The sequence below is a fragment of the Nerophis ophidion genome, linkage group LG20 (assembly GCF_033978795.1).
Source record: "Nerophis ophidion isolate RoL-2023_Sa linkage group LG20, RoL_Noph_v1.0, whole genome shotgun sequence".
Lineage (NCBI taxonomy): Eukaryota > Metazoa > Chordata > Actinopteri > Syngnathiformes > Syngnathidae > Nerophis > Nerophis ophidion.
The window spans coordinates 10,588,030-10,660,118 of record NC_084630.1 but is presented as its reverse complement, the minus strand read 5'-3'; the positions used below and the strand labels follow the sequence as shown (position 1 = coordinate 10,660,118).

The window sequence follows — 72,089 nt, the reverse complement described above, 5'->3', positions numbered from 1 at the left end:
TAAGTTATCGTGCTGTGATTTTACCATTCCGCCCACTTGGGATTAGATTTTTTTTCCATGCGGCCCCTGATCTAAAATGAGTTTGACACCCCTGAACTAGAGTGTAATCAAATAGGGAAGTTAAAGTGATACCTCAGAAATTATTAATCCCTGAGGGGAAATTTATTTTATTTTATTTTTTTCAGCCCAATCCCACTCAAGATCAGACAAACATTACAGGGAGACAGAACAGTATCGCTGACGGGTCTGCCAACTTCCACCGCCCCTTACAAAAAAGGGGAGATACAGGTAAACAATGAATGCATGGACTTCATCATAGTGGTTAATACACAATAGAAACAAGGGCTGGGTTTGACATATTCCTGTATTGGAGATATATACTTGTAAGTAAGTCAGATCATTTTATTTATAAAGCGCTTTTAACAAATAAAATCAGAAAGCGCTGTCCAAAATGTTTTTGAATTGAAACCGCAATACATCAGGGCAACAACATAAAAAGGATTAAAAATAAGATAGTTAAAAGGTTTACTAAAAAAAAAGTATTCAAAGGGATCACAAAGGGGACTGCTGCAAGTTATTCCAGAGTCTGGGGTCTTCAGCCTGGAATGCCAGGTCTCCACAAGTTTTAAAAAGCGTTTTGGGGATCTTTAGGAGATCATGGCCTGAAGACCAAAGGTATAACTGTAGATGCCCGAGTGCATGTCTCTCTGTTGCTTATTCCTTAAAATAACCAGCAGTTTGAGGAAAAAACTGCTGATCTTGTGGGAAAAGTCAGGTCAAAAGAACAATCATATGACAAAGGACAGTCAGGCGAAAAACATTTTTTTACAAAAATTGTTGTAAGTATATATATGTCAGCCACCGATTGTGCAAGTTCTCCCACTTAAAATGATGACAGAGGTCTGTAATTTTCATCATAGGTACACTTCAACTGTGAGAGACAGAATGTGAAAAAAAAATCCAGGAATTCACATTGTAGGAATTTTAAAGAATTTATTTGTAAATTATGGTGGAAAATAAGTATTTGGTCAACCATTCAAAGCTCTCACTGATGGAAGGAGGTTTTGGCTCAAAATCCCACGATACATGGCCCCAATCATTCTTTCCTTAACACGGATCAATCGTCCTGTCCCCTTAGCAGAAAAACAGCCCCAAAGCATGATGTTTCCACCCCCATGCTTCACAGTACGTATGGTGCTCTTGGGATGCAACTCAGTATTCTTCTTCCTCCAAACACGACGAGTTGAGTTTATACCAAAAAGTTCTATTTTGGTTTCATCTGACCACATGACATTCCCCCAATCCTCTGCTGTATCATCCATGTATCCATTTTGGTATAAACTCAACTCATTTGCAAATGTTCTGATCATACAGTACACTGGGGGGAAAAAAGCCAATATACAGTTGCTGCTTGGCATCCAGGCAGCTTAGTGCACTCAGCCTCGTCCTCAGTGGATGAATGCATGTTAGAAACCAGACAAGGCAGTGGTGAGTCTTCCTCTATGAATTAGTCCACAAGCAGGCTAGCGGAGTGCTCTCAGCAGTCAGTGCTTAGTTTGGGTGTGGCTATTTCTGTTTATCAAGCATGTAGCCAATATAATGACTTTTTTAGTTTTTACAGTAATGTGTCCAAAGTAAGTGTGACATTATTGTTTTTCTATCTGGACTATAAAAACAGGAACGCTATAGAGCAGGGGTCGGGAACCTTTTTGGTTGAGAGAGCCATGAAAGCCAAATATTTAAAAATGTATTTCCGTGAGAGCCGTATAATATTTTTTAAACACTGAATACAATTACATGCGTGCATTTTTAAGTAAGACCTGTCATTTCTTTGTGATCATGTTCTGTTTAGTTACATTCTGTTTTGTTTTTGACTCCATTAGATCCCGTTTTTGCGCACGCTGGTTTGTTTTTGTTTCCATGACTACCAATCAGTTCACCTGTTTTCACGACCCACACACCTGATTCACTTGAACTCATGTACCTGTTGTCAATCACCACGTCACCATTTAAGCCTGCAGTTGCCAGGCAGTCAGCCTGGCGACATCACCTTCTACTCACCCTCTATCACCTCCTACACACCTATGTTATCCATGCCGATGATCCATGCTCTTTCTCTGTCCAAGTGAGTTTTTCATGCCATAGTTTGTAAGTTTTATTTTATGTTCATAGTTTTCCCATTGTGCGAGTTTTAGTTTTCATAGCCAAGTTTTTAACCTCCACTGAGAGCGCCTTTTGTTTATACCCTTTGTTTTTGCAATATTTTTGAGTTAAGATTAAAGATGTCATTACCTTCACGCCATGTCCGTTCCAATCGCTTTGCACCACGGGAAAACAAACCTCACCATAGTCCAGGTTGTGACAAGACCAACATTTTTAGAGTATAAAGTCTCTTACTCTTTTTAATAACATTGTTATTTTAGATTTAACCAATAATAAATATATTACTTTTTACCATCAATGCGACATCTTGGACAGGTGCGATAGAAAACGGATGGTTGGATTAAAATGCATGAAAATGTTTTATAATTTGAACGTTATTTTTAACACTGTGATTACCACCCTAATTATTAATTACTTATCGTGTTAAGCAATGTCAGCTAAGATTTATCTAAGAGCCAGATGTAGTCATCAAAAGAGCCAGATCTGGCTCTAGAGCCATAGGTTCCCTACCCCTGCTATAGAGTGAAGCGATGTAGTACTGCGGGTCACCATTAAGACGTGTATGTTACTACCGTTTTTTTAATTTTGTTTTTCTAACAAGTCAAATGCAAGAAATATATTTTAACGTTCTGCTTGATAAATAAATCTGAAAACCACTATGGTCAAGATCAAATATTTTGCCAAACTGGACTTAATGATCATACTTTTAAAACAAAGTAAATTTTACTGGAGAAGTAAAGTACTTTACATACAAATAAAATGTAAGACCAAAACTGGGTTTTAATTTGATAAAAGTAAACAAATAGCAGTAAGAAGTACCGGATAACAATAGTATTATTAAACTGAATTATCGATCCATCCATCCATTTTCTACCGCTTGTCTCTTTTGGGGTCACGGGTGGTGCTGGAGCCTATCTCAGCTGCATTTGGGCGGAAGCGCGTTACACCCTGGACAAGTTGCCACCTCATCACTGGGCTAAACTGAATTATTTCCTTCGATCGTTCCCAATAATCATGAGAGACAAGAACACACAGGTCTTTTTTTTTTTTTAGGATTTTAAAGATAAAAAAAAAAAGAAAAACGCTTGAAAGACGCGGCTAAAAGGAGTTGCCGTTGTACCTTCAAAGCTCTCTCAAACGTCTTCAAAACCCTCCAGCAACGATTTATATGCACACTTCATGTCTGTATATAATGAAGTAAAAGATAAGTTCATAGCAATATGTAATATGTTAAATGTTTTCCATATTTTGATCATTTTAATAATTTTCGGGATTTATTACTTCCGCAAATTGATTTCAAGGAATCGCAGTAGTAGCCTTCAGAGCTCTCTGAAACGACTTTAAAACCCTCCAGCAACGTTTTATTATGCACATTGCAAGTCTATATATTATGTAGTAAAAGATACGTTCATTACAATATGTAATATGTTAAATTTGTTCCATATTTTGATCATTTTAATCAATTCCGGTATGTGTTACTTCCGCAAATTGATTTCTGTTTCTGACTTGTGGCAACAACTTGTGTTCCTACTTCCGGAATCAAACACGCTTGTGTGTTCTGATTATAGCAGATTTAGTAACTGACAACGAAGACGACAATTTTTGGGAAAAATGAGGATTCACAACCTTATTTTTTTTAAGGTAAATATACAGAGGATGAACTATTGCTTCTAGAAGCGAGCACAAAGGGAGGGTAAAACGTTAGAGCAGACAGAAGCCAGGAGAGTGAGGAGAAAGTCACTCAAAGCTAAAAATGTAGAATTTGGAGACAGGTTATTTCGACATAAATGGAGTGCTTACACAAAATCAACAAGAAAAGGTCCCGGGCCAGCTGGACCAGGCAAACAACTGTCCATCAAGTGAGTCACACTTTACATTGATCATGATACACGCAGCACCCCATACTTGTCCATACAACTACAGTACATACGCTGTCTGGCTAAGTTAGCTGTGTACAAAAAAAACATGAAATGTGAGCTAATATTAAAGTATTAGATAGATAGATAGTACTTTATTGATTCTCCTGAAGGAATCAATGAAGTACTATCCATCCATCTAATACTCTAAAAATACTGTAATATGATTGCTCATGTTTTTCAGTCAGTACAGATGGTGTCCTATCGCAGTGTTGTGCATTACAAACTCAAACGCGTTTCGTGCTGACGTAAAAGCTAGCTTTTCCCTTGTCTTAGTGAGCTTTTACGGCTAATACTGTAGCACGCCGAAAAAGACTTCCTCAGCGTTTGCTCTTACAAAAACGGTTGTCGCTACAGCATTGTTATTATACAAGTTACGGAACGTAACAGAAGTATTGTTGACAGTTTCTTAATGCATTTTTAAAGTGGTTTAGAGGCAGAATTGATTGCTCCTATTAGCTGCATTGCATTGCATCTTTACAAGTTAGAATGCAAAAGAAAAACAAATCTGATTCTTTGTCTTATTTGTCTCTCATAATGATTGGGAGCGATAGGCAAAATTCCAAAGAAAAGTGCAGATCCCCTTAAATGAGCAACCTGTATAGCCTTTATTGAAAGCATCATTTACAGTAACAAACAACTCAAAAACAGTGCTTCCCATGGTGTGATTCTCACTGCACGCACTGCATGACAGCTTGTGCATGAACGACTCAGACCACAATTTCAAAGGAGCACTGATGTGTTGCCAGTGAATGGTAAGCTTGATTAGGGCATGTGACACCTTTTTCATCAGCAATTCACATAACACTGGACAAACAGATGTCTCCAGCATGTGCATTTGTGCAAAGACAGCCAGGTGGTTGCATTATGTGTGTATGTAAATGGACAGACAAATGTTTACATGTTGTACATGTTCATGGATTGACTCTTATCTACATTAAATGTGTGCGTCTGGAGCCGCAATAAAATAAAAGCCTAATTTAAGTGATATAATGAAGGCAACAGATGATGTAAGTGTCTATATTAGCCTACTATCAAAATGACTTTAAAAGTCTTATATAAGTGTTATAATGAAGACAACACATGATGTAAGTGTCTATATTAGCCTACTATCAAACTTACTTTAAAAGTCTTATATAGGTGTTATAATGAAGACAACACATGATGTAAGTGTCTGTATTAGCTATATTAGCCTACTATCAAAATGACTTTAAAAGTCTTATATAAGTGTTATAATGAAGACAACACATGATGTGTCTATATTAGCCTACTATCAAAATGACTTTAAAAGTCTTATATAAGTGTTATAATGAAGACAACACATGATGTAAGTGTCTATATTAGCCTACTATCAAAATAACTTTAAAAGTCTTATATAAGTGTTATAATGAAGACAACACATGATGTAAGTGTTTATATTAGCCTACTATCAAAATGACTTTAAAAGTCTTATATAAGTGTTATAATGAAGACAACACATGATGTAAGTGTCTATATTAGCCTACTATCAAAATGACTTTAAAAGTCTTCTATAAGTGTTATAATGAAGACAACACATGATGTAAGTGTCTATATTAGCCTACTATCAAAATGACTTTAAAATTCTTATATAAGTGTTATAATGAAGACAACACATGATGTAAGTGTCTGTATTAGCTATATTAGCCTACTATCAAAATGACTTTAAAAGTCTTATATAAGTGTTATAATGAAGACAACACATGATGTAAGTGTCTATATTAGCCTACTATCAAAATGACTTTAAAAGTCTTCTATAAGTGTTATAATGAAGACAACACATGATGTAAATGTCTATATTAGCCTACTATCAAAATGACTTTAAAAGTCTTATATAAGTGTTATAATGAAGACAACACATGATGTAAGTGTCTGTATTAGCTATATTAGCCTACTATCAAAATGACTTTAAAAGTCTTATATAAGTGTTATAATGAAGACAACACATGATGTAAGTGTCTGTATTAGCCTACTATCAAAATGACTTTAAAAGTCTTATATAAGTGTTATAATGAAGACAACACATGATGTAAGTGTCTATATTAGCCTACTATCAAAATGACTTTAAAAGTCTTATATAAGTGTTATAATGAAGACAACATATGATTTAAGTGTCTATATTAGCCTACTATCAAAATGACTTTAAAAGTCTCATATAAGTGTTATAATGAAGACAACTCATGATGTAAGTGTCTATATTAGCCTACTATCAAAATGACTTTAAAAGTCTCATATAAGTGTTATAATGAAGACAACTCATGATGTAAGTGTCTATATTAGCCTACTATCAAAATGACTTTAAAAGTCTCATATAAGTGTTATAATGAAGACAACTCATGATGTGTCTATATTAGCCTACTATCAAAATGACTTTAAAAGTCTTATATAAGTGTTATAATGAAGACAACACATGATGTAAGTGTCTATATTAGCCGACTATCAAAATGACTATGTGTCGCAAATTGACACAAATCTTCGTTGACAGAAATGTTGAAATTGTAATATTTATTCTACACATTTTTTTTACAACATTGGAAAACATTTGTAAAATGGAGGTTTCTCAGAGGGTAATATAACTCCTGGACATTATTGGCTTACAATGGCCAAAGGTAAAGATGTGTGTGTCCAAGTTAAAGGAAAAGGCGGGCTGTCTTCTTCTAATGGATTTATTGTAACGTCTGCTGTGGTCTGGAACAACATGGCACACAAACAACCATCAGAAATGCAGCCACTATTGCATACAGAAAATATGTTATGAGACATGCAAGTATAAATTAAATACACAGAGGACATAAGTAAAGGAAATTACCGTATATCCTTGAATTGCTGCAGGGCATATGGTATGTGCCTGACTTGAATTACTGCCGGGTCAGACTCTCTTCGCTAAATAATTAGCGTATGCTTAGTATCACCGCCTGGTCAAACTCGTGACGTCATGAGTGACACTTCCTCTGTCATCATTTTCAAAATGGAGGAGGCTGATTTCAATACCGGTAATTTGAAATCGCATAAAGGGAAGAAGATTAAGTGCTATTCAGTAGGATTTAAGGTCCGAGCTTACATCACACACATTTTTTACTGCATGCCTTTGGTAAGTGCCGGAGTGAGAAGAAGTTTTAAAAATAATTAGCGCATGCTTACTTTTACCGCATGCCTTTGATAAGCGCAGGAGTGAGAAGAGGTTTTAAATTAATTAGCGCCCCGGCGGCAATTCAAGGAAATACGGTAAATGAGCTCAAATATATCTACAAACGAGGCATACTGATGCAATATGTACATACAGCTAGCCATGTTAGCATCGGTTAGCTTGCAGTCACGCAGTGACCAAATGATTGATTAGCACTCCACACAAGTCAATAACATCAACAAAGTTCACCTATGTGCATTCACGCACAGCATAAAACGTTTGGTGGACAAAATGAGACAAGGAAGGTGTCGTATACAACACGTCTTTTTGTGGCAGCGGCAGAAAAAATTATATATCCAAACAAACTACGGTGAGTTCAAGATCCGCCAAAAATAGTAGGAAATAATGGCGTTTGCCAAATACTCTTATCAGTGTAGCATGGTTAATATAAACAGAGGGATTTCTAACAATTAGGCTGGTTTGTGTCATGTTTGTTCTCCTACGAAAAACAGTAAAACAAAAAAATATATTTTTCCACCCAACTTTTTCTATTTTAATACGTTTTTGAAAAAGCTCCAGGGAGCCACGAGGGTGGCGCTGAAGATGCGGCTCAAGAGCCGTGGGTTGCCGACCCCTGTTGTAGGTAAATGGACGGGCAGAAGTTTCAATTATGTAAATGAAGAGACAGCTGTTTAAAGGCTTTGTTTCTAGAGCATTCTATTGGAAAGAGATACTTTCATACTGTGCATATATGAATGGACTGACTGTTATATTATGTGTGTATGCTGATGGACAAATAAGTTAAAGTTAAAGTACCCATGATTATTCTCTGCATTTGACCCATCACCTGGGAGGTGAGAGGAGCAATGAGCAGCAGCGGGGAGCGCGCCCGGGAAGTAATGGGTCCCATTTTTATAGTCTTTGGTATGACTCGGCTGGGGTTTGAACTCACGACCTACTAGTCTCAGGGCGGACACTCTAACCACAAGGCCTATAGATACTCACATTGTTTATGCTTGCAGATGGACCGCATGATGTTTACATGAAGTTGTATGTGAATAGACAGAAATATGTTTAAGCTAAAGTTGCATGTTGATGGACAGTGTTTATGTGTGTATCTGAAGGTGTATGTGAATGGATAGGACTTTGTTCAAACTAAGCGAGTATGTGAAGGTACAGACAGACGTTTACATTGTGTGTATATGTGAATTGATAGAAATATGTTTAAATAAAGCGTGTATGTGATTGACACGGATATTGACATTCTGTGTATATGTGAATGGATAGGACTATGTTAAAACTAAGCGAGTATTTGAATGGACAAACAGACATTTACATTTGGTGTATATGTGAATTGATAGGAATATGTTTAAAATAAGCGTGTATGTGATTGACACATATTTTTACATTAGATGGATAGAAAGTACTTTATTGATTTTTACATTATGTGTATGTGAATGGATAGGACTTAGTTAAAATTACGCGAGTATCTGAATGTACAAACAGACGTTTACATTTGGTGTATATGTGAATTAAAAGGAATATGTTTAAATTAAGCATATATGCGATTGACACAGCTATTTACATTATGTGTATATGTGAATGGATAGGACTATGTTAAAATTAGAGTATGTGAATGTACAGAGAGACATTTACATTTTGTGTACAGTATATTTGATTGGATAGGAATATGTTTACATAGATCGTGTGTGTGAATGGAGGGACTTATGTTTACATAATGTGTATGTGTGAATAGATAGGAACATGTTTAAATTAAGCAAGTATGTGACTGTATAAACATATGTTTACATTGTGCGTATATGTGAATGGATGAGAGTATGTTTAGGTGAAGTGTGTGTATGTGAATGGATAAGAATGTTGAAATTTAGCATGTGTATGAATGAACAGACAGACGTTTACATTTGGTGTATATGTGAATGGATAGGAATATGTTTAAGTGAAGCGTGTATGTGAAAATTGATCAGAATATGTTTAAATTAAGCATGTATGTGAATGGACAGACAGACGTTTACATAGTGTGTATATGTGAATGGATAGGAAAATATTTAAATAAAGCGTGTATGTGAATGTACAGACATACTGGATATGAATTTTTAAATAAAGCGCGTACGTGAATGGACAGACAGACGTTTACATAGTATGTATATGTGAATGGATAGGAATATATTTAAATAAAGCGTGTATGTGAATGTACAGACAGACATTTAAAAATGTGTGTATAAGTGAATGGACATGAATGTTTGAATAAATCATGTGTGTGAATGGATAGGAATGTTTAGATTAAGCATGTGTGTAAACATTTGGTGTTTTTTGTGAATGGATAAGAATATATTCAAATAATGCGTGTATGTGAAATTACGGACAGACATTTAAATTATGTCTGTATATGTGAATGGACATGAATGTTTGAATAACGCATTGCGTGAATGGATGGACAGATGTTTACATTGTGTATATATGTGAATGGGTAGGAATATGGTTAAATAAAGTGTGTATGTGAATGGACAGACGTTTACATAGTGTTTGTATGTGAATGGATAGGAATATATTTAAATAAAGTGTGTATGTGAATGTATGGACAGACATTAAATTGTGTGTGTACAAGTGAATGGACATGAATATTTGAATAGAGCATGTTTGTGAATGGACGGACAGAGGTTTACATTATGTGTACCTATATGTCAAAGGGAAGAATATGGTTAAATAAAGCGTGTATGTGAATGTACAGACAATCGTTTACATAGTGTGTGTATGTGAATGGACATGAATGTTTGAACAAAGCATGTTTGTGAATGGACGGACAGACGTTTACATTGTGTGTACCTATATGTCAATGGGAGGAATATGGTTAAATAAAGCGTGTATGTGAATGGACAGACAGACGTTTACATAGTGTGTGTATGTGAATGGATAGGAATGTATTCAAATAAAGCGTGTATGTGAATGTACGGACAGACATTTACATGATGTGTGTATATGTGAATGGATATGAATGTTTGAATAAAGCATTGCGTGAATGGACGGACAGACGTTTACATTGTGTGTACGGTATATGTGAATTGGCAGGAATATGGTTAGATGAAGCGTGTATGTGACTATACAGACAGACGTTTACATGACGTGTGTAAATGTGAATGGACATGAATGTTTGAATAAAGCATGTGTGTGAATGGACGGACAGACGTTTACATTGTGTGTACCTATGTCAATGGGAGGAATATGGTTAAATAAAGCGTCTATGTCAGGGGTGCCCATTACGTCGATCGCGAGCTACCAGCCGACCGCGGGGGGTGTGTCAGTCGATCTCCAGCCAGGCTTTTAAAAAAAATAGACCTAAAAATTAGTGATCATCAATCTTCACCAAGACGTCACTTAAATGACATTCACGGTACCGGAGGGTCTTGTGAGATGACGCTGGCTGCTGCAAGATCATTATTATGAAAATATGACCGAGAGGAAGGCGAGAAACACTTTTTATTTCAACAGACTCTCACGCCGTACCTTCCGTCAAAACTCTAAAGGCCGACTGCACATTTCCTATCTTCACAATAAAAGCCCTGCTTCATGCTGCCTGTGCTAACTAAATACAGAGTCTCGGAAAACTGGCGTGCACAAGCGATCCCTCAGAAAGCTGGCGTGCACATCACTTGTGCACGCCAGCTTTCCGAGACTCTTATTTTGTTAGCGCAGGCAGCATGAAGCAGGGCTTTTATTGTGAAGATAGGAAATGTGCAGTCGGCCTTTAGAGTTTTGACGGAAGGGACAGCGCGAAAGTCTGTTGAAATAAAAAGTGTTTCTCGCCTTCCTCTCTGTCATTTTTTCATAATAATGAACTGGCAGCAGCCAGCGTCATCTCACAAGACCCTCGGGTGCCGTGAATGTCAATCAAGCAAGCTACGGAATTTGCCGCCAATGTTTTTCTTGTAAAGTGTATGGAAGCTGGATGAATTAGATGCCAAAAACCAACCACTTTCATGTGGTATTGTACAGAAAGGACAACTTTTTTTCTCCTCCATTTGAAAATGTGGGCGTTATCATCATTACTGTCTGATTCCAATCAATGCAAGTCATCAGAATCAGGTAATACACCAACTTATATTCTTGTCTTCGTGAAAGAAAGACATCTACATGTGTTACACATGCTTGTATTATCATTAAACACATTTAACTTTTTACAAAAATGTCTCTTTCATAAATAAATAAATATAAATGATATATATAAATGAGGTAGATCCCCTCGAGTTGGTCAATTGAAAAGTAGCTCGCCTGCAGAAAAAGTGTGGGCACCCCTGGTCTATGTGAATGGACAGACAGACGTTTACATAGTGTGTGTATGTGAATGGATAGGAATATATTTGAATAAAGCGTGTATGTGAATGTACGGACAGACATTTACATGATGTGTGTATATGTGAATGGATATGAATGTTTGAATAAAGCATTGCGTGAATGGACGGACAGACGTTTACATTGTGTTTATAAGTGAATGGATAGGAATATATTTAAATAAAGTGTGTATGTGAATGTACAGACGGACATTGAAATTGTGTGTGTATAAGTGAATGGACATGAATGTTTGAATAAAGCATTGCGTGGATGGACAGACAGACGTTTACATTGTGTGTGTATATGTGAATCGGAAGGAATATAGTTAAATAGAGCGTGTATGTGACTATACAGACAGACGTTTACATGATGTGTGTATATGTGAATGGATATGAATGTTTGAATGAAGCGTGTATGAGAATGGACAGACACAATGTGTATGAATGCACGGATATAAATACACTTAAATCAAGCATGTGTGAATGCACAGAGTCATGTTAACCTCCTCCAGAGGGCTTATTTGTGTATGATGCGAAGCAGAGGGCATTGTAGTCCTCGCATCATCGCTTTTATTTTTGCTGTTCCGGCTTTTGCGACGTCACCTCTTCAGCAACTATACACAAGTTGCTAGTTTTCAATGTTTGTGCATTACAGGGCATTATATTATTGATGAAGCGCCTTAAAGTGGCAGAGAAAATGGACGGATGAATAGTGCCTCTCCTTTGACACAGCGGCAATGAAACAGGCTGTTCAAATGGAGCTCTTGCTCCCCTCCCCTCCCTTCCCCTCCCCCTCCTCTCCCTCTGCATGCTCTCATCTGGTCCTGCAGGAGCCTACTCTCCTCCTCCTCCTCCGCCTCCGCTGCAGCCTGACTCCGACACAACCGGCATGTCTGCAAACTGAGAGGCTCGATCCGTCTTTTTGTTTCTTTCCCAGAGACAACAACTTGTATTTTCTCTGCCTCGGCGGCTATAAAGGAAGAAGCAGGCTGGTGTTAAAACCTGCAGAGGGCTATTTTTTTTTTCCTCTCTCTCTCTCTCTCGCTCTCTCCAATTTGGCTGCAAAAGACTGGGGCGAAGATCCAAAGCAAGGTAAAGGAACAGCTCAGGACAGGATGCGGACATGACCGCGTTGAAATTGATGTAAAACAGGAAGTGTGTCGTTCATCTCACTGCTGCGGAGTTTATGAGGGTTCATGTGGGGAGAAACTGACGCTGCCGCAGATGAAGAGGATGTAAAAAAAAAAAAAGAAGCAGGAAGTGATTAGCTGCACTGTAAGATGGCAAGTTTTGCACTGCAGTACAGCATGAGAGAACCTGCAAGATGCGGCATTATTGTAAGAATCCTTCAAAAATGTCAATAAAGACGTGAACTTGAGAATAGTTCATTCCTAATAATCCCCGAACGGAATAACAACGCATGCTTCTCCTCTTGCACTTTTCACCTTGCTCGTCCATTTTTGCCGCGCCGTTTTATTTCCGTGAAGATACATGACAGGTGGTAGCGTCAGCAAAAAGTGCACACAAGATGGATTGCGGTTGTAAAAAACAGGCGCGCCTGTCCTGAGGAAAGTCAGTGGAGGGTAAAAACATCTCTCTTTTGCAACTTTTTGCAGTAAAGTGATTAAAAACGACAAAAATGATCAAGATTCTAATAAAAAAGTACACTTGGACAAGAAGCAGTGGTTTGTTTTTTTCCCCCCGACGCCCCCAACTGTAGAGGTCATTCACGCTTTTGTCTCATGCACATTTCGTAACGCGTAGCTAAAAGTGTTTTGTCCCTGCAGGTCCATCCATCCCCGGTAACGTGACCACTGACGGAAGAGAACACAGAACTGCTTCATCATGAATTTTATAATGAAAGCTGCATTGGGAGGTGAGTCGGCTGCCAGGCAAGGGTTTGATTTAACATCACTGCAGTGTACAGCGGATGTTCAGCACACGCATGCAGCACCGGCACCGCGCAACTGGGACATGGGACGCTGTAGTCTGTCCTGCACCAAACTGCTGAGCGTTCAAAAAAAAAAAAAAAGACTTCTTGTTGACTACCGAAAACATATTTTACTCGCTAATACAAACCCCGTTTCCATATGAGTTGGGAAATTGTGTTAGATGTAAATATAAACGGAATACAATGATTTGCAAATCCTTTTCAACCCATATTCAATTCAAAGACAAGATATTTCATGTTCAAACTCATAAACTTTATTTTTTGTTTGCAAATTAACTTAGAGTTTCATGGCTGCAACACGTGCCAAAGTAGTTGGGAAAGGGCATGTTCACCAGTGTGTTACATCACATGTTCTTTTAACAACACTCAATAAACGTTTGGGAACTGAGGAAACTAATTGTTGAAGCTTTGAAAGTGGAATTATTTCCCATTCTTGTTTTATGTAGAGCTTTATTCGTTCAACAGTCCGGGGTCTCCGCTGTTGTATTTTACGCTTCATAATGCGCCACACATTTTTGATAGGAGACAGGTCTGGACTGCAGGCGGGCCAGGAAAGTACCTGCACTCTTTTACTACGAAGTCACGCTGTTGTAACACGTGGCTTGGCATTGTTTTGCTGAAATAAGCGGGGGCGTCCATGATAACGTTGCTTGGATGACAACATATGTTGCTCCAAAACCTGTATGGACCATTCAGCTATAATGGTGCCTTCACAGATGTGTAAGTTACCCATGCCTTGGGCACTAATACAACCCCCATACCATCACAGATGCTGGCTTTTCAACTTCGGGCCTATAACAATCCGGATAGTTATTTTCCTCTTTGTTCCAGAGGACACCACGTCCCCAGTTTCCAAATATAATTTGAAATGTGGACTCGTCAGACCACAGAACACTTCCACTTTGCATCAGTCCATCTTAGATGAGCTCGGGCCCAGCAAAGCCAGCGGCGTTCCTTGGTGTTGTTGATAAATGGGTTTTTATTTGCATAGTAGAGTTTTAACTTGCACTTACAGATGTAGCAACCAACTGTAGTTACTGACAGTGGTTTTATGAAGTGTTCCTGAGCCCATGTGGTGATATCCTTTACACACTGATGTCTGTTTTTGTTGCAGTACCGCCTGAGGGATCAAAGGTCCGTAATATTATCGCTTACGTGCAGTGATTTCTCCAGGTTCTCTGAACCTTTTGATGATTTTACGGACCATAGATGTTAAAATCCCTAAATTCATTGCAATCGCTGGTTGAGAAATGTTGTTCTAAAACTGTTCGACAATTTGCTAGCAAATTGCTGACCCTCGCCCCATCTTTGTTTGTGAATTACTTAGCATTTAATGGAAGCTGCTTTTATACCCAATCATGCTACCCACCTTTTCGCAATTAGCCTGCACACCTGTGGGATGTTCCAAAGAAGTCTTTGATGAGAATTTCTCAACTTTATCAGTATTTATTGCCACCTTTCCCAACTTCTCTGTCACGTGTTGCTGACATCAAATTCTAAAGTTAATGATTATTTGAAAAAAAAAACATTTTTTATCAGTTTGAACATCAAATATGTTGCCTTTGTAGCATATTCAACTGAATATGGGTTGAAAATGATTTGCAAATCATTGTATTCTGTTTTTATTTACATCTAACACAATTTCCCAACTCATATGGAAAAGGGGTTTGTACTTATGATTCCTCCTTCTAACAATTTGAAAACCCTGACCTCGACCCCATCAAACACTCTTGCTATCAACTAGACTTGAATCATTTTGGCTTAACACCTGGTAAGTTGTATCTAAAGTCCCGTCAGGGTTTATTTTGATGTGAAATTCACCAAAGAGCACTCCGAGTCCCCTCACTCACCTTTGCACTGCTGTATGCACTGAGCTAATCACTTAACGTATACAACCACGATTAAGGTACAGGAGGGAAGGGATTCATACGGCCCCATTCTTTTCAGTCTGCTGAAAATGATGGAAAGCGCCACTCTACAAAGCAATTGACACTGCGGTCAAAGCTGGAATTGCCACAAAACAGATTTTAAGATATCCAACACTCTACTGCCATCTGGGGGCTCAAGTGGATAGCGCACGCCTCAAATGTGTCACGTTTCATGTGTCAAGTAAACAGCAACGAATGGGTCCATGTGAATACCATTCCTACTGTAAAAGAGCATGTTCGGTCAAAATAAATAACTTGATTATTCTACCCATAAAAATGATTAATGGGATAACTCATCATTTTTTGAAAGCCTTAATATAAACGTATAATGACCTTGTTACACAAACGGTTGTTGATTGTAATATTATATTTTTTTTCGGACAGATTGATCGAACTAGATTTTGACTCCGAAGTAGGGGTGACAAACAGATATTGAAGTAGTTAATTTTGATAACCCCCTAAAAATGCTTGTTGCATGATTAGATAATATGACAGTGTAGAAAATGGATGTCAAACACGAGGCCCCAGGGCATTTTGTTTGGCCCACAATACCTTAGAATTAAAGCACTTCATCCTTCTTACTAAATGCAATATTTCATTCAATTTTGACAGAATATTCGCATTTACTGAATACAATTGCGTGTATTTCAAACTGGATAATTATCTCGTCATGCAACAAATATTATATTAAGATACACTATATATAATATACAGTACAGGCCAAAAGTTTGGACACACCTTCTCATTTAATGCGTTTTCTATATTTATACTATTTACATCGTAGATTGTCACTGAAGTCATCAAAACTATGAATGAACACGTGGAGCTATGTGCTGAACCAAAAAAAAAGGTAAAATACCGGTAACTGAAGACATGTTTTATTTCCTAGTTTCTTCAAAATTGCCACCCTTTACTCTTATTACTGCTTTGCACACTCTTGGCATTCTCTAGTCACCTGAAATTGTTTTCACTTCAAAGGTGTCATAGTTTTGATGCCTTCAATGACAATCTACAATGTAAATAGTCTTGAAAATAAAGAAATTGAATTGAGAAGGTGTGTCCAAACTTTTGGCCTGTATGTATATATATATATATATATATATATATATATATATATATATATATATATATATATATATATAGATAAGTTAGTGTTGTCCTGATACCATTTGGGTACTCTTCTAAATAAAGGGGACTACACAAAAAATTGCATTATTGGCTTTATTTTAACTAAAAATCTAGTGTACATTAAACATATGTTGCTTATTTCAAGTTTGTCCTTAAATAAAATAGTGAGCATACTAGACAACTTGTCTTTTATTAGTAAGTATGCAAACAAAGCCGGTACTTTTCAGAGGCGGCATAGTACCGAATATGATTCAGTAGTATCGCGGTACTATACTAATATCGGTATACCGTACAACCCTAATACAAATGCATCGTTATTTAACACAATCTTGAGGCTAATGTCATGATAATATAATAACTAAAATCGTGATTCATTAAAATTGTGATGTGGCCCTCATTTAAAACAAGTTTAACACCCCTAGTGTAGGACATATGCAGTTTCATTGAGTATATTTAACCCTTGTGTCCATCAGACCCACAAACGCTGAGTAACAACAATATGAACGTTGCACGGAAAATTTCTCTGCCAGTTTCTGCATCCCACAGGGATTCTTCTTTTGTGTTTCTGCACCTGCAGTTCCCACACAAGGTTGCAACATTGTTTGTCAACACGGTGTGCTCTCATTTTCTCGCACATTTGACCTTCTGATGTTCTGTGTACATACACTCTGTCCTCCTCCTGTCTAGGCCGTGTGTGTGTGTGTGTGTGTGTGTGTGTGTGTGTGTGTGTGTGTGTGTGTGTTTTTGTGTGTGTGTGGTTCGAAGAACATCAATTTCCACACTTCTATTAGCCCCGGGTCCACTGGACCCGGACATCTTATATGTAATAGAAATGTGTAGGGGGGGTGAATGATGTGTTGTCATTAAATATGTATTCTGATATATGTTTTTCACGGAAAATGAGCCAAAGTCAGTGAGTCTCAGTTTTAAAAAATTAATTAATGTCACGCCTGTAAGATTATGTTTTTGTGTTTGCCATGTTTGGTCAGGTTATGTTTAGTTTTCTGGACATTTAGTTCTGTCTTGGCACTTCTTGGTTTGTTTTTGCCTCCATGACAACTCATTAGTTTTTCACCTGTCATGTCACGCCCCTGTCCTCAGTTTTCACACCTGCTTGTAATTATCATTGGTATTATTTAAACCGGTAGTTGCCAAGTGTTCAGGCTGGCATCTTCACACACCTTACCCATGCTGTTCCTACCTTCATGTCCTCATCCACAGTTCTTTGTCATGTAAGATTTTGTTTATAGTTCATAGTCAATTGCCTTTGTGTTAAGTCTTTTGTTTATGACCATTATTCATGCCATCGAGCAAGTGTTTTTGTTTCCCGTTTGTGTTTCATAGCCTAGATTATTATCCGCCATTGAGCGCGTCCTTGTTTTCCCTGTTTTTTATTATAGTGTATAAATAAATTTAAAGATGTACTCACATTCACGTCTTACTCGTGCTAACTTCCCTCTGCGTCGCAGAAACAACATCCTCAATCCAAGCCCAAGCTTGACAATTAATTGTATCATTTTTCTTTTAATAAAAAGTGAAAATGGGTCCCACAGAACTGAACACCACACAAGGGTTAAATACACAAATTGATTCAGCCAGACAATGCTTTTTTTCTAACCGGCCTTTTGCAGGCCACATTAAATGTCGTGTCGGGCCGAATCTGACCTTGAGTTTGACGCCGGTGAACTAGAACAAAAGCCGAGAAGCTGCAGACATTTGACCTCACAAATGGGCAAAAAGTGCAACAGAGAAACTTCAACATCCTTGTGAGTGACTGGCGAGCAGTCCAATGTCCCCCAAAGTGACTCCCAGAACCTTAATGAGGACAAGCAGTGGAGCTAATGAATGGCTGATTGGACACGCCAATACTTTCCTTCCATAGTTGGTTTTTTTTTTAGGTTAGCTTCATTATAATTTGTCCCCTAATTAGCCCTTAGCTCAGTGGTGTAATTCATCCCCTTTGACAGCCGCAGCTTCCAGAGTGAAGCAGCAAAGTGACACCGGCGGTTGTAAATCAGCTGCGGCGCACGTAGCAGCGAGCCGCGGTGAAAGCCGCCGAGCCGCCGTTGTGCAGGTTACAGCGGTGTCGCCGGGTTACAGTCGGGATGGCGAGATAAGGGAGAAGAGCTCCTCTGCTGCTCATTAGGATTCCAGGGACGCCACTGCTGCCTCATCCTTGCCGTAGCTCATACAGTAGCTACGCGGTATGAATCCCTAAATCGACTGCATTGCATCGGAGGCTGTTCAGCACAGCTCTCCGCAGTTGTGCAAACTATAACCGCAATAATAAACACATTGGTAACACTTTCTAGCAGAGTCAATCCAGTAATTGCATTCAGCTATTTATCAATATTATTGGCTCAATTCGAGCATGTGTGCCTGTTAGGCTGATTATTTTCAGACAGGGTTTTGTTTTTGTTTGACCTCCCTTAACAACAAAAACATCTGTGAATTTGCTGACTTTGCACAGGATCACACAAGATCGCTAAAAGGGTGGGATAAGTAGATAATGAAGGGAAAATAATTTGCCAGTAAATCAATCAGCTTTCACTTTTAAAATATGTCAATCAATACAACAATGCGCGTCAAATATTATTTAATCACTGATGTTTGACGGCCTGGTGCCCAAAGCAGTGTTGTGAATTATATCTATATAGCACTTTTCTCTAGTGATTTAAAGCGCTTTACATAGTGAAACCCTATATCTAAGTTACATTAAAGGCCTACTGAAACCCACTACTACCGACCACGCAGTCTGATAGTTTATATATCAATGACGAAATATTAACATTGCAACACATGCCAATACGGCCGGTTTAGTTTACTAAATTACAATTTTTAATTTCCCGCGGAGTTTCTTGTTGACGCTTGCGCGTGACCTCTCGGGTTGGAGGGGACGTATTAGCGCAGCACCGCTAGCTGCTAAAAGTCGTCTCTTTTCATCGCGCAATTAAACAGTATTCTGGACATCTGTGTTGCTGAATCTTTTGCAATTTGTTCAATTAATAATGGAGAAGTCAAAGTAGAAAGATCTAGGTGGGAAACTTTAGCCTTTAGCCACACAAACACACGGTGTTTCCTTGTTAAAAATTCCCAGAGGTGAAGCTTTACTATGGATCAGAGCGGTCAAGCGAACATGGGTCCCGACCACTTGTCAACCGGCAGGTTTCGGTGAGAAAATTGTGGTAAAAAGTCGCCTCTTACCGGAGATCAGCGGAACTTCTGTTGTGCTGCTGCTGCCGTGACTAATTCCCTCAGAGACTGGCGTCAAGACACCAGTGGAAACACCCTTCCGACTATCAGGTACTATATAATCTCACTAAAACACTAGCAACACAATAGAAAGATAAGGGATTTCCCAGAATTATCCTAGTAAATGTGTCTAAAAACATCTGAATCGCTCACAATGCAATTGCCTTTTTTTTTTTTTTTTTTACTTTATTTTAATTTTTTTTCTAGTCCTTCGCTATCAATCAATCAATGTTTATTAATATAGCCCCAAATCACAAATGTCTCAAAGGACTGCACAAATCATTACGACTACAACATCCTCGGAAGAACCCACAAAAGGGCAAGGAAAACTCACACCCAGTGGGCAGAGAGAATTCACATCCAGTGGGACGCCAGTACAATGCTGACTATGAGAAACCTTGGAGAGGACCTCAGATATGGGCAACCCCCCCCCCTCTAGGGGACCGAAAGCAATGGATGTCGAGCGGGTCTAACATGATACTGTGAAAGTTCAATCCATAGTGGCTCCAACACAGCCGCGAGAGTTCAGTTCAAGCGGATCCAAGACAGCAGCGAGAGTCCCGTCCACAGGAGACCATCTCAAGCGGAGGCGGACCAGCAGCGTAGAGATGTCCCCAACCGATACAGGCGAGCGGTCCATCCTGGGTCCCGACGAGCGGTCCATCCTGGGTCTCGACTCTGGACAGCCAGTACTTCATCCATGGTCATCGGACTGGACCCCCTCTACAAGGGAGGGGGGGACATAGGAGAAAGAAAAGAAGCGGCAGATCAACTGGTCTAAAAAGGAGGTCTATTTAAAGGCTAGAGTATACAGATGAGTTTTAAGGTGAGACTTAAATGCTTCTACTGAGGTAGCATCTCGAACTGTTACCGGGAGGGCATTCCAGAGTACTGGAGCCCGAACGGAAAACGCTCTATAGCCCGCAGACTTTTTTTGGGCTCTAGGAATCACTAATAAGCCGGAGTCTTTTGAACGCAGATTTCTTGCCGGGACATACGGTACAATACAATCGGCAAGATAGGCTGGAGCTAGACCGTGTAGTATTTTATACGTAGGTAGTAAAACCTTAAAGTCACATCTTAAGTGCACAGGAAGCCAGTGCAGGTGAGCCAGTACAGGCGTAATGTGATCAAACTTTCTTGTTCTTGTCAAAAGTCTAGCAGCCGCATTTTGTACCAGCTGTAATCTTTTAATGCTAGACATGGGAGACCCGAAAATAATACGTTACAGTAATCGAGATGAGACGTAACAAACGCATGGATAATGATCTCGGCGTCTTTAGTGGACAAAATGGAGCGAATTTTAGCGATATTACGGAGATGAAAGAAGGCCATTTTAGTAACGCTTTTAATTTGTGACTCAAAGGAGAGAGTTGGGTCGAAGATAATACCCAGATTTTTTACCGAGTCACCTTGTTTTATTATTTGGTTGTCAAATGTTAAAGTTGTATTATTAAATAGAGGTCGGTGTCTAGCAGGACCGATAATCAGCATTTCCGTTTTTTTGGCATTAAGTTGCAAAAAGTTAGCGGACATCCATTGTTTAATTTCATTAAGACACGCTTCCAACTGACTACAGTCCGGCGTGTTGGTCAGCTTTAGGGCAATATCCTCAGCCACAAATCTTTCATCCTCGCTCAAATTAATGGGGAAATTATCGTTTTCTTGGTCCGAATAGCTCTTTTTGTTGGAGGCTCCTATTACTGTATAAACAATGTGAGGATGTGAGGAGCCCTCACTCGGGTGACGTCATCGTCTGTTACTTCCGGTAAAGGCAAGGCTTTTTTATTAGCGACCCAAAGTTGCGAACTTTATCGTGGATGTTCTCTACTAGATCCTTTCAGCAAAAATATGGCAATATCACAAAATGATCCAGTATGACACATAGAATGGACCTGCTATCCCCGTTTGAATAAGAAAATCTCATTTCAGTAGGACTTTAATCACTGTTTAACGGCTTGGTGCCAAAAGCAGTGTTGTGAATTATATTAATTTTATTGATATAGCGCTTTTCTCTAGTGATTTAAAGTGCTTTACATAGTGAAACCCTACATCTAAGTTACATTTAAACCAGTGTGGGTGGCACTGGGAGCAGGTGGGTAAAGTCTCTTGCCTAAGAACACAACGGCAGTGACTAGGATGGCGGAAGCAGGGATCGAACCTGGAACACTCAAGTTACTAGCACTGCCAACCGAGCTATACCACCCCATAACATTGTTGCATGTAATGAAACCATTACACTTTTAATTGCCACACAAGTGTAACAAAGTGACTCACTCTTAAAACAGAGATGTTCTGTTGCTAGGCAGATTTTGCTGTGAACGATCGTCCATGCTGCAAACCCAGTAAAAGAAATTGGAAAATTGTGGGAAAGGGACTCTGCCTTACACAACAGGGAAAGAACAATTGGCAGTAAATTAGGAATACGGTACCATATGTACGATGACTATGATACTTTAGTCTGAGGGTGTCCTCTGGCACTTCAACATCAGATCGGCATCGTATGGAGAAAGGCATCATCACAGGCTGAACAATCTCTGTGTCCCTGTTTGCACTGGCCATGAATATGCTCGTGAAGTCTGCGGAAGTAGAGTGCAGAGGTCCTTTGTCCAAATCCGGCACCCGGCAACCTTCCGATTAGAGCATTCATGGATGATCTCACAGTAAACACAATATCAGTGTCTGGATGCAGATGGATCCTTCAAGGCCTTGATCGACTCATTAGTTGGGCAAGAATGAGTTTCCAGCCCTCTAAGTCCAGGTCCTTTGTTTTGAGGAAATGAAAAGTATCCGACCACTTTCACTTCAGTCTGGCAGACACTCAAATTCCATCTGTGTCAGAAAAGCCAGTGAAGAGCCTGGGCAAGCTCTTCACTAGTGATCTGAAGTATACCGCTGCACGTTAAGCTACCAGCGATAACCACAACATGTGGCTCTCAGCTGTGGACAAGTCAGGACTTCCAGTGAAGTTCAAGGCCTGGATATATCCGCATGGCATCCTGCCTCGTCTCCTCTGGCCACTCCTTAAATTACGAATTCCCAATGACCATCTGGGAGGGATTTGAGAGGAAGATCAGCTCATCCCTGCGCAGGTGGCTGGGTCTGCCACGGAGCCTAAGCAGCATTGCTTTGTTTGGGCACAACACTAAGCTGCAACTTCCTTTCAGTAGTCTGGCAGAGGAGTTCAAGGTTTCCTGGGCCAGAGAAGTCCTGCTCTACAGAGATTATGTTGATGGGAAAGTATCTTCAGCAGGTGTGGAGGTCAGAACAGGAAGGAAGTGGCATGTCCAGGATGCAGAGGCGAGACTGCGGCACAGCACCGTGGTGGGAACTGTAGCTACTGGTCGGGCTGGACTGGGTAGCAACACCAAACCAAGCTACAACAGAGCCAGAGGAAAGGAACGGCAAAAGCTTGTCCAAGAGGAGGTTCAAGCCGAGGTGGAAGAGGCTTGCTTCAGCAGAGTAGTGGGAATGAGTAAGCAGGGGGCCTGGACCAAGTGGGAGAACATAGCTGGTCGCAAGATCACCTGGACCGAACTCTGGAAAGTGGAGCCACACCAGTTTAAGTTCTTGGTACAGTCAGTTTATGATGTCCTCGCAAGCCCTGCTAACCTATTCACCTGGGCTCTGATAGACACACCTGTCTGCCAGCTCTGTCAGAAAAGAGGATCATTAGAACACATCCTTAGCTGTTGCTCAAAGGCATTTGGAGATGGCAGGTATCACTGGCGCCACAACCAGATCCGGCTGGCAATAGCAGACACTATCTGCACTGGCATCAACACCAGTAAGCGGCAACACCCAACCAAGAGCACAATTGCCTTTTTCCGAGCAGGAGAGAAACCTCAACCCTCCAAGAAGACCCAGGGGGGCCTGCTAACAACAGCAAGGGACTGGCAGCTCTTGGTTGACCTAGGAAGGCAGTTACGATTCCCAGACATCATCGCAACTATAACACTCCGGCCAGACATGGTCTTGATGTCTGGAACCAGCAAGCAGGTGGTGGTCCTTGAGCTAACTGTCCCCTGAAAGGACAGAATGGAGGAAGCTCAGGAAAGTAAGAGGGCGAAGTAAGCAGATCTTGTGGCTGACTACCGGAGGAACGGGTGGATAGGCCCTCTGCGAGCCTATTGAGGTGGGCTGCAGGGGTTTTGCAGGCAAGTCCTTACACCGGGTCCTGGGGCTCCTTGGCATTTGTGGACTGCACAGGCAAAGAGCCATAAAAAACATCTTGGAAGCGTCTGAAAAGGCTTCACGTTGGCTCTGGTTGAGGAGGGGGGACGCGTGGCGTAGTGCGCTACCTGGACACAAGTCGAGGGACTGATCATCCTCGGCTGGGTCGCCCGGGTGATGGTGTTTGATTAAGACCCGAAACACCCTATGACCCCAGAAGAATCACTGATGATGTGTCCAGGTTGCACCATGAGGTGTATTATAGTACTGATAAATCATATTTATTCAAAATTTAAATCCATTGTTTGATAGCAGGGATGTCAACTGGATACAGTGGGGCCTTTGATAACAAAAAATCGCAACTGAAATGATTTAGTCCAAAGCCGTGGAATAGGTTCTAACAAAACTCAAGACTATGCACGATTACGTCAGCTGTGTATGAATGTATGCACGGCACTTACATATTTTGATGCCATCAGACTGACAGTCGCACACATTCGGTTCACCTTGAATCGCGAAGCCTTTTTCCGAATGCTCTCTGTTTTGAATTTCCGCCCCTGCTGAGTGCTCCGCTGCTGACTCATCACTTTTTCCAACTCGTCTTAAGTTAGTGTGACAGACTAAGGGGCTGTTAAATGAAGCAGACATTAGTTGGAGGGAATGGGCCTCAATGGAGCAGGAACAACATCATCATCAGCAGAAAAGTTGTGCTTAAAGAAGGATGGTCAGTCACAAAATATTTGTATTTGTTAAATTGCACACACACACACACACACACACACACACACACACACACACACACACACACACACACACACACACACACACACACACAAAAACAGTTCCAACGCAAAGCGAAGAAAAAAGTGCAAGAAAGGTTAAGTAGACCCTAAGGTCTTATAAAACCACTTCCCCCAAGACGTCACAATTATCTCTGCAGCAAGAATATACAAGTCAAATACAATACATTTCACATACAGCAAGCATCCTCACTATAATTTACTTCAGACCAACATACATAAGACCTTTTAAATGTTTTTTAAAAGAAAAAAATATAGTCTTGCGTCAAAGAGTTACTGGTAGTTTATTCCAAAGAGAGGCTTCTCTGTATTTAGGCCAGTGGTTCTTAACCTTGTTGGAGGTACCGAACCCCACCAGTTTCATATGCGCATTCACCGAAGCCTTCTTTAGTGAAAAATAAAAATGTTTTTTAAATCCAAGATAGTTATACCGCATTTTTCGGAGTGAAAGTCGCTCCGGAGTATAAGTCGCAACTGCCAAAAATGCATAATAAAGAAGGAAAATACATATATAAGTCGCACTGGAGTATAAGTCCCATTTTTGGGGGAAATTTATTTGATAAAATCCAACACCAAGAATAGACATTTGAAAGGCAATTTGAAATAAATAGAGAAGAGTGAACAACAGGCTGAATAAGTGTATGTTATATGAGGCATAAATAACCAACTGAGAAGGTGCCTGGAATGTTAACCTAACATATTATGGTAAGAGTCATTCAAATAACTATAACATATAGAAAATGCTATACGTTTACCAAACAATATGTCACTCCTAATCGCTAAATCCTATGAAATCTTATAAGTCTAGTCTCTTACGTGAATGAGCTAAATTATATTATTTGACATTTTACGGTAATGTGTTCATAATTTCACACATAAGTCGCTCCTGAGTATAAGTCGCACCGCCGGCCAAACTATGAAAAAAACTGCGACTTATAGTCCGAAAAATACGGTAAGTTTTTTCACTGGTGCACAGAATGAACCGTGCATGAATATCACCTTGTTCAAAGAACAAAACCAACACAGTGCATGAACACACAACACATTACACACCTGCAAATCAGATGAAAAATTAGAAGGAACATGGTTTGGGTGTATCCTTAACACGGCAATAGGGAGAAGTTTTTATTCACACGATGAGTCGGGTGTAGCTTTTACCTCAGCGGCAGAGGCTCCGCCGAACCCCTAGGCCGACTCACCGAACCCCTAGGGTTCGATCGAACCCAGGTTAAGAACCACTGATCTAGAACATATGTTCATGTTAAATATTGTCACAAATGTTGTGTTTTTTCAAAGGAGAAGCAGATAAAAATCCAATTGGAAAAAAAATAATTGTTCTTATTTTGAATAAGACTTAGACTTCCTTTTTATTGTCATTCCAATTTGAACTTTACAGTACAGATAAGAACAACATTTTGTTGCATTAGCTCGTGGTTGTGCAGGATAAAAAAGCAGTAAGGTTCAGATATAATATAAATGATTACTGTGCAAATAAATATATTGCACTTTTGCATATGCATCCACGTTTATGGATGTATGTTATATTGTCTTTATATTCCAGCGAGTTAATCCCTTTTTGGGGGGGAAATTGAGGGGATTATTATGATGCGTTCAAGAGTTTTACGGCCTAAGGGAAGAAGTTGTTACAGAACCTGGAGGTTCTGCTTCAGAGGCCGCAGAACCTCTTTCTAGAGCCCAGCAGTCCAACAGTCCTTGGTGGGGGTGGGAGGAGTCTCTGCAGATTTTCTGAGCCCTGGTCAGGCAGCGGCTTTTTGCGATCTCCTGGATCGGAGGAAGAGGAGTCCTGGTGATCTTTTCCGCCGTCCTCACCACTCTCTGCAGAGACTTCCAGAGAGTGAGAGAATAAATAGGATTTACAGAGAATAAATAGGATTTTGTAAAGTTATGATTGACAAGTGGCACAGAAAATACACCAGAGTGTAAGCTCCACCCAGAAGAAATAAATATGTTTACATATATTAGCCTCAGCTATATACGGGTACAAAATATTTTGTAAATTTGTATTTACATACATTAATTGTTTCCAAACGCTGCCTGTAACACGGCACTGATCAAACAAAACCGAAGTCAGCGTCATGGACTCATTAGCTGTGGAAGCTAGCGCTTCAATCAACTAAACAGCCTCAATAACTCCACGGTGACATTTTGGTAAGTTACGAAAACAATACAAAAATACTGCCATTGTAAGTTAATAATACTAACACAGACACCTGTAAACAGGCTATCATATTCAATAATGCTAACAAAGCTAGCTTGATTACATTGCAATAGCACGTACACATGTAGGAAAACACACCCCCAGTCATCACACATAGGGTGGTTTAGTAAGTATGAATTGTTTTAGTTGTATTGTAAAACTTACAAACTTTGCTTGGAAAGATGAATGAAGAATCTTTTCCAGCAAAAACGCTATAGACAAATAGTGGACAAAACGGGATATACGTCCGGTTCAAGGCAAGAAACAGGAAGTACATTTTCAACCCGCAGCATCTGCAGTAAGCAAACTCGTCCAAAAGATGGCGCCATAGGCCACCTTTTCGGTGTCTGTGTCAGTGTTGAAAAACATTTGTTTCAATACAATTTTTTGAACGCAAAACATTATGGATGTTAGCAAAGAAAAATCCACAAATTAGCTGCACCATTTTATAAACCGCAAGGCCCAAAGCATAGGAAAAAAGTAGTGGTTTATAGCTCGAAAAATTAGGTGATAATATGACGGACTTTACTCAAAATGCAGATCGATTTTGTCATTTTGATACAGATAAGTTCAGCATGTTGTTTCCAAGTACTCCTAAAAATTTGGTTTGAAGCGCCAGACTAATTTTGATGGCATTTAGATAATGCTACGATAAATAAGATTTATCATAGCTTTATGTTTTCATCCTGAAAATCGTAAAAAAAAAAAATATATGTCATTATTGACAATTTATTAATTTTTAACGAGTCGGAATATTAAACCGTTTTTCATTTGCTTCTATTGTCAAGCAATCAGTTATTAATTATCCAGTCAGTTAAACACACACTGAACGTTTTTCTTCAAGTTCATGAAAAATAATAACTAAAATGAATAGACCTAATTAGAAAACTGACAACTTTGCATGCTTTATATGTTTCTTATGCATCACTAATAGTATTTGATCTGTTTTAATAGCTAGGCTTTTAATGTTTTAAAATATTGGTTTGTACTGCAATATTTTAAGATTTATTTAAATGAAAAGTGCATAAAAAATCAATGCATTAATATTTGTTATCGGCCCTGCGATGAGGTGGCGACTTGTCCAGGGTGTAATCCGCCTTCCGCTTGATTGTAGCTGAGATAGGCTACTATAAGCGGTAGAAAATGGTTGGATGGATGGATGAAATATTTACTATTTCTGGCAGGCATTGTGGCATCCTACTCTCTTCAGCACGTCTTTTATATAAGTGTATAGAACAGGGGTCGGGAACCTTTTTGACTGAAAGAGCCAAGAAGCCAAAACATTTTAGAATGTATTTACTTAAGAGCCATATAATACTTTTTTAAACACTGAACACAACTAAACGCGTGCATTTTTAAGTAAGACCAACATTTCTAGAGTATAATAGGTCTCTTATTCTTTGTAATAACATTGTTATTCTGAAGCTAAATGTGGAGGGGGCGTGGCCTGCCAGCCTGCAGCGAAGCGGGGTGTTGCCAGGATCGGCCTTGAAATCAGCGACAGGTGTGGAGATGGCACACCTGGGCCTTGTTATCTAATCATATGTCGCTCTGTTATAAGCAGCAGCCAGTAGGAGAGACGGGGTTGGGGCTGGGGCTGGAGCCAGAGCGCGAGCGAGAACGAAAGAGAAAAATACAATTGCTGGAAAGCAACTGAGAGACTAATTGAAAAATAAAACAATATTGTAACCCTGAAACAGGCTCTCATGTCGGTGCTTGGTGGTCTGATGAACCCCCAGGAGGGCAAGCCCCACACTAACCAATAATAAATAAATAACTTCTTACCTTTAACGCAACTTCTTGAACAGGTGCGGTAGAAAATGGATGGATGGATTAAAAATGCATGAGAATGTTTTATATTTTGAACGTTATTTTTAATCAATCAATCAATGTTTATTTATATAGCCCCAAATCACAAATGTCTCAAAGGACTGCACAAATCATTACGACTACAACATCCTCAGAAGAACCCACAAATGGGCAAGGAAAACTCACACCCAGTGGGCAGGGAGAATTCACATCCAGTGGGACGCCAGTGACAATGCTGACTAGGAGAAACCTTGGAGAGGACCTCAGATGTGGGCAACCCCCCCCCCTCTAGGGGACCGAAAGCAATGGATGTCGAGCGGGTCTAACATGATGCTGTGAAAGTTCAATCCATAGTGGCTCCAACACAGCCGCGAGTGTCCCGTCCACAGGAAACCATCTCAAGCGGAGGCGGATCAGCAGCGTAGAGATGTCCCCAACCGATACAGGCGAGCGGTCCATCCTGGGTCCCGACGAGCGGTCCATCCTGGGTCTCGACTCTGGACAGCCAGTACTTCATCCATGGTCATCGGACCGGACCCCCTCCACAAGGGAGGGGGGGGGACATAGGAGAAAGAAAAGAAGCGGCAGATCAACTGGTCTAAAAAGGAGGTCTATTTAAAGGCTAGAGTATACAGATGAGTTTTAAGGTGAGACTTAAATGCTTCTACTAGCTTCTACTTGTGATTACAAGTGGAATTATTCATTACTTATCGTGTTAACCAATGTCAGCTCAGATTTATCCGAGAGCCAGATGCAGTATTCCCTACCCCTGGTATAGTACAATCACTTTGTTCTAAGAGAGCACAACATTCATTGTGCACAATTGAATATCTTAATTGCTCAGACAGAAATGTGTTTATACAAGTTTGGATCGGGGTATGCCGTTTCATAATGGGGAAAGACATTAATGACTTTTGTTTTCATGTTAGCATTTAAGCAAGGGACCTGGCTGAAGTCAGTCCACGGGTTAATCAAATTGCAGTTATCAATCTCAGGTTTTTCGACACTTTTTATTTAAAACGGTAATATTAACCGTCTGGAGTTTTACCACGGTTATTAATTACCATTATTCGTTACATCCCTATAGGCCAGGGGTCCCAAACTCAATTTACCTGGGGACCACTGGATGGAGAGTCTGGGTGAACCTGGGCCGCAAGAAAAGATTTCTCAAAAAAAAAATGTTGCATACTCTACAGCATGTCTAGTTGTATAATGACGTTTCAAATTGGATTCCTTGTGCACCGCAACTTTCTCTGTGCAAATAAGTCGGGGTGCCCCTGTGCTCAACAAAGAAATATTGCATCTCCCATTTTTCCTGGAATTGTCTTTGCTCATCACGAACCTTTCTCTTCACTGCAGGCTTTGAAAAAGACATGTTTGGGGTTGTGGAATATGTTTCTATATAGCCGACGCACGGGGAATAATGTTATTTCCGCAATGTGTGTCGTTCTCCTTTTCCTCCTTACAGCAACACGGCGATCGGCGGATAATAGCCGGGAAAATACCGGGATAGCGAGTGCACAAAAAGTGACGGCTCCTGGAGTGTTATCCGGCGTCATATAGAAATATATGTAGTGTTCATCGTGTGAGGCAATGCAAATTAAACAATAAAAAAAAACAAATAACGGTTTGAATTGGTCCAGGTTATCGGGGACTGTTATTACTGACGGACAGGTGTTGCTGTGTGACTGCGGCCTCGTCTCCATGGCAACGTCTGTCGTTTTCATTCATTTCACTCAGCCGCTTTTCCACTAACGCAGGGGTAGGCTACCCAGAACGTTGAAAGAGCCATTTTGGACCCAAATAACACAACGCTGTCAAGCGCCATTCATATAAAACTTGCGGTCCGCACTAACATTAAAGGCCTACTGAAATGAGATTTTCTTATTTAAACGGGTCCATTCTATGTGTCATACTTGATCATTTCGCGATGTTGCCGTATTTTTGCTGGAAGGTTTTAATAGAGAACATCGACGATAAATTTCGCAACTTTTGGTCGCTAATAAAAAAGCCTTGCCTGTACCGGAAGTAGCAGACGATGTGCGCGTGACGTCACGGGTTGTAGGGCTCCTCACATCCTCACATTGTTTACAATCATGGCCACCAGTAGCGAGAAAGCGACGATTTCCCCATTAATTTGAGCAAGGATGAAAGATTTGTGAATGAGGAAAGTTACAGTGAAGGACTAGAAAGAAAAAAAAGACAGGGTAGTGGGAGCGATTCAGATGTTATTAGACACATTTACTAGGATAATTCTGGAAAATCCCTTATCTGCATATTGTGTTACTAGTGTTGTAGTGAGATTATACTGCCGTACCTGAAAGTCGGAGGGGTGTGGCCACGGGTGTGGTGACCGCCAGTGTCTCTGAGGGAAGCCACGCAGCTGCCTCTTTGACAGGTGCACGAGGAACGACGCAAGCTCCTCTCATGTCTACAGTAAGAGCCGACTTATTGTCACAATTTTCTCACCGAAACCTGCCGGTTGACATGTGGTCGGGAACCATGTTCGCTTGACCGCTCTGTTCCATAGTAAAGCTTCACCTTCTGGAATGTAAACAAGGAAACACCGGCTGTGTTTGTGTTGCTAAAGGCAGCTGCAATACTCCGTTTCCCACCTACATCTTTCTTCTTTGACGTCTCCATTATTAATTGAACAAATTGCAAAAGATTCAGCAACACAGACGTCCAGAATACTGTATAATTATACGATTAAAGCAGACTACTTATAGCTGGGATCGGGCTTGTCTGAGACCCCTGCTATAGACCTACCAATAAAAACCTTCACCAATGATAATTCTAAATGATGTAACAAATTATTGCGCTTGTTGCAACATCACCCCAAGACTTCACATCTGCCTCTCTAATCATGCTCTTTAAATGTGGTCATTAATAAAGTGATTTACTGATAAATAGCCGCTTACTCAATCATTTTAACAGTATCCTGAACACAAGACGAATGCTGCTTCTATTCAAGTTAAGTAGGACACACTAGTGCACTGCTATTAATACCTCAAACACTCATCTCACATCAAACAAACTATATTCATTTTGATTTTGAACATGTTTGGCGCGTTTGATGAAATGGTGCTACTGGGGGGTCAAATGAAAACCAGAACACACCTTGAGATGTTTTTCCATCACCGCAAAGTGCACACAGTCATTGGTTGGAACTGACATTGAAAATCAAGTCTTCATTGCTTGATTGACCTAGAGAGAAACCACACACACACACACACACACACACACACACACACACACACACACCTCCCTATCTTCTCCTTGTACAGTACGTTATTATGTTATTAAATTCATCAAGTTGACCTTGAGCCCCCTCCAAACAGGGAGTGCAGAAATGTTGTCCAATATAGTTCCAGTCCATCCTCCACATAAAATATTACATTAATATTTATAAAGCCTGATTATAAGATTTATATATAAACATAATTTAAAACCATACTTAGACTCCTCTGTTTACACTGCAGGCCGAAAAGGGGAAAATGTGATTTTTTTTTCGAAATCAGGTTGTTTTTTTTTACAGCTGACTGTTTACATTGCAAGTAAAATGTGATCTTTATCTGACTCCGGTGTAAACGTGCACAGGCCCCAATGTGGCCTCGACGTCACTCGCATGCGCAGTTCGATAAAGTGAAAACAAATTAAGTTGACCGAATTCCATAAAATAAAAATCGCCACAGCTAAAAAATTTTTGTTTTTTACGTGAAAATAAATGCAAGTTGTATAACGTATAAATGGACATATGTAGTGAAATATATTTGGTTCTAATCCTGTAATATATTTTAAGTAGAGGCAACACGGATATCGGCATTGTCAAGACTTGGACTATGACTTGGATTGTTTTTCCGACGCAAAGGAAAGTTAGCACGAGCGAGTACATATTTATTTATACAAACAAACTTCAAACAAAGGAAGCAAAACAAAAAGGCGCGCACGAGGGCGGAGAACAAACTTGACTGGAAACCAAAACTAGCACTATGGCATGACTATAGACAAAACAAACAAAACTCAACAACTGTGACATAACAAAATCAAAAACTTATGTTGCATGAGCATGGAGGGAAACTAGGCATGGCATGGCATGAAGGGAATTGAAGGATAAAGTCGCCAGGCTGACCACCATGCAACTACAGGTTTAAATAATGAACATAAGTGCAAACAGGTGTGAGACATGAAGACAAGGTGAAAACTAATGAGTTGGCATGGTAACACAGAAAACAAGGAAGTGCAGGAACAGGAACTGAGTGTCCAAAAAGTAAAACCGAACATGACAAAAACAAAACATGATCCCATGGGCGTGACAGGCGTGGATCTACGTTAACTTTATTTTCAACTCACTTACGTAAAGAATTCACGCAATGTACGTAAAATGCATGCAAATACGTAAAGCAGCAATTCTTATCTACAACAATCGCTATTTCTTCCGAATCAAAACATACATTTAATGCATTTCTTCCAAAAGGGAAATTAACAAAAAGGTTAATATTAAAAAAATGGATAGATGTTGATAGTCCAACACATTCTGACTGGTATATACAATCAATCAATCAATCAAACTTAATTTATATAGCCCTTAATCACAAATGTCTCAAAGGGCTGCACAAGCCACAAGCTATGGAGATGATGTCAGTAGAAAAAACTGCATTTAGCTTGGATAATAATGAGTCATATATTGGAATATGGGATCCATTATTTAAATTTGTTTTACCTATTAAATGAACCAAAAATATGACTTATTTTATCTTTGTGGAAAATATTGGACACATTGTGTTGTCAAGTTTATGAGATACAATGCAAGTGTAAGCCACTGTGACACTATTGTTCTTTGTTTTTATTTTTTTTATAAATGTCTAATGATAATATCAATGAGAGATTTTCAATCACTGCTATATTTAGATAATTACTAATATTGATACTGTTGTTGATAATCATTTTTGTTTGAACTACTTTTAGATTGTTCTGTGTCATGTTTGTGTGTCCTGTCAATTGCTCTGTTTATTCGTATTCTGAATGTTGCTGGGTCGGGTTTGATTTTGGAATTGGATTGTATTATTATGGTTTTGTTGTGTATTGTTTTGTTGGATTGATTAATAAAAAGATAAAATATATATATATATATATATATATATATATGTGTAGGTGTGGGAAAAATCACAAGACTACTTCATCTCTACAGAACTGTTTCATGAGGGGTTCCCTCAATCATCTCCTGATGATTGAGGGAACCGCTCATGAAACAGTTCTGTAGAGATGAAGTAGTCTTGTGATTTTTCCCACACATACGTATTGCGCTCTACCACGGTATCGAGCACTATTCTCTGGATAATCCAATCAAGACATATATATATATATATACATATATATATTTTATTTTATTTTATTTTATTTATTTATTTTTTCACGTGACAGGTGGCGACAGTACACCTACTTTGAGACAAGAGCAATAGTGATGCATGCTTGGTTATGGTTTGAATTCATATCCAACAATTGCGAGAACAACTTTTTTATTGTCAATATCTGCTGCTGAGTTTCATTTGTTTTATGTTTGCTGCTGGTGGTGTGCCTTGAGATTTTTTCAATGGAAAAAATGTGCCTTGGCTCGGAAAAGGTTGAAAAACAATGCTCGAAGAAGCGGCAGAAAAAAGTAAATTTGTGGTTCTAACTTTGTTTTGCTTTTTACGCTTTATACCTCTCACAACAATATTGAGCGCTCCATCCATTACAATGCAAAATGGCAAATTATGCAAATTTGCAGATGACACCATTATATTATCCCACCCCCACTTCAGCCCACTGCCACCACAAATAGATTAGAGTCCTGTGGGAAAGGCAAATCACTGAATCTATGTTTAATTCAAAGCACAGGAGCCGTCCATTAGCCAATACATTCCTCTCTGATATAAAATGTAGCCCTTCGCCTTTTTACTTTCTCACCACTTTTCAGACTTAAAGAGAGATTTGCTAGAGAACTTAGAAGGCTGGCAGATGAGTTGCTTTAATCTAAAACTGTTCAAAGTTCATGCATTGGGAGTATTAGCAGAGGTTAGTCTGGTGTCTTCTTGCAAGACTTTGGATTTAACAAAGACTTTCACAATAGCAGGATTTCATGAATAAAAATTGGGAATGAGACCGGTTGAAAGTCATCTGATTTCCCCTTTGAGTCAACTTGGTTTCATTCAGCCTTGCATCGCCCTTATAACTTGTTTCCACAAATCAAACCATCCAACCATAAGTGTATTCCTGCATGATTGCACAGTGCGTGTTGGCTCGTAATGGGAATTACACGAAACACATGAAGTCTTAAAAAAACAAAAAGCTGACGACGTATACTTTTGTACATTGAACGTTCCACCGGCAACTAGTTTGTTGCCAATTTCAGCGTGGAAGCTCTTCAATCAAAGCAGTCAATCTTCTCTCGGCGCCGCCCGTGTGACGCATGAGAGCCTTAATAGCCTGTCTTGACAGGATGTTGCTGTATCTCTTGCAAATGGTACACAAGAGCCTAGCTCGTGGCTCAATATAACTCAGCCTTTTGTCTCCCAGGATCTGCTTCTTCTCTTTTTTTTTTTATTTGGTCTTTTACATCCAAGCAAAGACAATTTGAATGTGCTAATAAGCTTTCAGGGAAGGGAAATGTAGTGAGAGTTATTTGACAATGAGGCTAAGCTGATTGTGAGTCACTGCTTCATTTACAGGATTTTTCAGCCCATATATATATATATATATATATATATATATATATATATATATATATGCACACATATATCCAGGCTTAATTGGTGAATCCTTGAAAAACATGACCTTTTTCATTTATGAAGTTTGGCTTCATTTTGCAGAGGCTAATGAATGCATATTTGCACTATTAGTTGATACAGTGTGCATATACAGTGGGGCAAAAAAGTATTTAGTCAGCCACCGATTGTGCAAGTTCTCCCACTTAAAATGATGACAGAGGTCTGTAATTTTCATCATAGGTACACTTCAACTGTGAGAGACAGAATGTGAAAAAAAAATCCAGGAATTCACATTGTTGGAATTTTAAAGATTTTATTTGTAAATTATGGTGGAAAATAAGTAATTGGTCAACCATTCATAGCTCTCACTGATGGAAGGAGGTTTTGGCTCAAAATCTCACGATACATGGCCCCATTCATTCTTTCCTTAACACGGATCAATCGTCCTGTCCCCTTAGCAGAAAAACAGCCCCAAAGCATGATGTTTCCACCCCCATGCTTCACAGTAGGTATGGTGTTCTTGGGAGGCAACTCAGTATTCTTCTTCCTCCAAACACGACGAGTTGAGTTTATACCAAAAAGTTATATTTCAATTTCATCTGACCACATGACATTCTCCCAATCCTCTGCTGTATCATCCATGTATCCATTTTGGTATAAACTCAACTCATCGTGTTTGGAGGAAGAAGAATACTGAGTTGCATCCCAAGAACACCAATACCTACTGTGATGCATGGGGGTGGAAACATCATGCTTTGGGGCTGTTTTTCTGCTAAGGGGACAGGACGATTGATCCGTGTTAAGGAAAGAATGAATGGGGCCATGTATCGTGAGATTTTGAGCCAAAACCTCCTTCCATCAGTGAGAGCTTTGAATGGTTGACAAAATACTTATTTTCCACCATAATTTATAAATAAATTCTTTAAAATTCCTACAATGTGAATTCCTGGATTTGTTTTTCACATTCTGTCTCTCACAGTTGAAGTGTACCTATGATGAAAATTACAGACCTCTGTCATCATTTTAAGTGGGAGAACTTGCACAATTGGTGGCTGACTAAATACTTTTTTGCCCCACTGTGTGTATATGTATATAATTTGTGAACCCTTGAAAAACATGCCTTTTTCATTTATGAAGTTCGGCTTCATTTTGCAGAGGCTCATGCATATTTGCACTATTAGTTGATACAGTGTGCATACAGCTGGAGGACACATTAACAAAGTTGCACACAATTACTACTGCACGATACACTATAAAGAAGGAATTATATGCTGTTTGCCTTTAAGGGCTGCCTTCATTGCAGACTGTGTACATGCATAACATGCAATGTGCATTATTACACGGCAAGTAGCTGTTCACCCTTACATTACTAATTAATGGATGTAGCAATTATTTATATCTGGATGACAACACTTACTTTTTTTCTTTGACACCCTCCAGATGCATATATACATACAGTAGATGCACACATACTGTACAGTATATTCAGTCGACACACATTCTTATAGTGTGTCATGGTCGGGTGCATGCTGCCGCGTTAGTTCCTGCACCTTGCTTACGTTGGAGCTTCTGATTTATCTTCTTTCTTTTTTTATGGCCAAAGTCCGAGCAGCTCATTAAGGAGATGGATCTGTTGTCTTTTACAAGAGTAATTACCAACTTTAATGCTGATCGCTTCTTCAGGTTAAACATTGTAACCAAGAGCACTCGTGCAATTTAAACATTTATTCCTTCTTGAATAGCTATCTTTTGGTAGGAATTTATGCAAGAACCTTGCATATTGTGAATTTAAAAAAATAGCTATCTAATTTCCCAGCATTTATCCTGTTCAGGATCGTGGGTATGGTTAAAGGTTTCTTTGGACAAGAAAACAATAGCAATTAAGGTAAAGAAAAAAAGCACTTTGCTATATTGTGGTTATTTTTTAGCATTATTTTACGTACTAGGAAACCAAAATGGGTATCAAATTTGCTACCAAGCGGGTAGCTGTTCACATAAAATCCAATGGTGCCATATTTCGCTACCTTTGTTGCACATGAAGTCACGTCCTGTTGCAAAATGTGCTACCTGTTAAAATGTGCTACCCAACGCGACTGCGCATCCGCAGGCATGTGCATCAACGCTTAAGTTTCCTTTGGATAAGATAATAACAATTAAGGTAATAAAAAAACATTTTGCTATATTGTGGTTATTTTTTAGCATTATTATACATACTAAGAAACCAAAACCTAAGCAGTATAAACCTTAATTATCCTAAAATGCACTGCTGCTTGTTTGTCTACTGCAGGGGTGCCCACACTTTTTCTGCAGGCGAGCTACTTTTCAATTGACCAACTCGAGGGGATCTACCTCATTTATATATATCATTTATATTTATTTATTTATGAAAGAGACATTTTTGTAAACAAGTTAAATGTGTTTAATGATAATACAAGCATGTGTAACACATATGGATGTCTTTCTTTCACAAAGACAAGAATATAAGTTGGTGTATTACCTGATTCTGATGACTTGCATTGATTGGAATCAGACAGTAATGATGATGATAACGCCCACATTTTCAAATGGAGGAAAAAAAAAAGTTGTCCTTTCTGTACAATACCACATGAAAGTGGTTGGTTTTTGGCATCTAATTCATCCAGCTTCCATACACTTTACAAGAAAAACATTGGCGGCAAATTCCGTAGCTTGCTTAATTGACATTCACGGCACCCGAGGGTCTTGTGAGATGACGCTGGCTGCTGCCAGTTCATTAGTATGAAAAAATGACAGAGAGGAAGGCGAGAAACACTTTTTATTTCAACAGACTTTCGCGCCGTCCCTTCCGTCAAAACTCTAAAGGCCGACTGCTCATTTCCTATCTTCACAATAAAAGCCCTGCTTCATGCTGCCTGCGCTAACAAAATAAGAGTTTCGGAAAGCTGGCGTGCACAAGTGATGTGCACGCCAGCTTTCTGAGGGATCGCTTGTGCACGCCAGTTTTCCGAGACTCTGTATTTAGTTAGCGCAGGCAGCATGAAGCAGGGCTTTTATTGTGAAGATAGGAAATGTGCAGTTGGCCTTTAGAGTTTTGACGGAAGGTACGGCGCGAGAGTCTGTTGAAATAAAAAGTGTTTCTCGCCTTCCTCTCGGTCATATTTTCATAATAATGATCTTGCAGCAGCCAGCGTCATCTCACAAGACCCTCCGGTACCATGAATGTCATTTAAGTGACGTCTTGGTGAAGATTGATGATCACTAATTTTTAGGTCTATTTTTTTTAAAAGCCTGGCTGGAGATCGACTGACACACCTCCCGCGGTCGACTGGTAGCTCGCGATCGACGTAATGGGCACCCCTGGTCTACTGTATGGTAACAAAATTAATGTTAACAGTATGTATTTTGACAAGCTCCAGAAGGGACAAGCGGTAGGAAATGGATGGATGGATATAGGAACAATAATAAAAACTACACAATCACTTGTTCCAAGACCTACTTCGGACATTTTCTGAACATTTCATCAAAATCCGACCATTACTTATATTGCTAACTATCGCACTAGACAACTTGTTTTATTTAATTTTTTTTATGAAACAATACATTATTTTCAGCTCATCCGCTCAAACTGGACAAACAAGCTCTCAAGTAGCACTCAGAGCAGATTTAGTCCGACTGCTTTTCAGTAATGTTGTAATTTTCCATGCCTGAGAGAAAACATTCGAACATAAAGTAAGTCTCCACCTAGCTCAATGCAAGAGACGTGCTTTTGATTTGCATTAGTAATTTTAACCATGGCGATTTTAACACCTCCAAATTTGGTAATGAAAACTACAACTAAGATGCATGTTACAATCAAATAGCTAGAGTGTAATATGTACAATATTTACAGTACAAACACTTTGTTGGGTGCAACAAAAGACAAGATTCAGCTTAATGGCAAAGACTACTCCCTGACTAAGCAATAGACCGTAGCCTAGGGATGGGCGTCGTTCACATTTCAACCCATACGGTACCAATTCCCGGTACCTGGGAATCAACATCGGTACTCAACAGTACCAATTTTTTATACTTTTGTGTGTGATAATAAATATAATTTTTTTTCTATGCAACATTTAGAATTGATTTGTCTATAATAACTGCTGTCCAGTTGTTGTATCTTGTTTTATTATCACATTTCTGAGTCAAGTTACAGCTGCAAGTCCAACACGTTAATTGGCAGTAGTTGAAAGTGAATTTTAAAACACAATTTTTTTTAACAAACTGATTTTTGTAACACTATGTTTTAACAGACACATTTGTACAATCACATTTTTATGCACCGATTGTTAAAACACTGTATTGAAACAATCTTACTTTTCAAACACTTAAAAAAAAAAAATAAATAAATAAATAAAAATTCTGTATTTTTACACAAAAAAATGTATACACTGAATTTTAAAACACTGTATTTTGACCAACTGTATTTTAATACACTGTATTTTCAAACACTATTTTTTTTTACACTGGTTGTTTATGCACTGAATTTTAAAACACTATTTTAACAAAGGTAAAATTTAAACAGTGTATTTCATCAAACTGAATTTTAAAACACTATTATTTAACAAACTGTTTTTGTAAACACTCTATTTTAACAACTGTGATGAGGTGGTGACTTGTCCAGGGTGCACACCGCCTTCCGCCCGAATGCAGCTAAAATAGGCTCCCGCGACCCACCCCAAAAGGGATAAGCGATAGAAAATGGATGGATGGATGTATAATTTATAGTGTGTTGGTTAGTCAGTTTACTCTTTGCTCATGTCTAGTCTTTTGTTGCACCCTAAAAAGTGGACCACAGTTTGAGAATCTCTGCTCTAGATCCTAAGTAATTACGCCCCCTGAAGGACAAAAGTGGTATGAAGATGGCATTGGATCAATCTGATTGGATTGCGGAACCACTGAGGTTAGCATTCCAGAAAATTGGTCACACTAGGATTGATTAATTTTCCCATGGACAATAATTTCCCATAGGAAATGACTAAAGAAACATCAACCGGCTTTTCAATCTGGCTCTCATAGCTGTCAGTCAATACGTCAATCAATACCCATGATATATTCTGTAATCAATTATCATTCATGGCATGTCCCCAAGGGTTAGTGGGGCGCACACTCTTGGATGTAATGAGGCACGCTTCCCAAGAACAGTGGAAATTACAAGGGCCAACACAATCTGTCACACATGACTCTGATCAACTTCTGATTTGTCAGCATTTAGAAAACAAAAATCTAAATCATGATGTAAATAATAACATATGCAATCTGTTCCAATGTCATACCGACAACACTATAAATAAGAGGTGGGACCAAGTCATTGTTTTGCAAGTCACAAGTAAGTCTCAAGTCTTTGCCCTCAAGTCTCGAGTCAAGTCCCGAGTCAAGACAGGCAAGTCTCAAGTCAAGTCCCAAGTCCTGCATTTTGAGTTTCGAGTCATTTCAAGTCCTTTTAACCACAGACTAATATATTTATACGGATTGTGTATGCTTTTAAAACGCTGTATGTATTTATTATAAAAGAAAATAGTGCTGACATTGCACTTCATAATAGTACTATGAACCAGTTATTTTAAACATGTAACTTATTCCTTTAAAGAATAAACACATTTGAAAAAACAAGTGCAACTGTAATTATTTGCACAAAACTGTTATCATTGTATTTCCATGGCATATTGCATTGGAAATAGTTCCACAGCAGTTTCCATCCTGTTTTTACCTTATCTCATTGATCTCATCTCATACTCTATACGTGTTTTAAAGTGTGCGTATACATGAAAACCATAAATACATGAACATAACAATGAACAGAGTTGTACTTTTTAGATGTCAGGGCCCTATGGAATTTGTACACGTATTCTTAATATAGTATACATTTTAACTGACCTTTATTTGACTATGTTTGTCTTTTTGTAGTTGGTTAAAATACGCGGTGCTGCGGACCGCCGTCTAACGTTACGTTACTGTGTGTGATACATTCACTAACGTAACGTTATGTGTAGGTACCTCATGCAGCCCTGCTTAAAAAAAATCACTTGACAAAAAGTATGAATAAAGTAGCGAGCTGCAGTGGACGCAACAGATTGTAGTGTTTGCAATGACGTTATAACCATAGACATATTATAAGTAGACCCAGCATTGGCTGCTGTGACGCGAGCAATTTGGCCACCATCTTGAAGTGGTGATGAGGAGCTGGCGAGCAGCCTAAACTGACAGTTGAGAGGTACAAAACAAAGGTGTTCAGCGTTTTCCTGCTTAAATGAGCGGACTGTTGAAAATAGGAATCGGGGGATTACCTTTCACAGGTAAGATTTAACATTAACATACTATTGGTAGTATTTTGTGAAAAGAATATTATCACAGAGTTGTGAAGGAGCAAAGATCTTCAATATTTGTATGTGAAAATCACAAAGAAATCTTCTGGGGGAGGATGACCCCTTTACTGGTATGTGGTTTACAAACTTTCAGCCACACCTAAAACTAAATTCACCAGCCACCACTGATTATGATGCATTCTCATTTTAGGCAAAACATAATTAACAGTATAACTGTAACCAGGAATAAGTCTTCAAGTAACAATATTCAAATACTAGCATTGTTGGGTAAAACAGACTTTGGTTTTATTCTGAATCCAGTGAAACAGATTGGTGGCTTTTGCTGATATAAAGACTTTCAGGCTTTTATATATGTTTAAGTATTTGGCAGACACTTTTATCCTAAGCAACATACATGAAAAATACATATAAAACAATCACTGTAAACATGATTGTTTAGGGGAAGAATGTAATACAAAATATTAATACAAAGTGTCAAGACAGAATAAACTCTCAGCTGTTGCAGCAACAGAGATAAAGTCTATTGGTCCGTAAGATATATAGATATCTAATATATTCATACATTGTTTATGTAGGATACACACATGCATATATAACCTAATCATATTGTTTCTTCAATTTAAAAATAGCTGACCGTTTTTTTCCCCTTCTCTGGGATTATTTTCCCAGTTTTGATCTTGGACGTCTGGTCACTTATAGCATATAAGAATATTGTATTACTGTTATGCAAACTATGAACACGCCAAAACATGTGTCTTTTATCGTAGTTACACGTATGAAAAAAAAAGCACGTGCAAATCAGTGGTATTCAGTGAGATAAAATGCGCTGACAGTTCATGGCTCCTGCCAAATGAATTGCACTGAGTGGAGTTGATCACCACTCCAAGATGGCGGCCAAGCGTCTCGTCTCGTTTCGTCAGCGCCAGTAGTGGTCGATGCTGGGTCTACTTATAAGATGTCTATGGTTCTAACGTTAGCAGTGAGTTTACAGCCTCACTGATTCAACAACACAGCAAATAAAAGTTACGTTACTCAGCCAATAAACGTTAGCTTACATTCAAAACTTACCCTTCTTTGTGCAGCTTCAAATGTCGAATGAAGTTGGAAGTTGTTGCGTCTCCGTCTGTAATCTTCCAACCACATGTTTTGCATATGGCAATTCGTTATTTGTTGACCAAGTCGTTGTTTTAATACCCCAACAAAACTATTTTTGGGATAATTTTTCCTCATTGGCGCTTTTGTTAAAGAGCTCTTCTTCGTTGGTTTTTCTGCAATTTGATTGGATGAATGCTGCTGTGTGACGAAAATTGATTGATTGAAACTTTTATTAGTAGATTGCACAGTTCAGTACATATTCCGTACAATTGACCACTAAATGGTAACACCCGAATAAGTTTTTCAACTCGTTTAAGTCGGGGTCCACGTTAATCAATTCATAACGTGGATGTAATTTGATTGGCTGTTGTACCGACAGGTAGCGCGCACACTGTCACACAGTCTTGTACACTATGGAAGATACGGAGCGCTCCTGAATAACTTTTTAATCTTTGGGTTTTGGGGAAAGTAGCAAGTCATGTCAAGTCAAAAGGCTCAAGTCCAAGTCAAGTCATTGATGTTAAAGTCTAAGTCGAGTCGCAAGTCTTTTTACATTTTGTCAAGTCGAGTCTAAAGTCATCAAATTCATGACTCGAGTCTGACTCGAGTCCATGTCATGTGACTCGAGTCCACATCTCTGCTATAAATAATACATTAATTATCCATCCAAGCAATTTTTAAGTAGAAAGTAACGGTCATGCAAGTGTAAAATTGCTGTATAAGGGCCCTTAGCGTCCAGTTGACCAAAATTTCACAAACAAGTTGTCTTTATGTGTATTCTTTGCACCCCAAAATTAATTTGGCAGACATTTCCCATAATATCAGTTCGTTTTTGAGTAATGAGTAGATTTATCTACAAAACTGGAGTCCATTTCCCTGCATAGACATTGTGCATAAAGGCATGTAAAACTATTATTTTGACCACTTAAGTGCATGTTTTGGTCGCCCCGGTTCATGGTTACTTCAAAACTAATATGGTTAACATTGCGAACAAAAAAATAAATGTAAATTATCACAATTTTGGACTTCCTATCTCATTCAGGCCTTTTTTTTCTAGACACCATAGCTTGTGTTTCCTCATGCTCTTTTAGCACCTTGAGGGAAAACATCAGTAGAAGAGGACACAAAATACAACACTAGCGGGTAAACTTTTTCTATCGTTTTTGAGCGCAGGGTCTGCTTTGCTTTCTCCGTTTTGTCCGCATGTTCTGACTCGGTCTTTCTTCTCTGGAGGGTTCTCCTAATTTTTGGGATCACTTTTGGCTTGAGTCTTTTACATTTGCTTTAATCCCTTCTTCGTCGAAGTCAGAATCGTTCAAATTACACTCCTTTCCAAAGGGCCGTCCCATTTTGCGCGAGTCATTCTGACTGGAGAGGTCCGTACGTTCAGGCTGGCAGGCTGAGCCCTTCTTCAGTGGTACTAAAACAACCTGCAACAAAACAAGCAAAACTATTTGGTCATTTCTTCAAATTGTGCACAAAAATAACATGATTTGGGATGAAGTTGCTTGCAAAACGCATACTACGCAAAATATAAAATTGCCTCCAGTCTTCTGTAGGTGATGTCAGCTGGCTGATGCAGGCTTGCAAACACATTTTGGAGCTAAAAGTGGGTGTTACACAATGTGCTAAAACCCGTTAAAAAACAAGCCTAAAATCACTACAATTTCTATTTTAGGGGGAATTATACTTATCACTTTTAGGTTAAGAACAGAGATCGGCAACCCAAAACGCTGAAAGAGCCATATTGGACCAAAAATACAAAACAAAATATTTCTGGAGCTGCCAAAAATTAAAAGCCTTGTATAAGTGTTATAATAAAGACAAAAAAATATGTAAATGTCTATACTAGCCTACTATCAAAGTGACTATGTGTTGCAGGCTGACACAAATCTTTGTTGACAGAAATGTAATATTTATTCTACACATTTTTACAACATTTGAAATCATTAGTCAAATGAATGCTTCTCAGAGGTTGAGATAACTCTTCCTCTAAGGGATTTTTAAGAATCTTTGTAAGCTGGGTGACATTTGCTGTGGTCTTGAACAACATGGTACACAAACAACTATGAGAAATGCAGCCAATATTACATACAGATAATGTGTCATGAGACATGCAAATATAAATTTAATTAAGAGGACTTAAAGGAAATTAAATAAGCTCAAATATACCTACACACGAGCCATAATGATGCAGTATGTACATACATCTAGCCTAAATAGCATGTTAGCATCGATTAGTTTGCAGTCAAACAGTGACCAAATATGTCTGATTAGCACTGCACACAAGTTAATAACACCAACAAAGCCTTCATGCACAACAATAAAAGTTTGGTGGACAAAATGAGACAAAATGAGACAAAACACAAAACGTGGCATAAAACACGTCTTAGAAAGTCGGAGAAAGTTCTAGTTTTAAACAAACTACGGTGAGTTCAAGGACCGCCTAATTTAGTAGGACAAAACGGCCCTCGCCAAAGAGTCTACTCACTGAAGCATCATTATTATAAACAGTGTGATTTCTAACAATTAGGGAGGTTTGTGTCATGTTTGTCTTCCTACAGAAACCATATTAAAACAAAAAAAATATTTTTCCCCTCTTTTTGTATTTTTCATACATTTTTGAAAAAGCTCCAGAGAGCCATTAGAGAGCCGCGGGTTGCTGACCCCCGGTTTAGAACAATGAAATAAGAAATGATGTCAGAATTAGAGGGGCCCTTTGAGACATAAATGGCTGCTCCTTTTTGGTGTCAAAGCCCAAGCGAACAAAGTTTATTAACCGATACTTGCTGAGCTGAGGTCACACATGACCTCATATTTGATTTATTTGTGCATCTCTACCAATGATTTCGTCGAATTTCTGAATTTTACAACCCCCGGCTTTGGAGTGTCTACTGTAAGTGCTCTGCGATGATGTCATTCGCACATTATTTCTTTTGTACCTTTTTGTAGTGGCCAAAGTCTCGCAGAGTGGTACTTCAGTTTTCATTTGTACTTCGTTCTAAAAGGTCTGACTAAAACCGTAGGAAATGTTCCAGACACCCAAAAATGTCAACATGTTTTATAGAGAAAAGATATACACTCGAATTTCGATATATAACGCGGTATTCTATAAAACGCGATGTGCCATGGACCCCGAATTTTTGTCCGTTTACATTGGTGTGGTGGCCGGTGGACTGGGGTGTAGGATTAGCTAACAAACTAAATCTGTTATGTCTCTTATCCGGCTCAACATAGTTTGTATGCCTTTTAGGACGGCTACAAACTGTAGCTCAATACGGCTAATGTTATCAAGCGTGTCCACGGCCTCTAAAGTCGTAGACGCCACATTGGCTGCTGGGGCGCAAGAAATTCGGCAGCCATCTTGAAAGGGGCATCCACTCATATTTCAGCAGTAGAAACAACGAGGAAAAACACAATGCCGAATAATTCTTCTACATAATCCTACTCGAATCAGCGGATCGTGGAAAACAGTCACAGGCATACTTGCCAACATTGAGGTTTAGGTGGGCGGGGTTTGGTGGTAGCCGGGGTGTATATTTTAGTGTCCCGGAAGAGTTAGTGCTGCAAGGCGTACTGAGTATTTGTTCTGTTGTGTTTATGTTCTCCCGAAATGTGTTTGTCATTCTTGTTTGGTGTGGGTTCACAGTGTGGTGCATATTTGTAACAGTGTTAAAGATGTTTATAAGGCCACCCTCAGTGTGAGCTATATGGCTGTTGATCATGTATGCCTTGCATTCACTTATGTCACACTTGCCAAACTTGAGACCTCCGAATTCGGGAAATGGGGCGGGGTTGAGGTGGGCGGGGTTTGGTGGTAGCCGAGGTGTATGTTGTAGCGTCCCGGAAGAGTTGGTGCTGCAAGGGATCCTTGGTATTTGCTCTGTTGTGTTTATGTTGTGTTACGTTGCGGATGTTCTCCCGAAATGTGTTTGTCATTCTTGTTTGGCGTGGGTTCACAGTGTGGCGCATATTTGTAACAGTGTTAAAGATGTGTATAAGGCCACCCTCAGTGTGAGCTGTATGGCTGTTGATCATGTATGCTTGCATTCACTTATGCCACACTTGCCAAACTTGAGACCTCCGAATTCGGGAGATGGGGCTGGGTTGAGGTGGGCGGGGTTTGGTGGTAGCCGAGGTGTATGTTGTAGCGTCCCGGAAGAGTTGGTGCTGCAAGGGATCCTTGGTATTTGCTCTGTTGTGTTTATGTTGTGTTACGTTGCGGATGTTCTCCCGAAATGTGTTTGTCATTCTTGTTTGGCGTGGGTTCACAGTGTGGCGCATATTTGTGACAGTATTAAAGATGTGTATAAGGCCACCCTCAGTGTGAGCTGTATGGCTGTTGATCATGTATGCCTTGCATTCACTTATGCCAAACTTAAGACCTCCGAATTCGGGAGATGGGGCGGGGTTGAGGTGGGCTGGGTTTGGTGGTAGCCGAGGTGTATGTTGTAGCGTCCCGGAAGAGTTGGTGCTGCAAGGGATCCTGGGTATTTGCTCTGTTGTGTTTATGTTGTGTTACGTTGCGGATGTGGGCTCTATTGATAACCTCACTAACAACTTTAACAACGCCCTGCGCGAAACCATTGATAGTATAGCACCGCTGAAGTTAAAAAAGGCTCCAAAAAGGCGTACGCCATGGTTTACTGAAGAAACTAGAGCTCAGAAATTATTATGTAGAAAGCTGGAACGCAAATGGCGCACGACTAAACTTGAGGTGCACCATCAAGCATGGAGTGATAGTTTAATAACTTATAAACGCATGCTTACCTTAGCTAAAACTAATTACTCAAATCTCATCCGCATTAATAAAAACTATCCAAAATTTTTGTTTAGTACAGTAGCATCGCTAACCCAACAAGGGACTCCTTCCAGTAGCTCCACCCATTCGGCAGATGACTTTATGAAGTTCTTTAATAAGAAAATTGAACTTATTAGAAAGGAGATTAAAGACAATGCGTCCCAGCTACAACTGGGTTATAGTAACACAGATACGATTGTATATACGGCGGATACTGCTAATATCCAAAATAGTTTCTCTCGTTTTGATGAAATAACATTAGAAGGATTGTTACAACGTGTAAATGGAATAAAACAAACAACATGTTTACTTGTCCCACTTCCTGGGAAACTTATCAAGGAGCTTTTTGTATTATTAGGTCCATCAGTGCTAAATATTATAAACTTATCACTTTCCTCGGGCACTGTTCCCGTTGCATTCAAAAACGCGGTTATTCATCCTCTCCTTAAAAGACCTAACCTCGATCCTGACCTCATGGTAAACTACCGACCGGTGTCTCACCTTCCCTTCATTTCGAAAATCCTCGAAAAAATTGTTGCAGAGCAGCTAAATGAGCACTTAGCGTTTAACAATCTATGTGAAACCTTTCAATCCGGTTTCAGGGCAAATCACTCGACTGAGACAGCCCTCGCAAAATTGACTAATGATCTATTGCTAACAATGGACTCTGATGCGTCATCTATGTTGCTGCTCCTCGATCTTAGCGCTGCTTTCGATACCGTCGATCATAATATTTTATTAGAGCGTATCAAAATACGAATTGGTATGTCAGACTCAGCCCTGTCATGGTTTAACTCTTATCTTACTGATAGGATGCAGTGCGTCTCCCATAACAGTGTGACCTCGGACTATGTTAAGGTAACGTGTGGAGTTCCCCAGGGTTCGGTCCTTGGCCCTGTACTCTTCAGCATCTACATGCTGCCGCTGGATGACGTCATACGCAAATACGGTATTAGCTTTCACTGTTATGCTGATGACACCCAACTCTACATGCCCCTAAAGCTGACCAACACGCCGGACTGTAGTCAGTTGGAAGCGTGTCTTAATGAAATTAAACTGGATGTCCGCTAACTTTTTGCAACTCAACGCCAAAAAAACGTTGCAAATGCATCTGTAGGTTATCCATACATCTCCGTGCCATGTAAAATGTGGAGACACTCTGGCACATTCCATGAGGGTCTGGCGGCAGACACTTTCGCATCTTCGGGCCAGTGGTGCAACTTGAATCACTCCCTGTTAGTGTTGTTACACCCTCCGACAACACACCAACGAGGCATGATGTCTCCAAAGTTCCAAAAAATTGTCGAAAATAACAGAGCTGAGACCCGGTGTTTGTAATGTGTTGAAAAGCTGACCAACACGCCGGATTGTAGTCAGCTGGATGCGTGTCTTAATGAAATTAAACAATGGATGTCCGCTAACTTTTTGCAACTCAACGCCAAAAAAACGGAAATGCTGATTATCGGTCCTGCTAGACACCGAGCTCTATTTAATAATACAACTCTAACATTTGACAACCAATTAATTAAACAAGGCAACACGGTAAAGAATCTGGGTGTTATCTTTGACCCAACTCTCTCCTTTGAGTCACACATTAAAAGCGTTACTAAAACGGCCTTCTTTCATCTCCGTAATATCGCTAAAATTCGCTCCATTTTGTCCACTAAAGACGCCGAGATCATTATCCATGCGTTTGTTACGTCTCGTCTCGATTACTGTAACGTATTATTTTCGGGTCTCCCCATGTCTAGCATTAAAAGATTACAGTTGGTACAAAATGCGGCTGCTAGACTTTTGACAAGAACAAGGAAGTTTGATCACATTACGCCTGTACTGGCTCACCTGCACTGGCTTCCTGTGCACTTAAGATGTGACTTTAAGGTTTTACTACTTACGTATAAAATACTACACGGTCTAGCTCCAGCCTATCTTGCCGATTGTATTGTACCGTATGTCCCGGCAAGAAATCTGCGTTCAAAAGACTCCGGCTCATTAGTGATTCCTAGAGCTCAAAAAAAGTCTGCGGGCTATAGAGCGTTTTCCGTTCGGGCTCCAGTACTCTGGAATGCCCTCCCGGTAACAGTTCGAGATGCTACCTCAGTAGAAGCATTTAAGTCTCACCTTAAAACTCATCTGTATACTCTAGCCTTTAAATAGACCTCCTTTTTAGACCAGTTGATCTGCCGCTTCTTTTCTTTCTCCTATGTCCCCCCCTCCCTTGTGGAGGGGGTCCGGTCCGATGACCATGGATGAAGTACTGGCTGTCCAGAGTCGAGACCCAGGATGGACCGCTCGTCGGGACCCAGGATGGACCGCTCGCCTGTATCGGTTGGGGACATCTCTACGCTGCTGATCCGCTTGAGATGGTTTCCTGTGGACGGGACTCTCGCTGCTGTCTTGGAGCCACTATGGATTGAACTTTCACAGTATCATGTTAGACCCGCTCGACATCCATTGCTTTCGGTCCCCTAGAGGGGGGGGGTTGCCCACATCTGAGGTCCTCTCCAAGGTTTCTCATAGTCAGCATTGTCACTGGCGTCCCACTGGATGTGAATTCTCCCTGCCCACTGGGTGTGAGTTTTCCTTGCCCTTTTGTGGGTTCTTCCGAGGATGTTGTAGTCGTAATGATTTGTGCAGTCCTTTGAGACATTTGTGATTTGGGGCTATATAAATAAACCTTGATTGATTGATTGATGTTCTCCCGAAATGTGTTTGTCATTCTTGTTTGGCGTGGGTTCACAGTGTGGTTCATATTTGTAACAGTGTTAAAGATGTGTATAAGGCCACCCTCAGTGTGAGCTGTATGGCTGTTGATCATGTATGCCTTGCATTCACTTATGCCACACTTGCCAAACTTGAGACCTCCGAATTTGGGAGATGGGGCGGGGTTTGGTGGTAGCCGAGGTGTATGTTGTAGCGTCCCGGAAGACTTGGTGCTGCAAGGGATCCTGGGTATTTGCTCTGTTGTGTTTATGTTGTTACGTTGCGGATGTTCTCCCGAAATGTGTTTGTCATTCTTGTTTGGCGTGGGTTCACAGTGTGGTGCATATTTGTAACAGTGTTAAAGATGTGTATAAGGCCACCCTCAGTGTGAGCTGTATGGCTGTTGATCATGTATGCTTGCATTCACTTATGCCACACTTGCCAAACTTGAGACCTCCGAATTCGGGAAATGGGGCGGGGTTGAGGTGGGCGGGGTTTGGTGGTAGCCGGGGTGTATATTGTAGCGTCCCGGTAGTTAGTACTGCAAGGGATCCTGGGTATTTGTTCTGTTGTGCTACGGTGCGGATGTTCTCCCAAAATGTGTTTGTCATTCTTGTTTGGTGTGGGTTCACAGTGTGGCCCATACTTGTAACAGTGTCAAAGTTGTTTATCTGGCCACCCTCAGTGTAACCTGTATGGCTGTTGATCAAGTATGCCTAGCATTCTCTCATGTGTTTGTGAAAACCGCAAATATTATGTGGCTGTGCCTGTACGCCATTTGTATGGAAGAAAAGCGGGTGTGACGACAGATTGTAGAGGATGTTAAAGGCAGTACCTTTAAGGCAAGCCCCCGATATTGTTGTCCGGTTGGAAATCGGGAGAATGGTTGCCCCGGGAGATTTTCGGGAGGGGATGCTGAAGTTTGTGAGTTTCCCGGAAAAATCGGGAGGGTTGGCAAGTATGACTTATGTGTGTCAATGAAAGCTGCATATATTACGTGATTGGGCCGAAATGCTGTTTGTATGGAGAAAAAGCAGACGTGACGACAGGATGTAGAGGACGCTAAAGGCAGTTTCTTTAAGGCATGCCCCCATCATTGTTGTACGGGTGATAAGCGGGAGAAATTCGGGAGAATGGTTGCCCCGGGAGATTTTCGGGAGGGGCGCTGAAATTCGGGAGTCCACTGGAAAAATCGGGAGGGTTGGCAAGTATGGTCACGGGGGATTACTTTTCATAAGTAAGAGTTAACATTACTATTAGTTGTATTAGACCAGGGGTCACCAACCTTTTTGAAACCAAGAGCTACTTCTTGGGTACTGATTAATGTGAAGGGCTACCAGTTTGATACACACTTAAATAAATTGTCAGAAATAGACAATTTGCTCAATTTACCTTTAATAAATACATTTATATATATAAGAAAATAGGTATTTCTGTCTGTCATTCCGTCGTACATTTTTTTTTCCTTTTATGGAAGGTTTTTTTGTACAGAATAAATGATGAAAAAAAACACTTAATTGAAGGATTTAAAAGAGGAGAAAACAGGAAAAAAAAAGAAAATACAATTCTGAAACATAGTTTATCTTCAATTTCAACTCTTTAAAGTTCACAATTCAACAGAAAAAAATTAAAAGAAAAGCTAGCTAATTCGAATCTTTTTGAAAAAATTAAAAAAAGAATTTATGGAACATCATTAGTAATTTTTCCTTATTAAGATTAATTTTACAATTTTGATGACCTGTTTTAAATAAGTTAAAATCTAATCTGCACTTTGTTAGTATATATAAAAAATTGTACCAAGCTATATGTCCAACAAAGACTAATCATTACTTCTTCTAGATTTTCCAGAACAAAATTTTTAAAAATAAATTCAAAAGACTTTGAAATAAGATTTAAATTTGATTCAACAGATTGTCTAGATTTGCCAGAATATTTTTTTTGAATTTTAATCATAATAAGTTTGAAGAAATATTTCACAAATATTCTTCGTCGAAAAAACAGAAACTAAAATGAAGAATTAAATTAAAATGTATTTATTATTCTTTACAATATAAAAAAAATACTTGAACATTGATTTAAATTGTCAGGACAGAAGAGGAAGGAATTTAAAAGGTGAAAAGGTATATGTGTTTAAAAATCCTAAAATCATTTTTAAAGTTGTATTTTTTTCTGTAAAATTGTCTTTCTGAAAGTTATAAGAAGCAAATAAAAATAAAAAAAATATTTAAACAAGTCTTTACAATATTTTGGGGAATTTTAAATTATATTTGAGTTTTGTTTCTCTTAGAATTAAAAATGTCGAGCAAAGCGAGACCAGCTTGGTAGTAAATAAATACAATTTTAAAAAATAGAGGCAGCTCACTGGTAAGTGCTGCTATTTGAGCTATTTTTAGAACAGGCCAGCGGGCGACTCATCTGGTCCTTACGCGCTACCTAATGCCCGCGGGCACCGCGTTGATGACCCCTGTGTTAGACGGGTTGTGTTAGATTATTGTACTGTATTTATGCCCGCCAGCAAAATTGTTGCCAGTTAGCTAAAAGATAAGATGAAAATTAGTTTAGTATTTAGAAATTTATGGTGGAATAAATGCACTGACACTTCTATATGCCTGTCAGTAGATGAGTATGTTGCCCTTTTGAAGATGTAGTGGTCGATATATATATATATATATATATATATATTTATATATATATATATATATATATATATATATATATATATATATATATATATCCCGCTTCCGCCATCCTAGTCACTGCCGTTGTGTCGGTTTAGCTCGGTTGGTAGAGTGGCCGTGCCAGCAACTTGAGGGTTGCAGGTTCAATTCCCGCCTCTGCCAACCTAGTCACTGCCGTTGTGTCCTTGGGCAAGACACTTTACCCACCTGCTCCCAGTGCCACCCACACTGGTTTAAATGTAACTTAGATATTGGGTTTCACTATGTAAAGCGCTTTGAGTCACTAGAGAAAATGCGCTATATAAATATAATTCACTTCACTTCACTTCACTTCACTTCGTACCAAGGCTAGCTTAACCCTGTTGATTGATTGATTGAAACTTTTATTAGTAGATTACACAGTTCAGTCCATATTCCGTACAATTGACCACTAAATGGTAACACCCGAATAAGTTTTTCAACTTTGTTTAAGTCAGGGTCCACGTTAATCAATTCATGGCTAGTTTAGCAGCTAGCTAGCTGACAGTTTAGCGATAAAACAGAGAGCAAGTGCTTTTTAGATTTGTTAGGACTACAAAATTGTGTTGGAGAAGAGCTAAAGAAGGTTAGAATATATTTAGAAGCACGTAAAATACAAAGATAGCCCTTAGCTTTGATGAGAAAGCAGCACGAATACCATGAATTGATTAACGTGGACCCCGACTTAAACAAGTTGAAAAACTTATTCGGGTGTTACCATTTAGTGGTCAAGTGTACGGAATATGTACTGTACTGTGCAATCTACTAATAAAAGTTTCAATTCATCAATCAAACAAAGGAGCACAGCCAATAGCAGCGTGAATAATTGTTTTTCTTTGTTGGAAGAAACTGGTAGTTGCAAAATAGAAATAATTAAATATTGACCTAGTAATGTCCTAATCCAGTGGTTCGCAACCTTTTTTCAGTGATGTACCCCTTGTGAACATTTTTTTAATTCAAGTACCCCCTAATCAGAGCAAAGCATTTTTGGTTGAAAAAAAGATCTCAATAAGTAAAATACAGCACTATGTCTTCAGTTTCTGATTTATTAAATTGTATAACAGTGCAAAATATTGCTCATTTGTGGCGGTCTTTCTTGAACTATTTGGAAAAAAAGATTTAAAAATAACTAAAAACCTGTTGAAAAATAAACAAGTGATTCAATTATAAATAAAGATTTCTACACATAGAAGTAATCATCAACTTAAAGTGCCCTCTTTGGGGATTGTAATAGAGATCCATCTGGATTCATGAACTAAATTCTAAACATTTCTTCACAAAAAAAGAAATTTTTAACATCAATATTTATGGAACATGTCCACAAAAAAATCCAACTGTCAACACTGAATATTGCATTGTTGCATTTTTTTTTTCAATCAATCAATCAATGTTTACTTATATAGCCCTAAATCACTAGTGTCTCAAAGGGCTGCACAAACCACTACGACATCCTCGGTAGGCCCACATAAGGGCAAGGAAAAATTCACACCCAGTGGGACGTCGGTGACAATGATGACTATGAGAACCTTGGAGAGGAGGAAAGCAATGAATGTCGAGCGGGTCTAACATGATACTGTGAAAGTTCAATCCATAATGGATCCAACACAGTCGCAAGAGTCCAGTCCAAAGCGGATCCAACACAGCAGCGAGAGTCCCGTTCACAGCGGAGCCATCAGGAAACCATCCCAAGCGGAGGCGGATCAGCAGCGCAGAGATGTCCCCAGCCGATACACAGGCGAGCAGTACATGGCCACCGGATCGGACCGGACCCCCTCCACAAGGGAGAGTGGGACATAGGAGAAAAAGAAAAGAAACGGCAGATCAACTGGTCTAAAAAGGGAGTCTATTTAAAGGCTAGAGTATACAAATGAGTTTTAAGGTGAGACTTAAATGCTTCTACTGAGGTGGCATCTCCAGAGTACTGGAGCCCACAGTTTATGAACTACATTCATATTTTGTTGAAGTATTATTCAATAAATATATTTATAAAGGATTGTCGAATTCTTGGTATTTTTAGAATATTTAAAAACAATCTCATGTACCCTTTGGCAGACCTTCAAGTACCCCCAGGGGTACGCGTACCCCCATTTGAGAACCACTGTCCTAATCTACTCTGGTTAGACTGGTTTGGGGGTCATTCTATTGTATTATTTCGAAAAGAAAAGGATAAGAAATAAGGATTTCTACACAATGCAATCTCAGAAATGCCGCAATCAGTATTTTATGGACTCCAACGACCGCGTTATATCTGACTCTGAGTGTGTTTTACATACAGCCTCAAAAACCACCTCTTTCTTGAATTCAGTCCCGTTTCTCACATTCTTCATCAAAGTCCTGGGACTCAAAAACTTTCTTACGGCCTATTTTGCTGCCATGCTCAATACAAAAGGAGAACGTTGAGGCAAACGGTAGCATTCGTTTTACATCCGAGATTAAGATGATTTTTCTGTTTGTCTTCTAACCCCGCAATGTGCCGCACTTCATCTTTATTATGCTGATGACGAGGGAAATAGCAACAATACCAGCGGCGACGCTCGTCTCAGGGATTATACCCTGACTTTCTTTTCCGCTCGCTCGCTTTCGTCCTCTCCTCAAATGCCCCTCAAGACTTCCCGCCGCCACCCCTCCCTCCGTCCCCGCCCGCCCATCCTGCTTGGCTGTGCATCCCGCATTTCACTCCCCTCTTCTGTTATCCTCTTTTACTTGAGTTTTATTCTCCATCTCCTTTCGTTTGTCACTTCCCTCTAGCCACGCTCTCCATTTTTTGTAAATTGGAAAAATACAACCTGGTGGATAATCCCACCGACTGGAACAGCTCGGAAAACGTTTCTGACATATTCCCTCCCTCTCATTATGATTTCCATTATACACGCGGTACCTCGTTCTTCCCGCTTATCTGCTTCTCTTCAAAACAAACACGTCACATCCGTGGCTTTTGTTCTGTTCGCTCTAATTTACTATGCCATCGCCTCATCCCTATAATTCAAGTCTCCATCTTTGTCCCGTGATGTTCTCTCCAAAAGAAGAGAACATGATGGCCGGCTGCTCACTCAACCAAAGCTGTTATTGTTCACATCATGCTGGTTGCTTCTAACCCTGTCTATAAATATGAGGCACATATAATGCATGACAGTCCACCCGTATTATTCTTTCATGTCGCTTTTTACGACACAGGACTGCAAGAATGCTAAAAGACTCAAGCATTCACACTGATTTAATCGACTAAATGTTGGATTTTTTTCTGCAAAACAGATGTGATCATCTATACTGCCTCCAGCCCACAGGGTGCGTGTTTGCACAGTCTCTCTGCTGGCCTAACATAAATCATGATCATAGATTAATAAACGTTCATTTTAATCTACTTTTCATAAAGTATTCATCGAATTCTCTTCATGTCTTATTAGGCTCCAGCGTTGCTTGATTCTAGGTTAGAGTTTTTATCCAATCAGAATTCAGAAAGCTTGTAGCCAGCGCTGTGTGAATTCTGCCGGTTGATAGACAGTTGCGATAGCCAATCAGATCACGAGTTGTTGACAGTAGCCTTAAATTGGATTTTCACTTGTCACTCCCGAGCGAGTATCCAATCACAAGTTTTAATTTGCGAAAAGCAGGAAGTGGCACTGAGGCCATACCCGGCCAGCGGAGAAATCATCGGCACTCACTTTTTTTTTTAACTCACAAAGAAGTAGGGCAAAGTTCAAATATTTTTTTATTTATTTGTTCACGCTTAATATGTTTTTTACAATCATTTTAATTTTGACAGTGCCACGTAACATATGTTTTAAATGCTTTATTGATTTTTTAAATGTGCCGAAATATAGCCTGTTTTGGTGATTTAATCCCCAGGAGTGCACAAGTGTGATTTTGTGTAGTATTTCTCCAACCGTGGTTATGGGATGACATAAATGATGGTATTTTGAGGGGTATTTATGAAAGTCGGACAAAGTAGGACATTGCTGAAGGCAACTGCCCTAACATAAATCATGAGCATAGATTAATAAACGTTCATTTTAATCTACTTTTCATAAAGTATTCATCGAATTCTCTTCATGTCTTATTAGGCTCCAGCGATGCTTGATTCTAGGTTAGAGTTTTTATCCAATCAGAATTCAGCAAGCTTGTAGCCAGCGCTGTGTTAATTCTGCCGGTTGATAGACAGTTGCGATAGCCAATCAGATCACGAGTTGTTGACAGTAGCCTTAAACTGGATTTTCCCTTGTCACTCCCGAGCGAGTATCCAATCACAAGTTTTAATTTGTGAAAAGCAGGAAGTGGCATTGGGGCCATACCCGGCCAGCGGAGGAATCATCGGCACTCACTTTTTTAACTCACAAAGAAGGAGAGCAAAGTTCTAATATTTTATTTATTTATTTGTTCACGTTTAATATGTTTTTTACAATCATTTAAAATTTGACAGTACCACATAAGATATGTTTTAAATGCTTTATTGATTTTTAAATTTGCCAAAATATACGGGCTGTTTTTGGTGATTCTATCCCCAGGAGTGCACAAGCGTGTTTTTGTGTAGTATTTCTCCAGCCATGGTTATGTGATGACAAAAATTATGGTATTTTCAGGGGTATTTATGAAAGTCGGACTAAGTAGGACATTGCTGAAGGCAACTTTCCTAACATAAATCATGAGAATGGATTAATAAACGTTCATTTTAATCTACTTTCCATAAAGTATTCATCACATTCTCTTCATGTCTTATTAGGCTCCAGCGTTGCTTGATTCTAGGTTAGAGTTTTTATCCAATCAGAATTCAGCTAGCTTGTTGCTGTGTGAATTCTGCCGGTTGATAGGCAGTTGCGATAGCCAATCAGATCACGAGTTGTTGACAGTAGCCTTAAATTGTATTTACACTTGTCACTCCCAAGCGAGTATCCAATCACACGTTTTAGTTTGTGAAAAGCAGGAAGTGGCACTGGGGCCATACCCGGCCAGCGGAGAAATCATCGGCACTCCCTTTTTCAACTCACAAAGGCGAGCAAAGTTCAAATATTTTATTTATTTTTCCACGCTTAATATGGTTTTTATAATAGTTTTAATTTTGACAGTACCCATGTAAGATATGTTTTAAATGCTTTTTTGATTTTTAAATGTGCCGCAATATAGCCTGTTTTTGGTGATTCTATCCCCAGAAGTGCACAAGTGTGTGTTTGTATAGTTTTTCTCCAGCCGTGGTTATGTGATGACATAAATTATTGTATTTTGAGGTGTATTTAGGAATGTCAAACTAAGTAGGACATTGCTTAGGCGTAAGTAGGAAACGCACAACCCGCCACTGCCGCCACATGAAATGCTGTATTTTAACGAGCCACATTGGAATACAGTAGCCTCCTAGGTCTAAATATTCATTAAAAACAAGGCAGAGGTTTTATTTAACAAGTATATTTAATATTTTTGGCCACATTAACATTACACACAGTTTGAACAGTAGCACTGTGTTTGAATATAAGGCATGTAAAACACTGTACTGTAATCAAGTGACGCGTTGGCATACCATTATATCAGGTGCGTTAAACTCTTTTTCACATTGCTGTTATGGCTTCCCTTAGAGGGCCGTTTGTAACTGGGAATACTTTATGAATATAAATGATTAGGGATTCATCTCATGATTTTATTACACATTTGCCTATGCATTTTATTGTTGCCTGGTAAATATTTTTGCATACACTGTAAAAAAAAAAAAAAAAAGTGCAGTTTCATCATTTCGTAATTTGAGGAGGTCCATTTTTGACTGTAAAAATTACATACGTATAAAATATACATATACCTAAATGCCAAGTGCAGGCAAATGAAAATGTCCTTTGGCTGAAGACAACATGATCATAGTAATTTTTCAACTTTTTTTTGGTAAAACATAATTTTAGTGGATGTTGTCATTATTTAAAACTATTTGCGGACGACTTTCCCTGTCGCCTCTCGGGTTCCACTGACCATCCAGGAAGGACATCGCTTTTTCACAAGGTTTGACTCTTTTATTTTTCGATAAAGCTTTTCTGCAGCTCGGATCGCTCTTTCAGCTCCTCTCCGCTGCTCGCTCCTCGGTCGCTCTTTCAGCCGGCCGCGTCGTCGTCTCTCATGGGCTGATCTCTCTCTCTTTCGCTACTGCTGCTCTTCGTTGGTTCTTGCAGGTTCTCCAACTCCCTCTGCCCCGATCCCTTCTCCTTCTTCCCTTTCATGCAGCATCAGGAGAAATTAGATTGCGGCGGCGTCGCTCCCGGCACACCCCGCCTCTCCGCTCCGCCGCATTCTCCGCCTCCTTGCCGCCATCTTGGGCAGGGCTGCAGCGTGCCCTGCCCCGCCGTCGGCCCGTTGGCAGTGCCTCCCCACATATATTGAACGCACACTATTATTATGGAATGTATGTGTCTTAATATGTTGTTTGTGTCATATAGGAGGTCCTCCTGATGTGGGCAAGATGCTGGGCGGGGAGGAGAAGGAAGAGGACCCTGATGCTGCAAAGAAAGAGGAGGAGAGGCAAGAAGCGCTGAGGCAGCAGGAGGAGGAGAGGAAGGCCAAATATGCCAAGATGGAGTCCGAGAGGGAATCGATGAGACAAGGCATCAGGGATAAGGTACAACCGTCATAAAAGTAAAAGTGCACTATCATAGTTGTTTTGTCACTTAAAGTACTTTGAGCACTAGAATGCAGTTCTCCTCATCTAAACGTTTTGATTATTTTTGGACGGCGTCCTCATTTTTGATGTGAGCACTGCTCCTGAAGGCATCACGTATCGCCTGCCAGTTTTTCTTTTTTTTTTTCTTTTAAAGAAGCAACCTTGCCATGGAAGCAGATTATTGTGGAGCTATTTTTAATCGCTTCCTTTAGTGCGTTTTCCAATTTACTGTATATCAGCAGAGGAAGTGTGGAAATATTACAACTAAAGTCACCAATTAAAATGCTGAAAGGCATAATTAACAGGCGTCAAATACAATTTGTGCATCTCGTGTGGATATTTGAATTGTTTAGGATCAATTACACATCCAAGATGGGGCAATTCAAAATATACCATTTATGTTTAAAGGCCTACTGAAATTAGATTTTCCTATTCAAACGGGGATAGCAGGTCCATTCTATGTGTCATACTTAATCATTTCGCGATAATGCCATATTTTTGCTGAAAGGATTTAGTAGAGAACATCGACGATAAAGTTAGCAACTTTTGGTGCTCATAGAAAAGCCTTGCCTGTACTGGAGGTAGCAGACGATGTGCGCGTGACGTCACGGGTTGTAGAGCTCCTCACATCTCAACATTGTTTACTATCATGGCCACCAGCAGCGAGAACGATTCGGACCGAGAAAGCGACGATTTCCCCATTAATTTGTGCGAGGATGAAAGATTCGTGGATGAGGAAAGTGAGAGTGAAGGACTAGAAAAAAAAAGACTATACAGTGGGAGCGATTCAGATGTTATTAGACAAATTTTCTACTATAATTCTGGAAAATCCCTTATCTACTTAGTGTTACTAGTGTTTTAGTGAGATTATATGGTCGTACCTGCACAACCTGAAGGTCGGCCTCGCACCTTTCTTCAGCACCAGTCAACGGGTGGTGGCGAGGCCCATCGCTGCCCTTCACGAGATACCATCTTCGAAACACGATCTTTCGAAATGATCGCTGCATGATACACTGTACTTTGTGTGTGTGTGGTCCAATCCAACAGTGTTCCCTTGACCGCTCTGTTCCATAGTAAAGCTTCACCGTCATCTTTCAGGAATGTAAACAATGAAACATCACCTGTTTGTGTTGCTAAAGGCGGCCGCAATACACTGCTTCCTACCTGCAGCTTTCTTCTTTGACGTCTCCATTATTCATTGAACAAATTGCAAAAGATTCAGCCACAAAAATGTCTATAATACTGTGGAATTATGCGATGAAAAGAGACGACTTATAGCTGTGAACGGTGCTGGAACAAAATGTCCTCTACAATGCGTGACGTCACTCGCATGCGTCATCATAGCGCGACGTTTTAGCATGATACTTCTGCGCAAAATTTTAAATTGCAATTTAGTAAACTAAACCGACCGTATTGGCATGTGTTGCAATGTTAATATTTCATCATTGATATATAAACTATCAGACCGCGTGGTCGCTAGTAGTGGCTTTCAGTAGGCCTTTAATACACCGATAGCCTCAGAAAAAACAGTAACAAATCAAATGTATCCATAACAATTTTGTTTTGATGTATGAATGTACAGTACAGGCCAAAATTTGGACACACATTCTCCTCATTCAATGTCTTTTCTTTATTTTCATGACTATATACATCAGGGGTGCCCACACTTTTTCTGCAGGCGAGCTACTTTTCAATTGACCAACTCGAGGGGATCTACCTCATTTATATATATAATTTATATTTATTTATTTATGAAAGAGACATTTTTGTAAACAAGTTAAATGTGTTTAATGATAATACAAGCATGTGTAACACATATAGATGTCTTTCTTTCACAAAGACAAGAATATAAGTTGGTGTATTACCTGATTCTGATGACTTGCATTGATTGGAATCAGACAGTAATGATGATAACGCCCACATTTTCAAATGGAGGAGAAAAAAAGTTGTCCTTTCTGTACAATACCACATGAAAGTGGTTGGTTTTTGGCATCTAATTCATCCAGCTTCCATACACTTTACAAGAAAAACATTGGCGGCAAATTCCGTAGCTTGCTTGATTGACATTCCCGGCACCCGAGGGTCTTGTGAGATGACGCTGGCTGCTGCCAGTTCATTATTATGAAAAAATGACAGAGAGGAAGGCGAGAAACACTTTTTATTTCAACAGAGTTTCGCGCCGTCCCGTCCGTCAAAACTCTAAAGGCCGACTGCACATTTCCTATCTTCACAATAAAAGTTCTGCTTTATGCTGCCTGCGCTAACAAAATAAGAATCTCGGAAAGCTGGCGTGCACAAGTGATGTGCACGCCAGTTTTCCGAGACTCTGTATTTAGTTAGCGCAGGCAGCATGAAGCAGGGCTTTTATTGTGAAGATAGGAAATGTGCAGTCGGCCTTTAGAGTTTTGACGGAAGGTACGGCGCGAGAGTCTGTTGAAATAAAAAGTGTTTCTCGCCTTCCTCTCAGTCATATTTTCATAATAATGATCTTGCAGCAGCCAGCGTCATCTCACAAGACCCTCCGGTACCGTGAATGTCATTTAAGTGACGTCTTGGTGAAGATTGATGATCACTAATTTTTAGGTCTATTTTTTTAAAAGCCTGGCTGGAGATCGACTGACACACCCCCCGCGGTCGACTGGTAGCTCGCGATCGACGTAATGGGCACCCCTGATATACATTGTAGATTGTCACTGAAGGCATCACACCTATGAATGAACACATGTGGAGTTATGTACTTAACAAAAAAAGGCGAACTAACTGAAAACATGTTTTGTATTCAATTTCCTTCAAAATAGCCACCCTTTGCTCTGATTACTTTTTCGCACACTCTTGGCATTCTCTTGATGAGCCTCAAGAGGTCACCTGAAATGGTTTTCACTTCACAGGTGTGCAAAGCAGTAATCTGAGCAAAGGGTGGCTATTTTGAAAATAAAAACAAAGCACTGAAGAGAATCAATCAATGTTTATTTATATAGCCCCAAATCACAAATGTCTCAAAGGACTGCACAAATCATTACGACTACAACATCCTCGGAAGAACCCACAAAAGGGCAAGGAAAACTCACACCCAGTGGGCAGAGAGAATTCACATCCAGTGGGACGCCAGTGACAATGCTGACTATGAGAAACCTTGGAGAGGACCTCAGATGTGGGTAACACCCCCCCCCCCCCTCTAGGGGACCGAAAGCAATGGATGTCGAGCGGGTCTAACATGATACTGTGAAAGTTCAATCCATAGTGGCTCCAACACAGCCGCGAGAGTTCAGTTCAAGCGAAACCAAGACAGCAGCGAGAGTCCCATCCACAGGAAACCATCTCAAGCGGAGGCGGATCAGCAGCGTAGAGATGTCCCCAACCGATACATGCGAGCGGTCCATCCTGGGTCTCGACTCTGGGCAGCCAGTACTTCATCCATGGTCATCGGACCGGACCCCCTCCACAAGGGAGGGGGGGACATAGGAGAAAGAAAAGAAGCGGCAGATCAACTGGTCTAAAAAGGAGGTATATTTAAAAGCTAGAGTATACAGATGAGTTTTAAGGTGAGACTTAAATGCTTCTACTGAGGTAGCATCTCGAACTGTTACCGGGAGGGCATTCCAGAGTACTGGAGCCCGAACGGAAAACGCTCTATAGCCCGCAGACTTTTTTTGGGCTCTAGGAATCACTAATAAGCCGGAGTCTTTTGAACCCAGATTTCTTGCCTGGACATATGGTACAATACAATCGGCAAGATACAATGGAGCTAGACCGTGTAGTATTTTATACGTAATTAGTAAAACCTAAAGAAGGTGTGTCCAAACTTTTGACCTCTACTGTATGTCAACTGAGGTGATGGAATCCATTTTAAAATCATTTTTAGACTTCCTCTTTGAGAATGATGCCACTTTGTTGTTACACGCTGTAAAAAGAGCTCCACAAACACACTGTACTGACCTGAATATAGGACTATCTTTTTTGTGCACTGTACAAAATATGTTAATGTCAATGAGATGTTTGCACGCAAACCAGCAGGTGGCGCTAAACGGCTTTTCAAACAAGTTGGAGTGCATTTTTGCTCAATGCAGACTACAATGTGGCAATGCTGACAAACAAAGTTACAAGTGTCTCAACGGGCTGCCCAAACCACAAGGACATCTTTGGCTCAGATCCCACATACACATTAAAAAATGTTGGGTTAAAAAAATAACCCAATTTTAATCCAACTGCTGGTTCAGAGGAGGACTAACCCCTTATCTGAGTTATTTTAACTCAACATTTTGGGTTCATTTTTGCAACCCAACTTTTGCTTTGAATTATTTAACCAACAAGTTGAGTTACGATAACTTAATTTTGGGTTATTTCCAACCAAACTATTGGGTTGAATTATTTAACCCAAAAGTTGAGTTTTGCTAACTCGATGTTGGTTGATTCATAACCCAACTATTGGGTTGAATTACTTTAACACAAAAGCTGAGTTATGCTCAATACAATGTTGGGTTATTGCAAACCCAACTGGGTTGAGCAATTTAGCGCTTCTTGACCCAATAGTTGGTTAAAAATTGTAAATTTTAGAGGTGGTTCGTCCTACTTCTTCCCAACTACTGATCACAATTATTTGTATTCCATTAAAATATACAAAAAAGCAAGATATGAGTGACATTTTTTTTTTTTAACAAGAATTGCCTTGTATGGCCATAGTAGTCCTATACAGCATGCTCAAATATGTTCATGTACATAAGATGTGTGATTGTAAATAATGTTAATGAGATTAATCCTAATAAAATTCCCTTCAAGAAAAAAGTACCTTTTTAATTTAAAAAAAAGCCTTTTACCCAAAAGTGCGTTATTTATTGAAACACAAGTTAAAAATAATCCATAATTTTGAAAAACCCAGAAAATGAGTTAAAATAATACCCTTACAAGCCAGAAAATGGATTGCTCTTCTTAAAAATACTTTCAAAATTCAACCCAACACTCGCAATTCATAAATTGGGTTATAATAATAATTCATCATTTTTTTTAGTGTGTACATATTAAAACATGTTGAGTTAAAAAAACAAAAAACATTTTAATCCAACTGCTGGTTCAGAAAAGGACAAACCCCTTATTTGAGTTATTTTAACTCAACATTTTGGGTTCATTTTTGCAACCCAACTTTTGCTTTGAATTATTTAACCAACAAGTTGAGTTACGATAACTTAATTTTGGGTTATTCCCAACCAAACTATTGGGTTGAATTATTTAACCCAAAAGTTGAGTTTTGCTAACTCAATGTTGGTTGATTCATAACCCAACTATTGGGTTGAATTACTTTAACACAAAAGTTGAGTTTTGCTAACTCGATGTTGGTTGATTCATAACCCAACTATTGGGTTGAATTACTTTAACACAAAAGCTGAGTTATGCTCAATACAATGTTGGGTTATTGCAAACCCAACTGGGTTGCGCAAATTAGCGCTCCTTGACCGAATAGTTGGTTAAAAATTATAACTTTTACTGCTGGTTTGTCCTACTCCTTCCCAACTACTGATAACAAATATTGTATTCCATTAAAATATACTAAAAAACAAGACATGAGTAACATTTTTTTTTTTTTACCAGAAATGTCTTGATTCCCGGGCGTGGCCAACGCTTCCGCCCACTGCTCCCCTCACCCACCCGGGGGCGATCAAGGGTGATGGGTCAAATGCAGAGAATAATTTTGCCACATCTAGTGTGTGTGTGACAATTATTGGTACTTTGATTTTAACTTAACTTTGTATGGTCATAGTGGTTCTATACAGCATCCTCAAATATGTTCATGTACATGAGATGTATGAATTATGTTCAAGAGATTAATCCCTAATAACATTAACTTCAAGAAAAAAAGCACCTTTTTAATAAAAAAAAAAAGCCTTTTACCATTTCTGGGTGAATCTAACGTTAGAGGAAGACAGGGATTGATAAACATTTTTGCAATGCTGTTTTACTGAAAGTGGGATTACCGCAAAACCCATTTTAAGATAATTAATTAATTGATTTTACCCTTTAAAATTGTTTTTAATCATATTTGTTTTTATATTGTTTTTTTTATATTGGTTAATTGTTTTTATTCAGTCATTGGTGGAAATTAAGTTAAAAATAATACCCTTATAACCCAAAAAATGTATTTCTCTTCATAAAAATAATTTCTAAATTCAACCCATCACTTGCAACTCATAAATTTGGTTATAATAATAACCCATATTTTTTTAGTGTGTACACATAAAAAAATGTTGAGTTAAAAAAAATATCCCCATTTTAACACAACTGCTGGTTCAGAAAAGGACAAACCCCTTATTTGACTTATTTTAACTCAACGTTTTCGGTAAATTTTTTTCAACCCAACTAAGGGTAAAAAATTTGAACCTTATAAACCCAAAAAAAGGAATGCTCTTCATAGAAATAACTCCAAAATGTACACTCGCAACTCATAAATTGGGTTATCAAAATAACCCCGAATTTTAATGTGTAGACCAGGGGTGTCAAACTCAAATACAGAGTGGGCCAAAATTTAAAACTGAACAAAGCCGCGGGCCAAGGTTGAACAAATGAACCTTTTAATAGGGACCCAAACAAGTTTTGCAATGAATATTGAACAAGCAAGGCTTAAATAGGGCAGCACTGTGGGACAAGGGTTAGTGCATCTGCCTCACAATACGAAGGTCCTGAGTAATCTTGGGTTCAATCCCGGGCTCGGGATCTTTCTGTGTGGAGTTAGCATGTCCTCCCCATGACTGCGTGGGTTCCCTCCAGATACTCGGGCTTCCTCCCATGGAACAGGCAGAGCTTATACAACAAAATAGTGCAAAATCAACTTTCAAAAAACAAACGAAAAAACATCAGTGGTATATTAAATAAAACGTAATTAAAAAAATTAATGCCTCTTTTCTATTTGCAGCCTTCTGAGGTAAATATCAACATTAACTTTTTCCGCAGGCTAATAAATTCTAAAATAAAATAGAAATTAGGTGGGCGGGGTTTGGTGGTAGCGGGGGGTGTATATTGTAGCATTCCGGAAGAGTTAGTGCTGCAAGGGGTCCTGGGAATTTGTTCTGTTGTGTTTATGTTGTGTTACGGTGCGGGTGTTCTCCTGAAATGTGTTTTGTCATTCTTGTTTGGTGTGGGTTCACAGTGTGGCGCATATTTGTAACAATGTTAAAGTTGTTTATACGGCCACCCTCAGTGTGACCTGTATGGCTGTTGACCAAGTATGTGTGTGTGAAAGCCGCATATATTATGTGACTTGGCCAGCACACTGTTTATATGGAGGAAAAGAGGACGTGACGGCATGTTGTAGAGGACAATGCCTTTAAGGCACGCTCCCAATATTGTTGTCCGGGTGGAAATCAGGAGAATGGTTGCCCAGGGAGATTTTCGGGAAAGGCACTAAACTTTGGGAGTCTCCCGGGAAAATCAGGAGGGTTGGCAAGTATGAGTATTAGCGGTGAATGTGGTGTTACCGGCGGTCCAACTCTAATGTTAATTTGATATTGCCTCAAGGGCCAAATGAAATTAAACGGCGGGCCAAATTTGGCCCGCGGGCCAGAGTTTGACACCCATGGTGTAGACCAGGGGTCGGGAACCTTTTTGGCTGAGAGAGCCATGAATCCAAATATTTGAAAATGTATTTCCGTAATAGCCATATAAACATTTTTTCAACACTGAACAACTAAATGTGTGCATTTTTAAGTAAGACCAACATTTTTAGAGTATAATAGGTCTCTTATTCTTTGTAATAACATTGTTATTCTGAAGCTAACTGTGGAGGGGGCCTGGCCTGTGGGCCTGCAGCGAAGCGGGGTGTTGCCAGGATCGGCCCACCTTTGCCTTGTTATCTAATCATCTGTCGCTCTGTTATAAGCAGCAGCCAGGAATAGAGACAGGGTTGGGGCTGGAGCCAGAGCGCGAGCGAGAACGAAAGAGGAAAAGACAATTGTTAGGAAGCAACTGAGAGACTTATTGAAAAATAAAACAATATTGTAACCCTGAAACAGGCTCTCATGTCGGTGCTTGGCGGTCTGAAGAACCCCCAGGAGGGCAAGCCCCACACTAACCAATAATAAATACGTAACTTCTTACCATTAACGCAACTTCTTGAACAGGTGCGGTAGAAAACGGATGGATGGATTCAAAATGCATGAGAATTTTTTATATTTTGAGGGTTATTTTTAACACTGTGATTACACGTGGAATTATTCATTACTTATCGTGTTACGCTATGTCAGCTCAGATTTATCCGAGAGCCAGATGCAGTCATCAAAAGAGCCACATCTGGCTCTAGACCAGGGGTGCCCATTACGTCGATCGCGAGCTACCAGTCGACCGCGGGGGGTGTGTCAGTCGATCTCCAGCCAGGCTTTTAAAAAAAATAGACCTAAAAATTAGTGATCATCAATCTTCACCAAGACGTCACTTAAATGACATTCACGGTACTGGAGGGTCTTGTGAGATGACGCTGGCTGCTGCAAGATCATTATTATGAAAATATGACCGAGAGGAAGGCGAGAAACACTTTTTATTTCAACAGACTCTCGCGCCGTACCTTCCGTCAAAACTCTAAAGGCCGACCGCACATTTCCTATCTTCACAATAAAAGCCCTGCTTCATGCTGCCTACGCTAACTAAATACAGAGTCTCGGAAAACTGGCGTGCACAAGCGATCCCTCAGAAAGCTGGCGTGCACATCACTTGTGCACGCCAGCTTTCCGAGACGCTTATTTTGTTAGCGCAGGCAGCATGAAGCAGGGCTTTTATTGTGAAGATAGGAAATGTGCAGTCGGCCTTTAGAGTTTTGACGGAAGGGACGGCGCGAAAGTCTGTTGAAATAAAAAGTGTTTCTCGCCTTCCTCTCTGTCATTTTTTCATAATAATGAACTGGCAGCAGCCAGCGTCATCTCACAAGACCCTCGGGTGCCGTGAATGTCAATCAAGCAAGCTACGGAATTTGCCGCCAATGTTTTTCTTGTAAAGTGTATGGAAGCTGGATGAATTAGATGCCAAAAACCAACCACTTTCATGTGGTATTGTACAGAAAGGACAACTTTTTTTCTCCTCCATTTGAAAATGTGGGCGTTATCATCATTACTGTCTGATTCCAATCAATGCAAGTCATCAGAATCAGGTAATACACCAACTTATATTCTTGTCTTCGTGAAAGAAAGACATCTATATGTGTTACACATGCTTGTATTATCATTAAACACATTTAACTTGTTTACAAAAATGTCTCTTTCATAAATAAATAAATATAAATGATATATATAAATGAGGTAGATCCCCTCGAGTTGGTCAATTGAAAAGTAGCTCGCCTTCAGAAAAAGTGTGGGCACCCCTGATATAGAGCCATAGGTTCCCTACCCCTGGTGTGGACAAACAGCTCTGAGAAATGTTTTATTACTTAAAAAAATGTTTTGTTTAATACAGTTTTACCCAAACATTCAATAAAGTCAAATACAAGTAAGACTTCTCTTTTGTAAAGTAAATCTATACATCAACAATGTGATTTGCCTGAGTGGCCAGACAAGACGGGTAAAATTTCAACATTTGAATTTTTTTTTTTTTTTTTTTACTTGATTAAGAATCGTTAAAAATAAGAATTGCGGTTAATTCGAGGGGCTTCACGGTGGCAGAGGGGTTAGTGCGTCTGCCTCACAATACGAAGGTCCTGCAGTCCTGGGTTCAAATCCAGGCTCGGGATCTTTCTGTGTGGAGTTTGCATGTTCTCCCCGTGAATGCGTGGGTTCCCTCCGGGTACTCCGGCTTCCTCCCACTTCCAAAGACATGCACCTGGGGATAGGTTGATTGGCAACACTAAATTGGCCCTAGTGTGTGAATGTTGTCTGTCTATCTGTGTTGGCCCTGCGATGAGGTGGCGACTTGTCCAGGGTGCACCCCGCCTTCCGCCCGATTGTAGCTGAGATAGGCGCCAGCGCCCCCCGCGACCCCAAAAGGGAATAAGCGGTAGAAAATGGATGGACGGTTCATTCGAAAACATTCTTTTTTTTTTTTTTCTCAGCTCTACTCATACTCCATGCTTTTTATCAACAGTATGGCTTGAAAAAGCGCGAGGAGGCGGAGGCTGAGGCAGCGGCGGCGGCGGAGGAGACTGTGGCGGGCAGCTTGACCCGACCCAAGAAGGCGGTGCCGACCGGCTGCGGTGACGAAGAGGAGGAGGAGAGCATCATGGACACAGTGATGAAATACCTGCCAGGTCCGCTGCAGGACATGCTAAAGAAGTAGTCAGTAAGTCGTTCACAAGTTGGCTTCAATCCCAAACCGGCGCCAGATTAGCATTGTATGGTTTCAATTTTGGTTTATTTAGCATTGTGTGGAAATGCAGCAGTACGGCGTCACCGGCCAGGTGCGCCAAAGCGGAGGGTCTTCACTTCTTCTCTGACTACTTTTAAACTCCCTTGAAGAGCTTAAAGCAACAACACCTCGCTGTTCACTTTAATTGTACATAAACAAAAATCTATTACAAGCCTCAAGCCGGGCCAAACAATCACATCCAAAATATACTGAATCCATTTATTATACTGTGTCTCTCCGAATAGAAAATGTGATGACTTGATAAGCCATATTTAAAAAAAAAAAAAAAGAAAAGAAAAAAGATTTAATACAATGTCTGTGTGCTCCTGAAGCTATTGTTGCGTCTCTCACCTATTTTGCACCGTGTTACACGTTCTCTGTGAAAAGTGTCGTCTCTCTCCCCGCCTTCCAAGTGTTTGTGTAGCGTAGAAAATGTTTATTGTATCGGAACTTCTTGTGTCTTGCATGCCATTTTGTCTTGACAAGTTGTGTGACCCATGTAAACCTTTTTAACCCTCTTCTTTGTTATGCAAAAAATATTAAGGCAATAACCCCTCAGTTTGTGTGTTTTCTCATGTCAATATAACCTCCAATAATGATGCTAAAACGTAATAAAGCATTTAGGATACTTCTTTTGCAAGGGTTTCTTTTTTGTTGGGGAAAAAAAAAAAGCTTTAAAAGTACCGTATTTCCTTGAATTGCCGCCGGGGGGTTAATTAATTTAAAACCTCTTCTCACTCTTGCGCTTACCGAAGGCATGCGGTAAAAGTAAGCATGCGCTAACTATTTTAAAACCTCTTCTCACTTCGGCACTTACCAAAGGTATGCAGTAAAAATTGGAGTGTGATGTAAGCTTGGACCTTAAATCCTACTGAATAGCTCTTAATCTTCTTCCCTTTATGTGATTTCAAATTGAAATCAACCTCCTGCATTTTGAAAATGATGACAGGGGAAGTGTCACTCGTGACGTCACGAGTTTGACCAGGCGGTAAATATTTTGGGAAGCGGAAATTCAAGGCAGGCGCATACTATATGCCCTGTGGCAATTCAAGGAAATACGGTATACCGTTTATAACAACATTATTATCATTTTTTCAACAGGGTGAGAAGAGCGATAGACTTTTTCTTGTTAATTGTGATTTTGTTTCACGTCCTATTTAGGGCTAGAAGAGACCGTATGTGATCATGAAATAAAAGTGTTTCACTGAGATTTTATTTATTGTAGTATGGGTGTGAAAAAGGCCGCCGAGGCGACATAGACCTTCATGAGCAATAAGGAATTACTATGTATGTTTCTGCCTGATAAATCAATAAAAATCTAATATCTTGTTCACACCAGTAATGTAATTATTTTTCTCTGTGATGTTGGCTGATGTGTAAGTAACACCAAACCCCGAGCTAAAAGGTACATACTGGGGGTCGCCCCCTAGTGGCTCTCTGGAGCTTTTTCAAAAATATATGAAAAATGGAAAAAGATGAGGGGGAATTTTTGGTTTTTGTTTTAATATGGTTTCTGTAGGAGCACAAACATGTGGGACGTCAACTATGATGACTATGAGAAACCTTGGAGAGGACCACATATGTGGGAAACCCCCTCCCCCTTAGGGGACTGAAAGCAATAGATGTCGAGCTAATCTAACATATTGTGAAAATCCAATCCATAGTGGATGTAGAGGCAAGGATTTGTCTCCCACTTGTCACCTAGGACTGTGGGTGTGGCTACACGTGTGTGGGCGGAGTGTGTGTGGGGCTGAATGATTGCTGAATGAATATCACCTGCACCTGTCTGAATTGTTTGGCTTGTTTGGAGAGTGTGAACCTGGGTGCCAATACTTCTGTTGACCGCAAAAGGACTGCAAAGGAACCACAAACCATCTGAAAGTAATGTATTGTATTTTTACTCAAAGAGACAATAAATCACCCTCAAAACAGCAATAAT

At 39.7% G+C, this 72,089-nt stretch overlaps 1 protein-coding gene across 1 annotated transcript; it reads left to right on the top strand.

The window, feature by feature from the left end:
• The first annotated feature begins 12,406 nt into the window (after nt 1–12,406).
• cplx2a (complexin 2a) lies at nt 12,407–71,488 on the top strand. Its single transcript, XM_061880432.1, has 4 exons — nt 12,407–12,662; nt 13,358–13,446; nt 59,619–59,797; nt 69,890–71,488. Exons 2-4 carry the CDS (start codon nt 13,416–13,418, stop codon nt 70,079–70,081), a joined length of 402 nt encoding a protein of 133 aa, XP_061736416.1. The 5' UTR covers nt 12,407–12,662; nt 13,358–13,415; the 3' UTR covers nt 70,082–71,488.
• The last annotated feature ends 601 nt before the right edge of the window (nt 71,489–72,089 follow it).

Bases quoted from the DNA above. Each gene is read 5' to 3' on its own strand.
- cplx2a (XM_061880432.1), top strand. From the start codon at position 13,416: ATGAATTTTATAATGAAAGCTGCATTGGGAG. The intron at 13,447-59,618 runs GTGAGTCGGCTG...TGTGTCATATAG, and splicing joins AATGAAAGCTGCATTGGGAG to GAGGTCCTCCTGATGTGGGC. The intron at 59,798-69,889 runs GTACAACCGTCA...TTTTATCAACAG, and splicing joins GACAAGGCATCAGGGATAAG to TATGGCTTGAAAAAGCGCGA.